The 72089-nt window shown below is 38.0% G+C and overlaps 2 protein-coding genes across 4 annotated transcripts in view; both read right to left on the bottom strand.

The window, feature by feature from the left end:
• Nucleotides 1–9469, bottom strand: part of rad23b (RAD23 homolog B, nucleotide excision repair protein) — a 10137-nt gene extending 668 nt beyond the window's left edge. The window contains exons 1-10 of the mRNA XM_079405717.1: nucleotides 9248–9469; nucleotides 6557–6638; nucleotides 6233–6312; nucleotides 4359–4552; nucleotides 3760–3806; nucleotides 3535–3662; nucleotides 2193–2331; nucleotides 1984–2111; nucleotides 782–937; nucleotides 1–111 (exon numbers count right to left, since the gene is read on the bottom strand). The exon at nucleotides 1–111 is cut by the window's left edge and continues 668 nt beyond it. Coding sequence (XP_079261843.1) covers nucleotides 1–111; nucleotides 782–937; nucleotides 1984–2111; nucleotides 2193–2331; nucleotides 3535–3662; nucleotides 3760–3806; nucleotides 4359–4552; nucleotides 6233–6312; nucleotides 6557–6638; nucleotides 9248–9313 — 1131 coding nt within the window. The 5' untranslated portion in view covers nucleotides 9314–9469. The remainder of the gene's footprint in view (nucleotides 112–781; nucleotides 938–1983; nucleotides 2112–2192; nucleotides 2332–3534; nucleotides 3663–3759; nucleotides 3807–4358; nucleotides 4553–6232; nucleotides 6313–6556; nucleotides 6639–9247) is intronic.
• A 5839-nt stretch (nucleotides 9470–15308) lies between these two features.
• On the bottom strand, nucleotides 15309–68591 carry znf462 (zinc finger protein 462). Of its 3 annotated transcripts, none has more exons than XM_079404439.1 (13): nucleotides 68486–68591; nucleotides 39648–39904; nucleotides 34163–39537; nucleotides 33283–33420; nucleotides 30869–31221; nucleotides 29074–29192; nucleotides 28167–28358; nucleotides 24924–25194; nucleotides 23566–23702; nucleotides 22152–22375; nucleotides 21078–21288; nucleotides 19311–19422; nucleotides 15309–18114 (listed from the first exon to the last, which is right to left on the bottom strand). In XM_079404439.1, exons 2-13 carry the CDS (start codon nucleotides 39871–39873, stop codon nucleotides 17925–17927), a joined length of 7548 nt encoding a protein of 2515 aa, XP_079260565.1. In that variant the 5' UTR covers nucleotides 39874–39904; nucleotides 68486–68591; the 3' UTR covers nucleotides 15309–17924. The 3 variants fall into 3 exon arrangements, with proteins under 3 accessions (XP_079260565.1, XP_079260567.1, XP_079260566.1); XM_079404441.1 differs by having other exon boundaries at nucleotides 29143–29192; XM_079404440.1 differs by having other exon boundaries at nucleotides 30869–31218.
• Between the last annotated feature and the right edge of the window lie 3498 nt (nucleotides 68592–72089).

The following is a 72089-nucleotide window of genomic DNA, read 5'->3' as shown; positions in this document are numbered from 1 at the left end:
ATCATCATCAAAGTTCTGTTGTAAAAGGAAGTTTGCAGCCAAATTTTCATTCTTCTCACAAGCAAAGTAGGCCTGTATAACGAGTCCTTCTGGGAATCCAAGGGCTTTTAGCTGAGGAAGAAACACAGAAAGGTTAGATAAGACCACAGAAAGACTCCTGGTGTCCGTTTGGGGAGAAGACTCGCACACCTTTGATCATTCGCCAGACAGATCCTCCATCTGTATCTCTCTCTAATTAAAGGGCCTCGGTCTAATTAGTTAAACTTGAAATTCAGGCTTTAAAAAGTATCTCAAGGCTCAGACCTCAGAAGTTAGAAAAACTAGAGTTGAGGACGCAGCAGAATTTCTGGGCTAGTAAGAGCAAATCAACAGCTTGTTGTGGCCATTAATTACTGTGAATAGTTACTGAAGCACACTGCAAGTATTTCTATGCACTCTCCCTGAGACACACACACACACACACACACACACACACACACACACACACACGTCAGACGGACAGGGCTCTGGTGTCATGTTTTCATGCATTACTTGAACACTCATTACAGTTTTCCCAGTTACAGAGTACTTAAGTCTTAAATTCAGTTTGATCAAATTTAAGCAAAATTTAATGTATGATTTGCATATTTTGAGCATCCTGTTTTGCAGTTCTACATGTGCTACTATAGGACATACGGCATTTAATTTTATATGTGCACGTATTTGATACAGTGAGTTGGCAAATAATATAGCGGCACCTGTAATAACTGTTCTTAAACTGAAAATGTGTTAAGCGTTTTACCCTCTCAATAGCTTCTTTCTCCTGCGGTGTGACCTGGATGTAGTTCATTTGCCCGCCTCCTGCCTCGGCCACGCCTCCACCACCGCCTTCTTGCCCCGCCTCCTGCACCGGCTCATTAAGCATCTGGATGAACTGCTCCTGATGGCTGCTGATTTGCTGTGAAACATGAGACAAAGAATAAGAAAGAATAAGTTCTGATCTGCTGAGAGACAGTGAGGATGTCAACAGAAATCACTGCATCACACTTGAAGACGTTCAAGTCAAGAGCACCGTAGGGGTGTGTGATATATCATATTGTCTGCGATAATATCGTAATTGTTGTTTTAAAGTGCGTTCTTTCACTGCATGGTTCAGTCTAATAAAACGCATTTAGAATGATCACAAAATCTAGACATGGGGCAGAAAATGTATATATTTATACCATTTCATATAGTTAATCAATATCACCCAGAGTGCCATTTTCTCCAAAAATTACTATGATTACAAATGTGATATTGATTTTTTAAAAACAGTTAAAGTTAATATTAAGAGACTTACGTTCTAGACACTATATTTTGTGTTTTTGCTCTATTTCGACAATAAAAATAATTCCAAACAGCCATAGCACTGTTTCACGTCTCTGAGCAACATGATGGTGTTTGGTTCCTGAATGAATCAATAAACCCTTTAAATGATTCGGTTCAATCACAATGACTCACTTATTAACAGTGGCTTGCTGCCACCTGCTGGCGGTTTTAATTTCACATTTAAAGTATCTATTCAACCTTTTATGATTAATATCTCAAAATATTATTTATGTATTTGTAATTGCAGGTTAAATGCATTCATGTCTTGCATTAAACATTGTGTAAATGCATCTAAACACCACTTCAGACGCAGCTTCTGTGTTTCCTCTGCATTGCAAACATAAATTTTGTTGATACTGATTTTATTTGCTTGGTAACAGTCCAAATATCTTATTATTCTAATTCACTGATTAAATGTAAGAATTTGACTCAAAAGAATATGAAGAATATCAAAAACTTTAGGAGTCAGCTGTCCACGGTAGATACCAGCACAATAACACACTCAGCAAAATATGATCTAATTATCATTATCGATAAAATCCCAGAAAACGTAGATATTTTGCCAATATTGCACACCTCATCACCATTTAACGTTCAATGTAAAATCTGTGTTTCAATGTAAGTGTGTGTGTGTACCTGCAGGAGCTGCGGGTTCTCTCTGCCGATCTGCTGTAGTAGAGCTGGTAGGAGAGACGGGTTCTGCTGGATGATCTGTCTCATCTGCAGGAACTGCGGCTGGTTCCTCAGGAACTCCAGAGGATTGGCTGCACACACAGGACAGAGTCAGAGAAGTGTGCTATCATTCAGAACCGTCTGATGCATGCGGTATAGCGTGTGCCGCTCACTCCCTGATCCTGTGCTGGGCTGTGACGGGGCGGTGCTGGACGGTGAAGAGAGGCCTGTGGACACAGTAGGAGCGAGGCTTCCCACAGGAACCACAGGGTCAGCACCTCCCACACTGCCCTCGCTCTCCGCAGGAATACCCTACAACAACAGTAAATTTACAATACTAAAATTTATGAATATTTTTGAGTTCTTGCTTTTTCTCAGCTTTTATTATGGCAGAAACTCAGATTTCAGTGCTTCTTTTTGTTGACAACAGCAGGTTTATAAATGATGTTTGTCGCACGTATCACAACGTCAAATGCCTTTGAAAAATCATACAAATGTTACTGAGCAGCTGACGAATAATACGGTTTCAGCGCAGATTTTCCTCGTGCTGTCAGATTGTCTCGGACAGTTTTAAGTGTTTCCACACTGCTGGCATGTTTGCTGCATTAGTGCGCACCTCTATTTGATCACGTCACATCGTTGTTAATGACTATTTATTTGGTCTTTACGCTTATTCTTATAATTTTGTTTGCCGAACATTCGGTGCATGCCTAATTTGCAGCACAGAAGAACAGGACACATACTAAAATAAGAGAGTGCAAGTATAATGAAGCCTAAATAAGAGCATTTCAGGCCAAACTAAACAATGGTCACTTTCTGTGGAAGGATCATCACTATGACTGACATTCGTCAATTGATGTGTTTTGCAAATTTATGGCAAGACACAACAGGCAAAAACATTGTTTTCTCATGCGCTGGTCAGTTTTGTCTATTTTACTTTCATAACATGTCTTTTTTCAGACTAGTGGAAGGAAAGCATGCAAAATACACACTTAAGCATTTATTTTTATTACACTATCTATTTGAGTCTGTAGATTTTAATCTCAATCCATATCTTGAGTTTTCTCTTTTACAAACACCAAACTTTACAGTTTTATTCCTTTCAATATTCTGAAGGTTTGCTCATATTTCGTTCAAACTGAACGTTTTCTGTCAGTTGACAGCATTTTCTGATTTTTCTGAACTCTAATGTCAACAAAATTATTACTTTTGAACCTGGTTTCATTCAACGTTCAGATTTTTGTTCTGGAAATGTTTGTAACCAGATGTATAATTAATTAGACAACGCCTCATTTGCATATTTAAACAGCATTTCAGAAAATCCGCAATTAAATTTTTAATATACTGTGTCTTAATATACAGTGATTAATCAATTGCTGAAAGTCTAATGATGTCTATTAGTTAGCATTTTAACCTACTAACCTGAGGTGTTTTGCCTTAAATCAGCGTAATGCGCTGATTTAGATGTCAACACAGAAGATTTGTGGTGTTATATTCAGACGGTCAGTCTCTCACCGTGAGCAGGTACTCGACGGCGCGGTCAGGATTGTTGAAACTGGCTCTCAGTGCCGCCACCACTCTGTCTCTCTCGTATCCCATCAGCATGATCTCCGTCACCATGTTCTCGTAGGACTGACCCGTCACTGCACACACAAAACACACACAAACTCACTTCATCCTGCAGAAATCACTACTGAATTCATAAACTGACATGGAGAATGTGTGAATATGCTAATTTACCCAACGCAGACGTCGCCTCTTCAAATATGTTTGCATTTGGTAAAGAACTGCAAAAAAACCAAAAAACAATAAGCTTAATATGAAATGGTGGTCACAGCGGAAAGATGTCCAATATGACATTCTGAAATATGCTTCTGTTTATTTATTTTACATACATTTGCCCTAGATTTATTTAGCTCCACTGAAACTAACCGGTTTAGCAACAGTAATTGAGTTTATAGATGGACACTCATTTGTCTGGGTGTGTATTATGTTTTAGAGATGCAACAATAGAGTTAGCCCACGGTTCAATACATTCCTTGCCTTTTTTTAACCACAGTTTTCAGTTCGTTTCTGATGGCTTTCTGATTTTTATGCATTCAAATAATTAGACATGCTAAAAAAGAATTTGGTGACAAAATATATGGTGAGAAAAAATAAAATAGGGCCCCAAATATGTAATTTGTATTAAACTTTTAAAAAGTAAAAAGGTGTCCAGAAAAATTAAAACAGAATTTGGAAAACAATAAAACGGATTTCAAAGGGCCCTAATAGAACCGTGGATGTCAGACTGAAAGGTTTGGTATTATATTGAGAATTGTGACATCCCTAGAGTTTACCTGGCGGGTGTAGAGGAGGGCTCAGCGGCATCGGAGGGTTTCTCCTCGGCGGGTTTGGCCTCTTCAGTCGCGCTCTCAGACGGGCTTTCTGCGGCTGGGGTGGAAGAAGGGGTCGGGGTCGCTGTAGTGCTGGAGGAGGCGGCGCTGGCCGCTGTGGAAGCAGATGAAGAGGCCGATGCAGGAGCCGCTTTCGGCTGCAGGAGAAACATCACATTACTCACAACTTCACACTGACATCACATCCACGAACCCACTAACATATCACCTTCTGCATCTATCCAGAGTTCAGTCACTGTCACACCAGCACAAAGAGTTAAGCTCAAATCTCACGGTTTGGATCATATTACCGTTTTTGAGCCACAGATCAAATCGCTTTTCGGATCAGTAAAAAAAACAAAAACTATTATTTAGTATTTATTCATTCACTTTTTAACGCCATGCCAGCATCAAGGCTATTTTCATGGCGATCTCTGATAATAAATTATACAAGGTATACAATTAACAAAAACTTATAAAAGACATTTCAGATGCACACTAGACAATTTCTAAAATACATTCAGGTGATACATTTTTAAATAAATCAGACACGCCTCTGAATAAAACCGTTGTCTATTTACATTAAAAACAGTACAAACCAATAAAATATGCTTCACAGTCAATTTAGTTTGACAAGTAAAGGCATGATGGTGGTTATTCACCTTTTGAAAAGAAAAAAATTAATAAAAAATTCAATGTAACTTTGCTTTCCATTACTCAAAGCTAAGTACTTATTTAATACAGCAAAAACTCCTAGCCTAAGAAAACTCAAACATGATTAAAGAGACGAGAACAGCCGGTAAAATAAGAACACACAAATGACAAGCATAGATAAATATAACAATGTTACAAATAAAATCAGGTCGGTAGTATTCAGGTACAGAAATGTAATTAAGTATAAAATAACACTGCTCACTGTATAAATTACATATAGATAAATCTGTGTCAAAAATATTTAGTTGTTTGATTAGCATTAATGACAGCAGCAGGCATTTATAGGCCGCTGCCCCTTTAAGAGCGGATGCACGGATCCAATATAATGATACACATCCGATTTCTTTCCCAGCTGTACTCGTTCACTTCAGACAAAACCCACTGTTTACCAGAATGATTGTTCAGATTTTTACTTGTATGTGTCTGTTCAGAGGATTCAAAAGGGGATTCAGTTCAGTGTTCGCACGCCGCCTGAAAAGGTGATTTATTTTCCATGTTTTAATTTTAAACCTTGGTTGTGAAGCACTTTGTTTGCCAAAAATAAAAGAAATTGCTCAATTTTTATTTGATTACATTCTAAAAGATTGATTAAATTGTTAATTTCATTTAATTATTAAAATATTTTATTTAATACATGTGCATTAAATCATGAATCTGGGAAAATTAAATCAAAGTTTTATGAATTCAATCGATCAGACACACTTTGTGATTACTAAAATGGAATTAAACCATTAAAACAGAATCCAGAAAAATAAAACGCAAAACAAGGAGTTGGGGAAAAATAAAACATACTTTAGGAAAAAATAAAAAAAATTTATAGGGCACTAAAAAAATGTAGTTTGTTATTACACATGCTTTTTGATTACTAAAATTGAATATAACCATTAAAACAGAACAGAAAAAATAAAAAAGGGAAAATAAGAGATTTCATAGGGCCCTACAACAAGCAGTAGTATATGATGCTTGATTTAGATAAAAAATAGTCTCAATCTCAAAGCGATTTTTCTTTTCACTTCACTCATTTACAAAATTCCTCTTGAATACATTTCAGAATTTTTTAGACGTCAAGAGTCACACAGAGGAGCAATTACACGCAGGCGGTGATAAGACTGATAATGCCTCACCTTTGCTACCATAACCACCACAAAGTTCTTCTCATCTATCTTGTACTCCTTGAGAGCAGAGTCATCGTTCAGGATTTTGCCTGCAGGGGACAAAACGATTAAAATAAACGAGCCGTTATTCGTCAGCCCGCAGCTCTCGCGTCTGAATCTGACAGCCGTCAGTCATTCATCAACAAATGTCAGAATGATGCTCATAACTACATTATCACTGCATTACAACACAGAATAAGATGATGACAAATCAAGTGCGTTACGCAGGTCACATCCTTATCAGCTGGAAACAGACGCCATACAGTCACAGCTTATCGAACGCTGAGGACGTACCTGCATATATCAACTTCTGTCCCGCCACCGGAAAGTTATCTTTTCCCTTTTCATTCTCTATTTTTTCCTTTAAGGCCTTTACCTGTGAAAGACAAGAGCAGGAGAAAACAAATCAAAGTCCGATCCAAGAGAGCAAACAAGCACTCTTCTGTGGTCCGGCTTAGCACTAAAACCAGCTCACGACTGCTGCAAACCAGTAAAACCATCATCAGATCATATGACCCTGGAGCACAAAACCAGCCATAAGGGTCTTTTCTTATTATTCAGATTTATACATCAAGCTGAATAAATAATCTTTCCATTGATGTATGGTTTGTTATGATAGGACAATATTTGAAAATCTGGAATCTGAGGGTGCAAAAAAATCTAAATATTGAGAAAATCATCTTTAAAGTTGTTCAAATATAGTTCTTAGTGCATATTACTAATCAAAAATGAAGTTTTGATATATTTACGGTAGGAAATGTACTAAATATCTTCATGTAACATGATCTTAATATCCTAATGATTTTTGTCATAAAAGAGAAATGTATAATTGTGATCCATACAATGTATTGTAGGCTATTGCTACAGATATACCTGTGTTACTCATGACTGCTTTTGTGCTGGGTTTGTTGTAAATGAGTGTGTAGTAGGACATTAGTCGACATCCCAAACAACACAACAACTACTCCAATATCTGATCTGACCATGTGGACTGAAACATTTACAAAACTTCAATATCAATCGGATCTCAAAGCAAATATGGAAGTGGTTTGGACCGGATCTGTTTGCACTCCAAAAAACTACGGACTGGAGCCAGAAATGGAAAGCTGGTCAAACTGTTTGCTGCTTTCCTGAGAAAGAGTATTTTTTTAAAATAAACCGTTCCAAAAGGTCTGATAAACAGGAAGTGTGGAATAAACCCACCGAGTGTCTTCCTTCCTAAAGGTCTAGCTGACCTTTGACCCATCGCTGCTGACACTTCACCTCATCCGAGGAGGATCACGTCTTATTTAACAAATGTGTCGTTTGTCCCAGATTAGAGTTTTTTATTCTGGTTTTTAGAGTTTTTTAGGGGCAGATTGGTCAAAATAAAAACTCTTCTGTAAACGATCAAAGTTATCAGGAATAGCTCACCCAAAAACACACTTCTGTCATCATTTACTCACCATGAAGTCGCTCCAAACCTGAACGAGTTTCTTTCTTCTGTTAAACACAAATGAAGATATACACTACCAGTCAAAAGTTTTTGAACAGTAAGATTTTTAATGTTTTTTTTATTTTTATAAAGAAGTCTCTTCTGCTCATCAAGCCTACATTTGATCCGAAATACAGCAAAAACAGTAAAACTTTAAAATAACGGTTTTCTATTTGAATACATTTTAAAATTGCATTTATTCATGTGATTTCAAATCAGCATATCATTATGATTTCTGAAGATCATGTGACTGAAGACTGGAGTAATGCTGAAAATACAGCTTTGATCACAGAAATACATTACACTTTAACACATATTCAGTTTATTATTACAACAGTTATTTTAAATGGTAAATATATTTCACAATATTACTGTTTTGCTGTATTTTGGATGAAATAAATGCATTTAAAATCATTAAAAATCTTACTGTTCAACAAACCGGCAGGTAGTGTTGGTACTAATGTTGGTAACCAAACAGTTTCCGGTCTCCATTGACATCAATAGCACGGGAAAAAATACTAATGTATGAAAGTCAATGGGAACCAGAAACTGCAAGCTAAGAAAAGCTGTCATTATTTACCTACTTTCATTTGTAGGTGAAAACTCCCTTTAATACCCCAAACATCCACCCTAATAGACTAACATGTGCATCATCAGTTTGCAGTGAAGGTTATCTTTACTAACTAACAGAGAAAAACACAAAGACAAGCAGCAGATTGAGATAAACACATGAGAGCAAACAGCAGAAGTATCTCTGATAGCACGGTCATATCACTCAGAGCCACTGTGAAGCTCATCAACTGTGTTCTGCACATCTAACAGACGCTTTAAAGCAGCCTGGTGAACACATGAAGTGTCTGAAGCACTGAATTAATGACAATCAATCCATCAGCGAAGCTCTTTTAGACATGTTTAGCCCTCGTGTGTTCAATTAAACCGCTCAGTTATTCTGGAATCACACGAATCACGGAGCAGAGACACATACACACGTTTAATACTTGTTCATGTACACCTCTCTCTCTGACACACACACACACACTCTCTCTCTGACACACACACACACACTCTCTCTCTCTCTCTCTCACACACACACACACACTCACGCGTTAAAACCTTTATAACGCCACAGCATGACTTGCTAAAACACAAATTACTCTTTAACTGTCCGTGTGACACGACTAAAAACTCAGGATGATGCTTAAATGACTCTTATGGTGATTTTGGAGTGCCTGCACTACTTTTATGTCCCATTTAGATCACTTTGATCCTGTTTCGGTAAAAATAAAAACTCATTTTATGAGCAGCTAACATGCTAATGCTAAACCGCTCACAGAACTCCTTAAACAGCGCCAAGTGCAAACAGCAACTAGTCTTTGTAAGTTACAGCGTAATTACGGTGTATTTGAGTGGTTTGACTGGAGTTTTCGTGTGTTTTTTTGACATCGCTGACAGAAAGCTGTTAGCTGTTAGCCGCTAGCAGCGCGCGCTGCCCTCGAGCGCTCGTCTCTCACCGTCTCCTCCGCGTCGATGTCGATCTTAAACGTCTGCTGCTGGAGGGTTTTCAGCGTGATCTGCATTTTCGCGTTCTTCCGTGTCGCCGCTGTGGAAACTGACCGAGGGCTGGATCGCTGGCTGCGTTTTTTCGCCGTGGCTCATCACAGCCTGTCCGCCGCCATTACGCGCATAAACACTCGACGGCACGTCCCCCTTACGCCGCACTGCGCATGCGCCGCGCACCGACGCGTTTGCGTCACGTCAAGCGTGAGCGAGAGTGCTGATGGGAAATTGTGTTTTTGTTGCTTTTCCGTGAAAGCACAATCTGATTCAGGAGAAAGTATGAAGAGAAATTAAGAATGAAAGAAATTAGGAAACAATTGGGAAAATATTACATTCATAAATATAAATTTTCTACAACATTATACTCAAATTACATAATTTTCAAATTTTCTGTGTGACTTTAACTACCTGAGTATAACATTAAAAATATTAACACCAAAAAAAGTGTCAAAGTTGTGAAACTGTATAATGATCTGCTGAATGCTACCTAATTTGATTTACTACCTCTGTACTTTGTTTTATTTACTTATTTATTTTCTTTTTTCTTTATGGTCTTCCTATGTTATTTCTGTATTTATAATGTCATCCAATGTTGTATTTAATTGTTGAAGTTTATTGTTTATACATCCAAAAAAATAAAATTAAATTAAAACTAACATGACTAAGGTCTATACTACATTTAAAAAGCAAATTGTTTTAGTAATTTGGTTAAATTATTTGCAAAGCATAGGTTAAATAAATAAATAAATAAAAATACAGCTTTGCACATGCCTTTAATGGCATTTTTATCTAAAAATATAGTTAAAAATATAGGTTCATTGTTGGTTCTATGAAGAACTTTTAACATCCATGGGATCTTTTCACTGGACAAAAGGTTATTAATAGTGGAAAATGTTATTAAAATCACGTTAAGAAAGTGTATTTTTAAGAACTGTTCACTAAAATGTTCTTTGGGGATCCACAAATGTTTTCTCTGGCATCACGGTGATAAAAAACTTAACGTTATTTTTTAAGTGGATGCATGGTATCACTGGAATGGGACTGGTTCACTGGAATGGGACTGGTTCACTGGAATGGGACTGGTTCACTGGAATGGGACTGGTTCACTGGAATGGGACTGGTTCACTGGAATGGGACTGGTTCATTGGAATGGGACTGGTTCACTGGAATGGGACTGGTTCATTGGAATGGGACTGGTTCACTGGAATGGGACTGGTTCACTGGAATGGGACTGGTTCACTGGAATGGGACTGGTTCATTGGAATGGGACTGGTTCACTGGAATGGGACTGGTTCACTGGAATGGGACTGGTTCACTGGAATGGGACTGGTTCATTGGAATGGGACTGGTTCACTGGAATGGGACTGGTTCATTGGAATGGGACTGGTTCACTGGAATAGGACTGGTTCACTGGAATGGGACTGGTTCACTGGAATGGGACTGGTTCACTGGAATAGGACTGGTTCATTGGAATAGAACTGGTTCACTGGAATGGGACTGGTTCACTGGAATGGGACTGGTTCACTGGAATGGGACTGGTTCACTGGAATGGGACTGGTTCACTGGAATGGGACTGGTTCACTGGAATGGGACTGGTTCACTGGAATAGGACTGGTTCACTGGAATAGGACTGGTTCACTGGAATGGGACTGGTTCACTGGAATAGGACTGGTTCACTGGAATGGGACTGGTTCATTGGAATAGGACTGGTTCACTGGAATGGGACTGGTTCACTGGAATGGGACTGGTTCACTGGAATGGGACTGGTTCATTGGAATGGGACTGGTTCACTGGAATAGGACTGGTTCACTGGAATGGGACTGGTTCACTGGAATGGGACTGGTTCATTGGAATGGGACTGGTTCACTGGAATGGGACTGGTTCACTGGAATGGGACTGGTTCACTGGAATGGGACTGGTTCATTGGAATGGGACTGGTTCACTGGAATGGGACTGGTTTACTGGAATAGGACTGGTTCACTGGAATGGGACTGGTTCACTGGAATGGGACTGGTTCACTGGAATGGGACTGGTTCATTGGAATAGGACTGGTTCACTGGAATGGGACTGGTTCACTGGAATAGGACTGGTTCACTGGAATGGGACTGGTTCACTGGAATGGGACTGGTTCACTGGAATGGGACTGGTTCACTGGAATGGGACTGGTTCACTGGAATAAACGCTGCATGGGTTAACCTCCCAACTCTTCTCCAAACACTGAACTAAGCATGAATGATCCGGTGTAGCTGGCATCCTCGAGCTGGAAACACAACAGATGCAGAATCACTGGGAGTCATCTGAGCCCAACACGAGACACCAGCTGCCACACAGCACAGATTTACTCTGTTCTTATGTATTTATCCTGTATTACCAGGGCAGTCCCATCAGCGCTGCCAGCTCATTTTCAGGGGAAGTTGCTAAAGGAAGGTTGATTTGTTGCTAAATGATGTCATAATCACAGCGCAACATTGTGTCACTGCATCTCAGCAAAAATATATTTTATATATGTTCATTTAGATTTGTTAGGAAAATAATAATGTATTTTGGGTGACAGGGTTATAATGGAAAATGGATATGTCCTGGAAAATTACTAGTACCTTTTTCATTTTTTCTTGGTGTACTAACTGATCAACAATCGCAGGTACAAGCTACAAATGAGGTGTCTCATAAATGAACATTAAATTATTATTATTATTAATATTAAATTGAACAATTGCAACTAACAGGAAACTTAATACATGTGATGTGTGTGCTGCATCTTTGGTTTCCTCTTTTTGTGTGATTTAGATGGAAAATGTGTGCCTTTTATCATTTGATTCACTAGCTTCATTTGAAAATAGCTAAACACCACCAATAACCCAGAGCTTCACAATGACAGAGCAAACATTACAACTTTTGTTTTCTGGTCAAGGTATATTTTAAACATATGATAAAAATATGTCGTAAACAATAAAGCTCAATGGAACATATTTTTGAAATCGAAAATATTTTCAGATTCAACCTTCATATACCAAACTGTATTTTAGGGGCAATAAATACATTTCCAGTTATACAGTATAGCCTAGATTAAGATAAATGCAATACAAATGCAGAAGCCTAAAGATCAAAACTAGATTCATAATGATGTTAATGTTTAATTTCTGTTACATATTTTAATATTGCAATATTGTTATATTGTAATTTGAAATGTTTTAATATATATATACTTTTAAAATATATATATATTTAAAAAATCTACAAAAAATATATTTCTGTAAACACACATACACACATATATATACTGTATATATATATATATATATATATATAATTTTTGGCCATTTATATATCTCTCTCTATATATATATATATATATACACTTTTAAAATATATCTTTTTTAAAAATCTACAAAATCGGAAAAATGACACTTGTGCTTTTAGAGCTGCTTTACAGCAGAATTTGGATTTGTCTTATATCTGATGAATTTTCCATCATTGATTCTGTTACTTCACTGTGAAATAAAATGACCGAAATTTGCGTCGAATATTATACATCTTATTTTTAAACAGATTAATATTTTGGAAGTTAATTCTGTAAGGTGACTATAAATTATTTAATTTTTAATTATGAAAATGTGTGAAATATTTAGAATTGAAATATTCACAGCTTAAATAAACAACTGTTAAATTTCAGGACTTAAAAATGCAAGCCCTGGAAATACGAGGCATTAAAATGCAAGCACTGTTAATTGCAATGCATCTTTTTTTTTTCGATTTGTGGAATTCAGCATGCTTTATGTTTCAAAAACTATCGTCATTATTCTGCTTCCATAGGTTTCTGCCTCTCCCTGTACTGTATTTGTTTGTTTTTATTGTATTTGTTTTATATTGTGTAAATCCAACTAAACACAGAGGCTTGCCATGTCAGGTCATGTTCTGCTGTGTTCATGCGTGCTGTTAAATATCCGTCCATCTGTCTGTCTGTCTCTCATCAGACGTTTCTTTGCTGTTGAAAGCCGAGCTCTTCTCGGGTCTCGAGGGTCTCCTCCTGCAGAAACACTCGTGTGAAGTTCTGATCCGCTGATCCCTCATGTCTTGCAGATATTTTTTTAAAAGATGATGTTATAGCTGTGAAATTCAAGTGCAGCTCTGAAACATATCAACTCTTCTGTTGGGTTTCAAACATGACCTCTTTATTACAGCTCAAACAGACAATAACAATATTTGCTTGTGTGTGTGTGTGTATATATATATATACACATATACACAGTTGTGGTCATAAGATTACTTACCCCTTGCAGAATATGCAAATATGTTAATCATTATAAATAAATAAGAGGGATCATGAAAATTTAATGTTATTGTTTATTCGATACTGTGCTGAATAAGCTATTTCACATAACAGATGTTTATATATTCTCCACAAGACAAAATAATAACTGAATTTATAAAAATGACCCCGCTCAAAAGTTTACACACCCTTGAATCTAAATAACGTGTCATTTCCTGGATGATCCACGACTGTTTTTATATTTTGTGATAGTTGTTCATGAGTCCCTTGCTGCTTCTGAGCAGTTTATCTGCTGTTCTTCAGAAAAATCCCCAGCTCCTGCACATTCTTTGGTTTTCCAGCATCTTCTGCATATTTGAACCGTTTACAACAGTGACTGTATGATTTGAAACTGATAAACTGCCCATTTCATCATCAGCTTGTCATCCTCTTCAGACTGATGGACTGCAGGGAAATGATGTTTCTGGCTTTGTCCTTCACGACCCTGAAGAGCATCTCTAAAGAAGCGTTCGATCAAAACCGCATCAGCCTGACTAAAGCCGAGCCACCTCGACAGCGGCGGGAGATTTCTGTGGTTTCCGCCGGTCTGCTCTCTGGGTTTATTCCTCTGACCTCACACAGATGGAAAACTCATGGAAATGCATTGGTTCAAACTCTGGTATTTCCACTCTATTTTCAGCTCATCACACTCTGTCCTTGAACACAAGCGTTTATTTTCTCCAGAACAGCTTCACCGTCGTGAGACGCATTACAATAACAGTCAGGAGATCTCCTCAGGGATTAGAGATAAACATGAATGTCAAACGGAGAACTCAATGAAAATATTGCTTACATTTTTGGGGTTTGAACACATTTGTGCTCTGTTCCAAGAAATCATCTGGTTGAAAAGGTTTTGAAATATCCAGTTTATATTTATATATATATATATATATATATATATATATATATATATATATATATGCATGCATCAAGATCTAGGGCATGAAAACAATCCACACTGAAAAAAAAAAAGATTAATTGAATTTACAATTTTTTTTATTTTTAAAGGTAAGTGGTTGCAATCTATTTATTTTAACTATATTTAAATAAATTTAGTTGACTAACTTTCAAACATTTTTTATTTTATTTAAATGTATCTAAAATAAACTGTTTGCAACCACTTACCTTTAAAAAATTAATGTTGGTTTATGTTTTTGATGATTATATATACTGTATAAAAATAATATATTAATAAACGTTAATATATTACATTTAATAAAGTGCATAAATGTAGAAATGTAAAAAAAAACTTTTAAAAACATCATGAACTGGAATCATAAATATATAATATATGCATTATTTTTAATGATTAGATTTCAGATTTAATGATTAAATATTGTAACCATTTAACAATCTGAAATAATTTCCTGTTTTACGTGTTTTCTTGTCTGAAAGCAAATCTGAATATATAATATTAAGTCTTAATATATAAATGAAAATAGTGAAAATAATTATAATTCTAAATATATATATACACATATATAGTATTTAAAAGGCCTGCTTCACTACATAAGATTGTGTAAAAAAACAAAAACACGAATTTTAACTTTTTTTTTTTTTTGATGAGCATGTCACAACAGAGACACCTTCTTAATATTTCTGAGCACAAAGCAATGATTTTAACTCAGAAATGTAAACCATCTCATCACAGACGAGGTGAACTCGAGCCCTAAACAGAAAACACCACAAGCGAGTGTGCTTAGGTTATCTGATAACTTTATTACCAAGTTAAAAAAAGACAATGAATTACAATATTTACAGAATATAGAGAAATCAAAGGAATAAAACTGTAAACAACCAGTCTAGTCGACATCACAAGCCACCGTCAGAAATCATTTCACAGAAGAAAAGGCCAAACGCAGGAGATCTAGTCAAGGTCAGGAGAGAGTTAAAGGGCAACGATAGAAACTAAAGCGCATCTATATACAGATATCCAGTGTGTTACGATAGCGGACGCCATCCACTCTTCAAAGATCATTTCTGATGCTTCTTCAGAAGACCGGCCTACTCCTTATGAAGGACATGAAGGGGTTTGAGGGTACAAAAGAGGTTTTTATTCTTAACCAGACAATTTACAACAGCTTTGAACAGTGGAGAGCTAAAAACAAAAGAAACGTCTTCTATTGATTTGTATTTTTCTTTCCTTCTATTCTTCTCTTTTTTTGTTTTTGTTTAAGTTAAATATCAGAACAACACTTAAAGGAACAGATCCCTTTCTGAAACAGAATCCACAGTTTAAACACTTACCGATGAGGAGCTTCGAGTTTATACACGGCTGCAAAACGGCATGCAGGTTTCCCAGAATGCATCAGGGTCGGCCCTCAGCAATGTCCAGTCATTGCTCGGGAAAGACACTCATATCTCAGGAAAACTTTGGGAAGCGACACTTTTGGTAGCGAGAAGAGGCTTGCTTTCTGTTTCTGTGTGATTAAAGAAACGAGGGATCTTGGTGGATCCAGAAGAGAAGCGTAAAACATCCGCGTCTATAAGGCTTTGGGGTTTTTGAGCAGCAGCTTCCATCCCGTACAATCTCATCCTTACGGTTCGACGGCTTCGTGGCGTTTCAAACGGCAGAAGCCTCGGAGTCTCGTTCTGCTCAACTTCCCATTTAAAGGAACAATCCCAGTTCAAGACCCAGAATCAGTGCTGTTTCACGCATCCTTCGAGTAAATCACCACTTCTGTGAATCACGTATCTTGGATGTATTTGAGCGTTTCTGAACTAACTGGGGAAATTTCAGAGCTGCTTGCACTAAATTTAATATTTATGCATTTGAATTGCATATAAAATCTACAGTTTTAATGCAAACAAACTAATGCGATGCATATCTGTCAGCCATGCATAAATGAAACTGTAATTTTACTAATAAACTAACATAATAATAATAATGAATGTGTTTTAAATACTCAATAACCACCTTTATATATATTCATCGTCAATAAAATCCAATTTCTTTCACATACATTTTACACTAACTGCATATTGCTTGTTCAACAGCTAGTCATTTAGCCATGTTCGTATTTTTTAACAGAATAAATTTAATATTTTTTATTTTAATATTTTAGTAATATTATTCTGGTGCTAACAACAGATTTATGCTGTTTCTAAAAATGATAATTATTATATTTATATAGTATTTTTCAGGTAGTTTTGTTTTAATTTAGTTTAGCCTGATGTAGTAAAATTAAGCTAAAGCTTGAAAAAAAAGAAAAATAGATGCACCAGAAAAAACAATAATTAATAAAAATGAGTAACAAACTTAAAAATGAAAATAAAACAAACAGTAAACAACTAATTCAAAATATTACTATACAAATATTTAATTTAATATAAAAACTATAATAGTATCTCAATGATACTAAATTAACACCGAGACAGAAATGTGTCCGGTTTCATTTCTGTATGACTGACAAGCATGCGTCACGATAAGTTTATTAGTTTATATTAAAACTGCAATTCAAAAACATTAAGTGTGTTTTGAACCCAGAATACTCCTTTAAACAGACGGTCAGAATCAGCAGCAGACCGGCAGAAACACGTGACTGCGATCCGTCGATGTCCAACACGTCTCCGGACGGCCGTCGTTATTAAAGTGAAGCGGAAGTGCAAGACGAAATCTTCAAAAGTAGCAATTTGCTACGAGTTTCTGGGGCAAGTGTTAATACTCTAAAATCATGTCTAAAAGAATCAAACGATCTAGATAAATAAGATGACAACTATTCCTCAAGGAATTCAGCTACAGGAAGATTAACACAAGGCTAAAATGTAAAAAACAGAAACCGCCAGGCGACGTTCCGAGCGAATCCGAGCGAGAAGCTTCCGGATGGATCGTCTCTCGTTAGAAACGGACGTCAATCGCGAAACGCCGTCTTCAAGACTATCAGCGTGTGCGATCGCAGCCGCGGAAGACATTCGATTCTTACGTATTGTTCATTACGTATGCTTATTTTAATAAATCAAATGTAACAAAAAAAGTGCATTGAGAAAATGAGGGTTTGAAATTAAAATTTCCGAACAGAGCGACTCTTGATTCGATCGGATCTCGACTCGCGGTTTCTTTCACTATTGGTTACCAATATATCAACATCTGTCCTGAGGGACCAAGTCACACTTCGTAGAATTCAGTGTAAGATTCAGCAACTGAACAAACGTGAAACATCAACATCTAGCGATACTCCAAACCGGATCATCACTTCCACAAATCTAGCTTTTTAAACCAAACACTCAAGAAGCAGCCGATGTTGTTCCGCAACAAAACAAACGATGAACAGACAGACGAAACAACGGGACGCGTGACATTCTCTACAGCTTTCGTTTTGCTCCTAAGGGTCGTTTTTGGTCTCCAGCGTCTTTTTGTCTTCCTCGGTCTGAATCGGACACTTGGATTGGTCAGACTGATCCACAGTGTTACTGGATAGGTCCAGCCCTCTGTCAATCACAGCCGACGGACCAATCAGAGGCAGCGCTGACGAGGGCACAGGACTGCCGTCTTTCTTGCTGCCGTTAACAGTCCTGAAAACACAAAACACGTCTCTGCTTTAACTCTTTCGTTACTGTGGAACACTTTTGTAAGAGTCCAAAATTCCCAAACAAAATTTTTGCACGTTAAAAAATAAATACGCCCTCACTTTGCATCAATCACGTTTACACACTGCCTCCGCAACTTTTGTCCGTCATTTAAAAAAAAGAATTCAGATCAGGTTCGATTTCCTGCGTTTTCGCATCCGTAGCAAGCATTTTGAGAGAAAAAATGATGACAAATACGAAAAAAGAAAAGAAAAAATGCATATGAAAATTTTTAACGTTTAACAAATTTTTCCCCAGACATGAAAATATCTAAATGATGTGTCATCCGTAACCCTCTGAAATAATCAATTATTATTTTTTGAATTTGTTTTGGAAAAGGGTGTGAAAAATTGTGTTTTATGGTCGGCCACAATTGTGGGATAATGTGTGCACTGAATGATCATTTCTGCAGAATTGTTCTATACCTCAGCCCAGCTATTCTAAACTGTTTGATCATTCTATACAACACTGATAGGAACACGGAGATAAAAGACGAAACATTAAACCATCAACATCTTTCAAAATTGTTACTTTTTTGTTACATATATCATACAATTATTACATGTGACCCTGCAGCACAAAAGCAGTCATGAGTAACACAGGTATATCTGTAGCAATAGACAACAATACATTGTATGGATCAGAATTATACATTTCTCTTTTATGACAAAAAATCATTAGTATATTAAGATCATGTTCCATGAAGATATTTGGTAAAATTCCTACCGTAAATAAATCAAAACTTCATTTTTGATTAGTAATATGCATTGCTAAGAACTTCATTTGAACAACTTTAAAGGAGATTTTCTCAATATTTAGATTTTTTTGCTCCCTCAGATTCCAGATTTTCAAATAGTTGTATCTCAGACAAATATTGTCCAATCATAACAAACCATACATCAATGGAGAGAATAATTGAAATTTTTTTTTACCCTTATGACTGGTTTTGTGGTCCTTGGTCACATATACCAAAGATATAGCTGAAAATAATGCTGTATGAACCATTCACGTTAAATATGGTCTGAAAATCTACTGAGAGGTTTGGAAATTTGAGTCTGGATGAGTATGGAATTTTTTGCGGTCTCTATTGTGACCAGTGGGATTGAATGGGTCAAGTTTATCACAGAGATCTGGAGACTCACATGCCGTGTCGAAGGACGTGTCGCTCCCATTCGGAGCCGAGCGTGAAGGTGCGGCCGCAGAACTCACACGGATAACGCTTGACGCCGCTGCTGCCGGGAGACTCCGCATCTCCTAATACACCAGAAAACACAACAAAACCGCTCTGACTTTCTGAGACTTCAACAAGATAATGTGCAGGAAACATCCTAAACGGTCAAAAAGATTTTTAAAAAATGTCATTTGTGGAAAATCTGCATCTTATCCACAGTATTTTAAACATTTTCTGTTTAGTCTATATCACTTTTGTTGCAATATGCTAATATTTATGCATATTTAATAAGATAATGCTAATTTGAAAGGGGGAAGTGGTGTGTGGTGTGTGTGCTCTGCATTTAATCCATCCAAGTGCACACTCAGTAGTGAACACACACCCGGAGCAGTGGGCTCAATGCTGCAGCGCCCGGGGAGCAGTTGGGGGTTCGGTGTCTTGCTCAAGGGCACCTCAGTCGTGGTATTGAGGGTGGAGAGAGCGCTGGACATTCACTCCCCCCACCTACAATCCCTGCCGGCCGGAGACTCGAACCCACGACCTTCAGGTTACAAGTCCAACTCTCTAACCATTAGGCCACGACTGCCATAATTTGGATGCGGTTAAAGGCTAAACACTACAGGCAAAATCATTGCTTTCTCATGCACTGGTTAGTTTTGAGATTTTGGTCTAATTTGCTTCTATAATGTATGCCTCTTTCAGACTAGTGAAAAGTAAACATCTAAAATACACATTTAAGTATTTTCTTTTATCCATTTGCATCTGTAGATTTCAATTCCAATCCTTATCTACCATTTTTTTTCTCTTAAACACACCAAACGTTTCACCGAACAGTTCTATTCCTCTCTATATTTTAAAGGTTTCTCGCGTGTCATTCACACTGATTTATAGAACACTAAAAACAAGGCTAAAAAGTTTTGTTTTCTATCTGTTGACAGTATTTTCAGAAAAAGAGAAATCCAAAAACCCCTCTGGAAAAACCTTTAACTCTAATATGTCAACAAATTAAACAAGAATTTTAAACCTGGTTTCATTCAGATTGATTTTCTGGAAGTATATGTACAGTTGCCTTTGTATATTCAAAGTATATTTCAGGAAAGCTATGATTAATCAACTGGTGAGCGTATGGTGATGTCTTAGTTAAACCTTTGCTCTATTTACCTGTGGTGTATTGACCTCACTATTAAAATAAATAAGCTTTATTTTCTACAGTGCCTTTAAATGATACAAAGCGCTTTACATAATTCAGTTCAAGTTTATTTGTGATGCAAATTGTTGCAAAGCAGCTTTCCAGAAAATTAAAGTTTCTACATTATTTTCTATATTTAGTAATAGCTCATCAGTGGTGACTATCACGGTTTATTGCATAAACAAATAAAATACACCATATAAAAATGATAAAATACGCAAAAAAGGAAACTTGCATTCAAAACACTTAAAAATAACAATAGTATAAAATTAACATAAAAATTCAAGTAAAAGCTACCCTAAAGAAATAAGTTTTAAGGCGAGATTTAAAAGCATTAAGATATTTCGCCTGCCTTATTTCAGCAGGAAGGGAATACAACAAATATAATACAATAACAAAAAGGTATTTTAACATACTGAAATTTCAGTTTAGTGACAGGAGGTGAAGCATTACTGCGATTATATTTTGTAGTTGATTAATAAAGCATTTAGTTTGGCGTCTCTACAGAAGCACAGAATGACTGAATCTGACAAACATGAAGACCGTTACCTGTCACCTCCTTCTGTCTGCTCTCCGGAAGCTTCTCCTCCTCTTCCTCCTCCATCAGCTCTTCCTCATCCTCCTCTTCGTCTGCCTCCTCTACGGTCTCGTCTTCTCCTCGCTCCTCCTCCTCACTGCTGCTCACGTCCTTCGTCTTGTCCTTCATCAGCTCCAGCTGGTCCAGGTTCACCCGACCCACCAGCTCAAAGTTACGGATCACCTGCAGAGGACGGGTTAGACTGAGTAACAGCTCCTTAACTAGCCACCAGACATGACAGAAGACAGGACGGCTGTAAGAATCAAATTCATCTGCTGTTCAAAACTAAGCTCAGAATCGACTCGAGAAAGAATCACAATGCATTTAGAAAATCTCAGAATCGATGATGAATCATTTCTTGATTTGCGAAGCATCGATTTATTTTCCCAACCTCAACAGATTGTGCAACATAGCACTTTTAACCCTACAGAGTGCATCATATAGCGCTTTTATAGCTTTAAAACACACAGATTGCGTCATATAATGTTTTTAACAGCACAGATTTCGTCATATAGCGCTTTTAGCAATACAGATTGTAGCGCTGCGACGATAAATCGAAGCAGAATCAATGCATGGATCGTTTCTGAGATCTGCCGAATGCATTGCGATTCTCTCTGGAATGGATTCTGAGCTTATATTTTAACAGTAGATGGCGCTCTACTCTAGTTTTTATCCGCACACTTAAATGCTGATGAAGAAGAGCGCTGAAGAGTACTTGTGCATTCAGCTGAGTCTGTAATTTCACCTCGGCTCAGAATGCTTTTATGACGCCAGGTAAACACAGCCCACTGTGAACACCCTTGTATTTCCCTTCAACCATTTCAAATTTTATGAATGATTATTTTAGGTTGAAGTGTGTGTAAGGATTTGGAAACAAGCAGAGTACGGCTGTTTCTGAAGCATGCAGTGCCATCTTCTGTTCAAAACTAAGCTCAGAATCCACTCCAGAAAGAATTCCGATGCATTCAGAAAATCTCAGAATCGATGCCGAATCATTTCTTGATTCACGATGCATTGATTTATTTTCCCAGCCCTAGAAGACAGACCTTGTGCTCCTCATGCAGGTGGATCTCCAGCTCGTGCAGGAGTTTGCTGTCGTAGTAGCAGAGCTGACATTGGTAGGGCTTCAGCTCCTCGTGTTTCTGGATGTGCTGCTGCAGGTTCAGCTCGCTGGAACAGGTGAAGGTGCATTTGTGACAGCGGAACACCACGCCTTCCAGATGACGCGACAGCTTTGAGCGAGACACCTCCAGTGGGACCACACGCTCCTCTGAGAACCATAAAACACCACAATCACACTCTGATTCACATCATTGTAATGCATTTTTGAAGTGTGGCCTTACATGACCAACTGACCTACATCTTCACATATTTATGCATATTTAATAATATGAGTCCCTGCAGTGGGCGTTCTGGAGCAATATGGCTGCCGTCGCATCATCCAGGTGGCTGCTGCACACTGGTGGTGGACGAGGAGATTCCCCCCCTTGTATGTAAAGCGCTTTGAGTGCCTTGAAAAGCACTATATAAATGTAACAAATTATTATGACTGGTTTTGTGGTCCAGGGTCACATATACTGCTAATTTGGAGGGAAAAAAGGTAGGTAACACCATTGTTTTTTCAAGAACTAGTCAATTTCAAGGTTTTGGTCTATTTTTCTTCCATATCATGTCTTCTTTCAGACTATTGGAATAGAACTATCAGTCTTAATTTATTTGCGTCTGTAAATTTCAATGACAAAGCATATCTTTAAAAGTTTGTTTCTTGCATACACTAACCTTTACAGTTTTATTCCTGTCTATATTCTGTATATTGCACTTCACCTCTTTGCATTTGTAGATTTCATACCATTTTCTCAAAACAAGTTTATTTTCTCCACTTCAACAGTGCTTACATACACCAAACTTTAAAAAAAAAACTATATTCTGAAGGTTTTTATAGAGGGGTTTGTTCATATATTATTAACACTGATTTTATTCCTCAAACACGATTTTGAAATATCATTTTTAAACATCCTCAGACGTGATTCATGTTACGTTAATGCGTTTTTGGAGTGTGGCCTCCAACTGACCCACATCTTCTGAAGTCAAAGTCTAAAAATAACGAAACTTAAGAACTACACACCAAATATCCATTAGATTTTTTGCAGTGTACTCGTTGTTTCAAACTGATATTTATCATATTTTAATTTATTATGGTTATCATAAACACACTGGTTTGTTGCTCAAATGGTTTTACAGCAGTTATTTAACAATAGCAACTAAAGAATCAAAAGTCTCGCACGTTCACATGAAACAGCCTACTTCCTAAATAAGGTGGATAGTTACGTACTCAACAATAGCATGTGCAAAAAAATCCCCCAAAAACTGCAACCATTCGATTGAGGAAGTTGCATTTTGAAACAAGTAATAAATATCTCATGATCATAATTTCCTCCTCACTTTTTGTCAGTAACTGACCTCTGTGCAGGACGATGTGGTCGATCATGCTGCTCTTGTGTTTGGTGTGGTACAGACAGAAGGGGCAGCGCAGATCTTTGGGCGTCTCCTCCGGGCCGCTGGTGTGACCGCCCTCCACATGCAGCGTGAACGTGGACCTGAGCAAACACCACATCCACAGGCTGATATCTGATATAACATCTGATATTATACATCTACGCTGTTTTCCTCTTACTATCCAATCTAGAACCTTCTTACTCTTGACCTATGTTTCCAAAGCTGGGGTTCATGGTTGATGAAAAGCTAATAATTAATTAAATCCTAAAATTGTAAAATTAAAATAATGTCAAAACAAAACAAAAATTAAAATGAGTTGATGAAAAGCTAATTATTAATAATTATAAATATACAATTAAAATGTCAAAATAAAAAGTATCTTTCTGAAGAAAAGAAATCATAAAAATGTAAAATTAGAATAAACAAATCAAAATAAAACACTTCAAATATAAAAAAAAATATTTATTTTTAATAAAATTAAAATGATTAAAAAATAAAAACTAATTGGAAAAACTAAATTGGATTGGATTCAATTTATTGTCATTGCACATGTAGGTACAAGGCAACGAAATGCAAATGAAAACCTAATAATCAAATAATATTTAAATAATGCTAAAATAACAATTACTAAAAGTAACTTTTTATAAATGTAAAATAAAATGTAAATTAGCTTACTAAAACAGATTAAATATTAGATTGTGTCATGTAACTATTAACCTATTATACTTCATCTGCTTCTTTTTTTCATAAACTTCAGGTTCTTACTATTTATGATATTAATATTTTTCAAAAGTGTGTTTTCATGTATAAGATATATTGAAGTGAGGGTAACATTCCAGAGCAATTTAGAATGCATTTTAAAGTAAATTCACAGGTTCTGTTATTTAACTCATCAGTTTTCACTTGTAGAGGTCAATACCTGATACGATTTACAGGTATTAAATTATGGAATGCTTTATCCCATCTAGCAAAAAAATCCTCTTTAATATGTTATAGATGATGTATAAAGGATCATTTTAATGCTTATTTTTTTAATGTATTTTATGTACTATATATGGTTTGTTTTTTGAGTATATCATTTCTTGTTTTTTTTTTATATATGTTGCAATTAATGCATTTACGGTAATACTTTACAATAAGGTGTCATTCGATAACATTACTTAATATGAATGAAAAATGAACACTACATTTATTACACAATCTTTGTTATTGTTAGTAAAATAAATACAGTCATTCATTGTTAGTTCACAGTGCATTAATGTTAAAAACACAATTTGTGATTTTAATAATGCATTAGTAAATGCTGAAAGTGTGATTCTTACTTGTAGCAGGTGAAGAAGGAGCAGTCCTTGCATTTGAAGAGCTTCTTTCCTCCGTGCCGGTCGCGGTAATGTCTGCGCAGACTCTGCATGTAGCCGGAGCTGAACTCGCAGAACTCGCAGGTGAGGATGGAATCGGGCCGGGCCTGAGGAGCGGGACCCTCGAGCGGCGGATCAGACGGACTGGAGCAAACATCGGCCTGGACTCGGGACGCCAGCTGGAAGTGACTCAACTGCTGCTGAACATCTGCTGGCTCCAGATACCCCGCAGACTCTGAGACGACAGCAGCGAGACAAAGACATCAGCGCCGTTACTGCATCTGCACCTGCTATTAACATCTGCCTCGGCTCATACCGACACACTGAATCATAACATTTATTAACTGTGACTCTGGAGCACAAAAACAGTCATAAGAGTACATTTTTTGAAATTGAGATTTATGCATAATCTGAAAGCTGAATAAATAATAATATCTTTCCATTGATGTATGGTTTGTTATGATCGGACAATATTTGTCTGAGATACAACTATTTGAAAATCTGGAATCTGAGGGAGCAAAAAAATCTAAATATTGAGAAAATCTCCTTTAAAGTTGTTCAAATGAAGTTCTTAGCAATGCATATTACTAATCAAAAATGAAGTTTTGATATATTTACAGTAGGAAATTTACTAAATATCTTCATGGAACATGATCTTAATATCCTAATGATTTTTGTCATAAAAGAGAAATGTATAATTTTGATCCATACAATGTATTGTTGTCTATTGCTACAGATATACCTGTGTTACTCATGACTGCTTTTGTGCTGCAGGGACACAATTAACACTCAAAACCCTTGTTTTAGCACAATAATGACATGTCGAGCGAGTGTGATGTGGCCACGCGTCGCTCACTCTTAATGTAAAAATAGAATAAAAAAACAAACATTTATTAGTGCTGTCAAACGATTAATTGCTATTAAATTGCATCTAAAATAAGAGTTTTTGTTTACATAATATATGTGTATTGTGTATATTTATTATGTATATATAAAAGACACGCATACAGCATATATTTAGAAAATATTTACATGTATTTGTGTGTATATATTTAATTATATTTTTATAAATGATATCATATATAAATTTATACAACAGTTCTTTCTGGTTCCGGAATCTGATTGGAGTCAACAGTGCTCCTCGTCCTCTTCACAGTTTGTATCACTCCGCTTGCCGTATTTCTCAGCGAGTATCATGGCGGAAAATATTATCTGCTGTATATCGTGCCGTCTTTGTACGGTTGGCTGAATTGCCTAGCAACTTTTATGATGGCTGTTGTTGTGTATTACAGTAAATATGATTATTCAATTTAATATTTTATATAAATAATAATAGTGTTTAGTACCGAGGTATGGTGCGTGGTCGTGATGGTGATTTTACTTACATTGTTCCACCATTAGATGGAGACTTTTTTATGAGTCAGAGCTGCAGTAAAAACTTTGAAAAATAAACGCTTTTGTGAACAAGTTATTTTTACTTTCAACAACGATGCAGCTAACAAATGAGCAGTGCTGTCATCACAAGTCACGCTTAACGGATGAAAGGATATTGACGATACGACAAAGATAACGCTTTCCTCGGTGGACACTCAAACTTATGTTTTATTGTCTGCAGGAGATGCTGTATCAGATGCAGGTAATCACAGTCGCTCAGGCCATCTCTCTCTCATAATACAAGCTTTTAATGAAGCAACTCAACGTTCCTTCGTTACTGTTTCTAAAGTGACGTTGTGGAATTAGTAACAGAGGCTTAAAGAGATTTAAATCTATGGCGGAAGGAAGTAGTTCTGCACAAAAGAGAGCTTTTAAAGACACAGTAGACACTTCGTTGTTGTTTCAAATGTATTTACACACTTGTCCCGTCAAACTGTTGTATAGATGCAATATCACACTCGTAGACGTGCAATATATAGCCCTAATATATTTTCCCTTCATAATAAAAAACTTCATTCAAAAACTGCATGTTGTGTTTACTTGTTATCTTTGATTAATATTTAAATTAGTTTGATCTGAAACACTAAAGTGTGACAAACATGCAAAAAAAAAAAAAATCAGGAAGGTGGCCAACACTTTTTCACACCACCGTATATGCATGTATGTATATATATATATATATATATATATATATATATATATATATATATATATATATATATATATATGTAAGTAAATAAATAAATAAATAAATAAATGTAACATTTTTCGTAAATATATACATGCATGTGTGTGTATGTATATATACATAATAAATATACACAGTACACACATATTATGTAAACAAAACTTTTATTTTGGATGCAATTAATCGCGATTAATCGTTTGACAGCACTAATATTTATATATTTCATATATGTATTTGATAAATACAGAAAAACTGTAATACTGTGAAATATTATTACTATTTAAAACAGCTGTTTACTATGTGAATATGTGTTAAACTGTAATTTATTTTGAGTTCAGGAGAACAGCATTTAGTTGAAATAGAAATCTTTTGTAACATTATTAATGTCCAGACTTTCAGTTTAATAATAATAATAATAATGTGTTCTTGTTCAATAAAAACTAATTATTAAAAAAAAAAAAATCTTACTGACTTCAAACCTTTGAACGATAGTTTATATAAACAATATTTTTCACTCTTATGCCAATATCAGGAATTTTACTCTAAATGCATGTATAACTGTTGCCAATTATATTCAAAATGTTCAATGTAAGAAGTCAAATACCAAACAACCAGTCTGTTTTCACTAAATCAAGAATCATATTTCACATGCATGAGTGTTTTGTTTGTCCTGTTTAACACTGTAAAGCTGCTTTGATAATCTGTATTGTATAAAGCGCTATAGAAATAACGGTGACTTGACTTCTGCATTGACTTCTTCAAGCCCAGTGTTGGGTCTTACCGGTGCAATGTTGGCCTTTACTGTCACTTTTCATCATTATAATGCATCCTTGTTAAGCAAAAACACTAATTAATAAAACAAAATAAAAAAATAAATCAACATTTGAATGATAGTTTATATATATAAATTTATATATTAAAATCAGGAATTTTACTTTTAATGCATGTATAATTGTTGCCAATTATAATCAAAATGTTCAATGCAAGAAGTCAAACACTAAAGAATTGGTCTGTTTTCACATGCATGTCATGTTCAGCATCAGGGTGCTTCTGCACTGACCTTTAACCCCAGTGTTGGGTCTTACCAGTGCATTGTGGGTCGAGGGCGGCGTTCTGCTGGTCGTGTTCAGCGTTGGGTCGTGTGGAGCGCAGCGCGGCTCTGGCTTGGAGTCTGGGCAGCGTGAACGTCTCTCCGTGCTCCTGCAGCGAGTGCTCCTTCAGCTGGATGATGGTCATGGTGGAGAACGGACACGACATGCACTTATACGTGTGTTCACCTGCAACACAAACACACGCTGCCGCATTAACACAAACCAGCTCTGCGCAAACATTGACCGTTTTCCTCAATCGCTTTGGCAATTCAATCAAATACACATTTATATCCCTGACAGGCAATGTTTGTGATGTCTGATTAATCGGTCTCTCTCACAGACGCAGCGTCTCCATCTGAATGTCCGTTTCATCAGTCCTCGCCCTTCTCTTACACGCCTCAGAAGAGCAGGAGAGAGAGAGCAAGAGAGGGGGCTGATGGGTAACGGAGAGCAGAAGGACAGCGCTCGATTTCTGTCGCTCTGCCCTTCAGTGACTTTCACAGTCCAGCGAGAGAAACACTGTTACCATCAGACGAGTGTGTGAGACATCTGCAGCTCAACACACACACACAAACCTGTATACACACAGCCTGTGTCCCAATGTGCACACTATCCATCCTAAATTCTTTGTGATATTAGTAATTTTCAATACTATTTAGGGCAGATAGTGGATAGTATACACATTGGGACGCAGGGACAGACTCATGGGGACTCGTGTCACAGTGGGGACCTAAATTTGAGGTCTCCATGGGTACAAAACACTTATAAATCATACAGAATGAGTTTTTTTGAATGTAAAAATGCAGAAAGTTTCCTGTAAGGAGTAGGTTTAGGTGTAGGGCAATAGAAAATACAGTTATAAAAAGCATTACGCCTATGGCGTGTGTGTGTAGTGTCTCACCTGCGTGTGCTTTGTGCAGGTGGCTCTTGAGGCGGCTCAGGTAGGAGGATTTAAAGGGACAGAACTTACAGCGAAAGGGCTTCTGATGTCCGTGGTGTGACTGGATGTGACGGTCCAGACTGGAGAAATATAGACAGCGGTCAGACACATATATGGAGGAGAAACAAGCATCTGATCAAAACCAAAAGAGTCACTACATCCACAATGAGCGACGGTCAGTTCTCTACCAAGTGCTTAATGCACCCGTGCTATTTTAGTATTATTTATATACTAATATAGTATTTATTAATAATCAGAATTAGCTTTTTTTTTTTTCTTCATTTTAAATGTAGTTTAATTTTTAGTATTTATGCACTTTGGCATTTCCATTTAACACTATTTTTTTATTTCAATTTGAGTAATTTTAGCACTTCAACTTAAACATTTAAATTTGAGTTATTTTAGTTAATTTTAGTTATTTGCCAAGGCAACTATTTATCATTAATAATCATTAATTTATCATTAATTTTTTTATTTGGAATTTCACTAAATAAAATCCTTTTAATCACCCTAAAGATCTGTGAAAGGAACACCTCTCAGCAGAAGATCCCTGCTTTAGCGCGGAGACTCTGACAAAACAGCCGTCTCCGTCAGGGATCTTGGGAATCAGTGTTTTTTATCCACGGTTCCCGTGTGGCACATGAATGCAGCAGCTTTCTGGGTCACGGAACATCCAGTGAATTTACTCCAGGGAACCAAACAAAGGTCCTGCGCTTCAGACGAGACTAACTGCTCTGTCAAAATATCTGCCATTCTCACAGGAAGTCAATGAGGAGACGTGACTCAATCTACATCTCACATACGTTTTCCCTTAGGATTTTCTGTATTTATCTATTTAACTCTTCACTCTTCGTTTGATGTAAGAGACAAAAAATGTACGAAAAATGTTTATTATTTTAGTGCTTTAAGGCAAGACACTAAGACAAAAACTGTTTTTTCATGCATTGGACCATTTTAAAATGTTAGGCTTTTTATTTTTTTTTAAGTGTTTATTTTATTGCACTTTATCTATTTGCGTCAGTAGATTTTTAATTCCGAAATGCAACTTTAAAAGTTTTTTCTCCACTTTAGTAACACTTGCACACAACTTACAATTTCTTTCCCATCTATAGTCTGAAGGTTTGTTCATATATCATTCACAGTGATTTACAGGACATTTTCTTCCTAAAAACATGGTGAAAATGCATATTTTTAAAGGCCTTGGATTTTTTTCTCCACTTCAGCAGCACTTAAATACACCAAAACTTACAGTTTTATTATTCTCTATATTCTGAAGATTTTTAGTGAGGGGTTTGTTCATAAATCATTCGCTTGATTTATATCACTTGATTTATTTTTATTGCACTTTAAGTATGTAGATTTTATGCCGTCTTCTCAATATGATTTTTTTCTCCACTTCAGCAGCACTTAAATACACCAAACTTTACAGTTTTATTCCTGTCTATATTCTGAAGGTTCTTAGTGAGGGGTTTCTTCATATATCATTCACATTCACATCACAACATTGTATTCCTAAAAACATGGCAAAAATGCATATCTTTAAAGGCTGTGAGTTTGTTTCTCCATTTTAGCAGCACTTACAAACACCAAAACTTACAGTTTTATTCCTGTCTATATTCTGAAGGGTTTTGAGAGGTTAGTTCATACATGATTAGCCTGGTTTTTCATTGCACTTTATCCAAGTATGTAGGTTTTAGGGTGTTTTCTCAAAATGAGTTTCTTTCTACAGGAGCATGTGATGTGAAGTCTCACTCACTTGTGTCTAAACGGCGAGGCGAACTGACAGTACTGGCAGCTGTATTTGTCGTTTCTGTTGACGAGCGCTACGGCCGTGTGGCTCCTCTCGTGAGAGCGCAGGCCCTGCATGGACATGAACATGCGGTTGCACATGCTGCATGGATGCCCAGGAACCACTCGCTCCTTCTCCGGCTCCAGCGCTCCAACCATCGGCTCTGTTTCCACGGGCACCGGCTCCTCTGTCTCCATGGCGACGTCAGCCGGTGATGCACCAGTCTCCAATGGGTCAGCGTCCATGGCAACCACATCCTCCAGGTCGCCGTTGGTGATTCTTTCCATGGGAACAGCAACAGGCATCTCCGCTGCTTCCTGCTGTCATAGGAAATGACTGATATTACTCCAAATCTGCAAGATGTTTTGCATTGTGATATTTTCATTACATTTACATTTAGTCATTTGGCAGACGCTTTTATCCAAGAGTGACAGACTCAACCTTTGAAAACTATTATCTTTACAGCCCATTCTTGAATCAATATATTGGTCAGACTGATATTTAACACAATGTGATTACAAAGATAAAAAATGCACATGAATAACCAAACCAAATGCCCATGATAACTAGACGCCACAACAGTGAGGTCATGTACTATTTTAAACATGTAACATTGCATACGGATTCAAAACGATGATAAAATAAATAGTACGCAGTACAGTATTCCACTATTCTGTGCAGTACTGCAAGGTTTCCCAAACTGGAATTCAAATTGATGGAAAAATATTAAATAAATCATAAACATTTTAATTATACAAAATTTCTGTCTTTCTAGGACTGATGGCATGCGTACCTGGTATCCATTCTGCATCCATATTAACATGAATGTTTTTGTTTAATTGTAAAAAATGATGTCTGTTTAGGTCATTGTATGCATTTTTCAATTCAATTTGAATTTTTTCAATTTTAAAATAAAAACAAATCAATCAAACTGAACACACACTAAAACACTTCATGACGTGAATATTAACCAACGTGCATGCAAATGGGTTTTTAAATTTAAATAAATTATTGAATTAACTTCTCAGGCGGACTTCACAAATATTTTAGGTCAAAGGGCTTCAGCGGACGAGAAACCTTGGGAATCCCTGCCTGAGTGTCTCTGTTCAGAGTGTGTGTTCTGTGGCTGTGAGCGCTGCCGCCTAGTGTCCGGTGCGATCCGTCCCGTCTGCTGATCCTCACTGGGCTTCTGTTCAAATCCTCAGGCCTGGGCCTCCCTGCCAGCACTGGCACTCTCTGTGGAATACTAACACTAAGGCGCTTACACGCCTCTCTCCATGCCACACCGTCAAGGCAACCTAACTGGCTTTCTCTTCAGAGAGAGACGGAAGGGTTGCATTGAGAGTCTCAGGATTCTTCTGTGATAAAAAAAAACTGGACTCGGCCATGTCTAAATGCAGCTCTGCAGAAACAGTCCACCTTAAACGGTATGGTTAATAAGCAAAGTCCTCATGAAAACCATTACACTGTACTAAATGGCACACATTTCTTCTATAATACAGATATTACAACCATGCATTAACTAACTGAAACTAACATTTATGCTCTTTAAATAGCATTTTGCCAATTCATTGTTTAATTATGCATAGAGATTTCACAAGCTCTGTATTTTTAAAAATTAATTTGTTACACTGCAGGACCATTCAGATCAACTACTATAGATAAAAGTTGATTAAATGTGGATCTAAGAAATACACTTTCCTGACTACATTAATGTAAATGTTAACCATAGACATGTTTTGTGTCAACTACCCTATATAGAAAGCTCCTGACAGAAAGGCTGCTCCAATTTGTTGGCTTCTAAATACCAAATTTAGTCCACATTCTAAGGCCGCATTGCATTCAGAAAAGAGCTTCAGAAATAAGAAAATCCTTCAGTCTTTATATGCAAAAAGTGTAACACAAGGCCACAAGATTTAATTACATGACCAACTTTATGACACGTTCAAGGCTGTCCTCATGAATGCCCACACAAGAAAATAAAACACTCGAGTTTAAGGAAATGTCATAACACCGCACTCATCCATTTTCCCTGTTTCTTCTGAAATACTCAAGAATTTGCTCTATTTGTCCATTTCATTGTATGTGCAGTCGAACTGTAGTGGTTTAACCATCTAAACAAGTGAACAAGACACTTGAGTGGAAGGAAAAATAGGTCCAAACGGCCTGTGAATGCACTTGCTATTAGAATAGAGCAGAAGAAGAGAGGCCACCTCAGGTCTTAATTTAGATATTGTGCACAAATCTAACAAGATGCCAAAAATAGATGAGAAAACTGAAAGAGACTGAAGAAGAAAAAAAGTCACAGATGAAGATTTATCAAGCACTCACACCTTTTCAAAGCCCTTGATGAAGCATGAAGTAACTATGCATGTTCATACCTTTACATGTCCTTCCTTGGCCTCCCCGTACTGAACATGCTTTCTCAGGTGGTTGCAAATGGCCCGGAGGGTGGGGTGGACCTCCACGCAGAAGTTGCACCTGTAGCCGATGGGAGTCTTATCGGGGGTGCCATCCACCTATAGGAAGAGACAATTAACAACAGAAGATCATTAGATGCAATCTAGTTTTGTTCTATCACTTGAAACTAGAATCAATGAAGCTTCTTGGCTCAAAGCTGCGCTTAAAAGTTAAGTGAACTGTAGAACTAAATCTTAAGTGTCAGTCTTAGAGATGGTTCACGACACTTTGCTGCGCCCCAAATGGGATTTTGGATGAATTAGGCATGGACCAATCACTGAATTTCCTTATTTAAGAATATTCTCAGATGAATTCACATTGAATGTTGAAATTCCTAAGAGGAGTTTACATTCAAAACACATTTGACAAAGAATTTTCAAGACAATACATTATGGCAAGGAAACGAAGCGTCATCACAACCTTCAATTCCGATGAGAATGCATAGCTGTGTAAAGTTAGTGGTGATATGAGGTCCTGCTTTGTCCAAACGATACCGTTTGAATAACTGCTCGTCGTCATTTCTAAAACATTCTTTCTCTCCTGAAAGATTTGCACACGTCTGTGTCTCAGTGCCATCACAAGCCCCTACTGGCAGCTCCTAACCACTCGAGAGACCTTGTCTTAAATAACTGGGAGAGTAAGAGTGATTCTTGGCTTTAAGAAATTTGATAACTCACTTTTATACTTAAGTTTGAAAGTAGGAGTAAAATTCATGAATTCTTTGAGAAGCTTGATAAATACGGGCCTGGGTTAGTCAACCATTATAAACACTTCTACCCATTACAAGGTGTTTAAGCTCACCTTATTCTCTGGTTTGGCTTCGGGTGGCTCTGTCGTCCTCTGCTTGCTTTGAAGCTGTTTTCTTCGCTCCAGCCTCATGGCTCTTTTCTGGAAATCCTCATTGTGGTTTATCAGATGGACGCTGAGTTCTGGAAGAGTCAAGAACTTGATTTCACAGTGGGTGCACTGGTAGAGCTCCGTCCCATCTTCCACAGGGCTCGGAATGGTGACGAAATCCCGCTTGAGCTCCTTGTCGTGGCAGTCATTGTAATGCATCAACAGCAGCTCCGCTGCGCTGAACGACAGCTTGAAGCATTTCAGGCATTTAAAGGGGAGCCAGTCCACATCACCTTCAGGTTCCACCTCGTCCTTAGCTTCAACGACTTCCACCTCCATAGTAGATGGAGGTTTCTCTGCCTCCTTGGAATAGATCACAGTGAAGTAACGGCCCAGTTTGCTGGAGGGCTGCTTCTTGGGAAAGACTCCTGGGTGGCGCTTTATGTAATGAGAAACGATACTCTTCCTGCTGAAAGCCTGGAAGGAGCAGAGTGAACATTTCCTTCGGTCCACCGCAAGCCTTAGCTCTTCACTCATCGCTGGAGACTCTGCCTCTGATGCCAAGGGCACCATCACCTTGTTTGGTTTCTCCACCACCGTCTTGGATGCTGCCAAGCAATGCGTGTAGTAGGCGTCGATGTCGTGCCGTTTCTGGTAGTGTGCAGCGAGGCCTTTGCGGATGGGGTTGGTGTAGGAGCAGAGGGCACATTTAAAGACATTGTTCTTCCCTTCGGGCTGCGCTCTGACATTGTTATGCTTGATACGGTAGTGACGAGCGATACCTTTCCGAGTGGAGCAGAAGTATTTGCACAGCTGACATTTAAACACCGCATGCTTGTCGCTCTTTGGGTCTTCGGGAAGCGTAAGGTTAAAATCACAGACCTCGGAGACTTCGGTCACACTGCTGCTGCTACATTCAGCGACCAAATCGTCTCTTCTGGTCGGCGACTGCGTGGCAGTTGTTTTGAACATGTCTGCGGCAGATTGGTTATGATATTTCTCATAGTGTATCTTGAGTTTCTCTAAAGTGCCATGTGTGTAAGAGCACATCTTGCAGCGGTAAGCACCGTAGCCCTGCCGCTGGGTTTTAGATCGCTCATCCACCTCGCTAACCAACTCATTTACCCGCTCGACATCCTCTGCAAAGTCTTCTGCCGTGACTTTGATGGAAGGATGTCGTTTCTGATAGTGTGTGAGAACTCCATGTATGCGAGAGTTCACATATGGACAGTGTCTGCACTTGTAAACAGAGCTAGGGTTGATATCTGCTTCCTGAGCGAAGTCAGCAGCTTTCACTTTCATGCCCGGGTGTTTTTTGCCATAGTGGGTCAGAAGCCCATGAAGACTGTTGTATTCAGACAAGCACACGGTGCACTGGTAAGGGTTGTTTGAGATAGATGATGTGGCAGACAGAGAGAGATTAGGCTGTCGCTCATGTGTTGGGCGGCTGACTTCAACTGCAGCCTCTTCCTGCTGGTTGCTGTTTAACGGACTGGACATGGAAAGGTGTCCTTTGGGCAGTTGTGGGAGCAGCTTATCAGATGCTTGGTTTCCTTTGATAATGTCGAGCAGGACAGACTCGTCACCTTTGATGGCCCAAGGGTGCACCGCTTGGTAATGGTTAGTAATGTCCCAGATGGAGCACGCCTCAAAGGCACAATCTCTGCATTGGTAATGCTTCGTTTCAGAGTTCCCAGCTTGTCTGCTGGTGGAAGTATCAGGACCAGCCCATAGTTTGCTGGCCATGTACGTGTAGTCGACGTTGTGCTCAGGATGGCGTCTTTGGTAATGCATGAGCAGCCCGCCTGGTTCAGCGTGGGAATATATGCACCACTCACAGTGATAACCAGCCTCCAACACACCGTCCTGATAAGCCCAGTGTAAGATCGTCATGGCCGTGGCCTTCACAGTAGGATGATCCTTCTTTAAATGCTTCTTCAAGGCATACACATAAGGAGATGTGTATGCACAGTGTCTACACTTCAAAGATCGGAGCGACCTGGATTTTTCTGCTTCAGTAGCTACAGTTGCAGTGGACGTGGAACTTCCCGCTTGGATCATCTGCGCTCGTTCTCTCTGACTCCGGACCACAGCAGTGTGTCTACGGACGAGGTCAGCGTTGGCTTTCACGTCCCTGTGCTTCTTCTGGTAGTGAATCAAGACCCCCTTCACAGTGCGGTTCCCGTAGTCGCAGTGCTGGCAGAAGAACAGCATTTCAGGTTCCCCTTTGTCAGATGCTCCTTTAGTGTTGGAATTACCTGACCCTTCAATCCCGTTGTTGTTGAATTGCTTCAGAAACTGTTTAGGGGGTGCGATCTGTAACTCATCCATGAGTTTCAGCAGTCCTGGGGTTGGGGGTGCTTGCTTTATGTACTTTGCCGTCACCTTAATCTCTGGATGTCGCTTTTGATAGTGGACCAGAACACCCACAACAGAGCGGTTGTTGTAGACACAGTGTTTGCAGTAGTAAACATCTTCATCCGGAGCCACAGGCAAGATGACGTTTGAAGACTTGGGGGTGCTCGTCAGGCTGTAGGTTGAATTGTTTGACAACTGTGCTCGGTCAACAGATATGACCCGCATGGTCTTCTGTATGCGGAAGTACGAGGCCTTTTGCTCTGGGTGCTTTTTCTGATAATGAACCAGTACTGAGTGCATGTTGGGACTTGAGAAAGAACAGACATCACAGTCATACACCACCACATTACCACCCAGACCTTCTCGAAAAGATTCAGCCTCAGTGTTTGCTTCTGGCGTTTTGCAGATGCTTTTGAGAGCAGGACTGGATGATGATCTGGACCCAGATGAGGTGGAGCTGAAACTCTTCGGCCCAGAATTCAAGATTTCCCTCAGTGTTTGGGACTCAGCAGCACCCTTATGAGGCTGATCGACCATGTAGCTGGAGAAGATCATGGCATTGTTGATCTTCACTGAAGGGTGCATTCTTTGATAATGGGGCATCAGGCTTCGCACATTTGGACTTGTGTAGGAACAAAAACGGCACATGTACACCAGATCTGGTTGGTTAAAGTTCAAAACGTTACTTGCTTCTGGATGGTGTGTCATATAGTGCTGGTGCAGATCATTAAAGTTGTTATATTCGATGAAGCATTCGAGACAACGGAAGACTGCGCTCTGATCCTCTGGGTCCAGGATGTATCTGAAGCTAAACTTGATATAAGGGTGCATCCTCTGGTAGTGTGTGCTGACACTGCGAGCAGACTTGTTTTGGTACTCACAATGTTTGCAGTAGAACAGGTTCCCGGGTTCTTCAGTATTGTATTCAGTGTTGTCTTGATATGTCTCTCTGCTATCCTGACTGTTTTGATCTTGGGCATCTTTAGATTCCAAAGAGGCAATGTAATTGTCTTCATCATCAGAAATGGTTACTTGAATGGGAATGTTTCTTGAGCCGAGTTTGGACTGCAGATTGCGTTTTCTTTTCCCAACTCCACGCTCTGTCTGAACACTTCCAGAATTTCTAACATGAAGATGCTGAGTGTTGAAGGTGTAGTGCTGACTCTGAGCATCAGAGGATTCTCTCTCTTTGCTTGTTTCTAAGTCAATGTGATTCCCATTCTCCTCCACATCGTCATCCATCTCCTCAAGGTTAATCACATCTTCGTGCTGTTGGCTTTGACTAATCTTGCTCTGAAGATTGTTTGCAATTTCATCAATCCTTGTCCGTTTTTTGACAGGAGAGAGATCCAAGGGCAAATCGTTAATGGACTTTCTTGCTGTTTTCCCAATAAGATGCTTCTTGGTTGAAAATCCAAGGATTGAGGTCTGAGTTTTCTGAACGAAGCTCGAGGAACTGTAGGTTTCGGATTCAGAATCTTGCTGCTCATTGGATGAGCCCTCTTGACCCGTGACTTGTGTTCCATCACAGTATGAGTGTTTGTGTTGCTGGTGGACACGTAGACCTTTCAGTGTGACCGTGGAGAAATTACACAGTGAGCACCGATGAGGACCCTGCTGTTCCTCGACTGCGTTGGATTTTTTCCCGTTGATTTTAGAGCTACCGTTTCCTCCGTTCACTGGCTCGGACCGTTCAGCCGGACCATCTACACTTTCGCTGGTTAAGTCCATAGTGTCCCATTCGGAAGACCCACCATGACATTGTTTGTGCGCGTCAAGTTTTAGTGGGTTGGTGCAAAGAAAGGGGCACTCGTCACATTTATACACCGTAGCTTTGCCAGATAAGTGTATGTTCTCTATGTGACGAGAAATACTACGCCGGTGCATGGTCAAGAAGGAGCAGAAAGGGCACTGGAACCTGTTCATATGTCTTTTGAATGGAACTCCTTTAGTTTCCAGCAAGTCATTATCCTCTTCTGACAGAAGCAGCTTAGTAGAATCCTCAGCTGACTCTGTGTAATTGGGATCATCCAAGTCACAGAGTTCATTATCTGAACTGCTTCTGGAATCATTCAGCATGCTGGCATCTAGATCCATGCCAGACCTAGACATATCTGACATTGTGAAAGTCGATCTCTCTGAGAGTATGGAAGATCCTGTGCTGTTGGGTACTTTTGCTGTGAGCTGCGAGTACTGAAAACTTGATATCCCTGAAGTGGCCTTGAGTAATGCATTGCCAGAGGATCCTTTGACTGATGAGGCATTAGTGGAGGAACCTTCATTGCTCGCTAGATCGTTCAGGTTCAAATTGGAGGTTGGAGTGCTTCTCCTGGATGAAGCGGAATCAGACTTGCTGGATCCCGCACTTCTGTCTTGCATTTTGGGCTGTTGCAAGGATACCATGATCTTCACCATGTTATGGTGTTTCTTCATCATGTGTTCGGCTAACTGCTGCCTTTGCGAAGTCTGAAATCCACACCACTCACAGTTAAAGCCTCCTCTTGACTGGGGTTTGATCATAGATTCCAGCACACTACGTTCTACATCCTCCGGCGACTCTTCACATTGTTCTTCAATGGAGGAGGCGTCAGAGTCCAAATCCAAAACCTCTGCTCCAGCAGGAGGAGCCGAGTGGCCTGGTAGACCTTCTTTGTGATGCATTTTCTGGTGTTTCAGAATCCGTGCTCTGTGTGGGGATTTATAAGTGCAATACTGGCAGGAAAAGACTGTTCCTACACCATCATGAGTCGTAGCGCTGCAGCTGGCCTGCTTGGAAGTTTTGAGGGATCTTTCATCGCTTGCTTCTCCATGGACCTTCCTGGTGTGTTCACTGAGAAGAGAGCTGGATCTGAAGTACCGCACACAGAACTTGCACTGGAAAAATGGAGTTGACGTTTTGTTTGAAGGTTTTGCTGACTGGTTGTGTTTCGCTTTCTTTGAACCAGAGAAGTGCCCAAGGTCTTTGTTAAAGGATTTAATACCTGAAACATGAACAGAGAAAGAAACTAATTTCAAACAAATTTAGCTCTTCTGATGTAGTTTCTTTAACTGCTAATGTGTCATTATTTCTGAATCGCAAATGTTGATATACCTCCTTCCTTTTTCAACGAGTCATAATTCTGATTGCTCAAGTCTTCCTCATCCTCTGTTTGGCTGAGGGAGTTTAACGAGTTTGACCTGGATCGTCTGGGCGACCCGTCTCCTTCTCCCACTTCTGCGGGCTGCAGGAAGGCAGTGTGGACGTCTTGTATGTGCGCCTTGAGCTCATCGTTCGACTCTGCACGGAAATCACAGCCATCGCATTGCAGCACTTCCATCGCTTAGGACTCCCTGGAAAATCAGGGAAACCTGGTTAGAGACAGAAAGAAAAGAAATGGGTAAGAGTACAGAAACACAGGCTGTAAACAAACACTTGGAAAGAAAATTTCACAGCATTGTATTTCACAGAAAGTCGAAAGCAATCTGAAATTCTGACAAGGCAGAATTCAACAGAAGAATCTTTCTTTTTTTGGCGAGTGGTCAGTCTGCTCCAAGAACAATAGCTGAGAAGGGATTATGGGCTGATTTGTTCCATTTTTTTATTACCCCGGGATAAGCCTCAGCTGGAGCACACCAGTGGGCCTTGGTATTTACATCAGCATGTTCCATCAGATTGCATCAAGCCCTTCTGAAATAAGATTGAGTGAATCCGCCAAGGGATGAGGAATGCTCAGGGCTTCAGAGATGCAGTGCAAACAGAAAGGATTATGGGGCGGGCCGTCACTTAGAGGTGGCATTATTATGTCCTGTGACCTAGGAGCACCCGGCAACCATGCCAATCAATGAGCTGAAACTAAGTATGATTCTGTCAAAGTTACCAAAATTCAGCATATACACATGCTTGCCTGTGCACAAATCCCTGCTGTACTTGGGAATATTGCAATATTTCATTAGATTGCACTGAACATTTTCATAAACCAATAAAACGTTTCCATGAAAATCTACAAACTGAGCCAGAAATTACAGAGAGTATGTTAGGAACATATGATTTGAATAAAACTGATTGAGCACTAACCTCATGTAAACCTTTTATCCAAAAATACATATAAAACCACAACTGCCGCTTTTCTCTATAATTCCAAACGACCATGTACAGAAACAGCAAACATGCTTTTCTTTCATCATGGGTCATTCTCGATCTGATCTGTGTGGCAAGGACATGAATATTAGCATGAACTCAACAACAGGAATGCATTTAGCAGTCGTACAGCACGGTACCAGCGCTGCAGATCTGAAAGCCATCAACAAAAACCAGAGTAAATCTTCAGCCTTGGCTGGCTCTCTCACCAGGACACATTCTGCGGGTGATTTCTGCAAGAAAAGGCCTCAATGTCAAGGCCAGTGTTATATGGGTTTAGTGCAACGCTACACATTAGAGGAGGCCTTGAATGCTGTAAAAACAAACAAAATAGATTTTTACTTGGATCTTAGTCAGTCATTCTAAAGGCACAATAGACCAGTTTTACCGGTTGTGAGGTTAAATTGATCAAATCAGTGATTAGACTCTTAATTCACAAATAAAAGGGACCAACATACTATCAAGGGGCTGCAATTGTTATTAAAATAAGAGACACAAATGCACAAACTATAGTTACCCTAGAACACGTGCCTTAAATATGATGCAAAAATCAAAATCCCCTAATAAATTTTGCACGAATATCATTTCATGCAATTCTAAAGCAAAACAAAAAAAGATTGTTTGCTTTCATCAAAAGCTAATAAAAACCTTTCTACTGATGCAACCAAGGCCATGTGGTTGGGTAAAAATAATACTAACTATCTTTTCATGTTGCAATCAAATGCTGATAGATAAAATTAAGGTTTGCACTTGATTTCAATAGTCCACTTTAGATATTATACTTTCCTAACTCTCACTAGTGTATTAGTAAACTGTTAGGTTAGGGTTAGTTGAATAATGTACTTGCAAAGTTACTTATAGTCAGTTGGGGAAGTCGTGGCCTAATGGTTAGAGAGTCGGACTCGTAATCCAAAGGTTGTGGGTTCGAGTCTCGGGCCGGCAGGGATTGTAGGTGGGGGGAGTGAATGTCCAGCGCTCTCTCCACCCTCAATACCACGACTGAGGTGCCCTTGAGCAAGACACCGAACCCCCAACTGCTCCCCGGGCGCCGCAGCATGGCTGCCCACTGCTCCGGGTGTGTGTTCACTGTGTGTGTGTGTGTGTGTGTGTGCATTTGTTCACTACTCACTGCTGTGTGTGTGCACTTGGATGGGTTAAACGCAGAGCACCAATTTCGAGTATGGGTCACCATACTTGACAATACGTCACGACTTACTTACTTGAACGACTGTTAGCAGATATTAAGCAGACAGTCAACTAATACTCTAATGACTGCTAGTTTAATTAAAAGTCAACCAAATTTCTAAAGTGGACTATTAAAATAAAGTGTTAACGAATTAAGTTCCATCCTACATTACTGTTGCTTCACCCACCGGATGAAAATACTAAAACGATTGGAAATATCACATGTATGTCTGTGTATGCCGAGTTATGTATCAGTGCTTATGGGTTTAATACGTAAGGGTTAAAACCCATCAAATTGGCACATGCAATCGTTATACAGACACTAGACTGAAAACAGGTTTCATGGCTGAATTGTTGGAATTCCTGATAGATGAGAAGATTTCTTGTCGAGAATAAAGACATCTGAGCTCTCACACCTATGGCTTATCACCTGTGGCCTCAAACCGTAAAAGCAGACACAGGTTTCTACCTTCATACTCAACAACACTGCCAGTGTGTCCCAGGGCAGGTTTTCCCATTGTCTCTCGAGGTCGAGTTTCAGCTCCACCCTGATGTGTTTCAGAGGAACTCAAAGCAAACTTACACTCGACAGCCATATCTGGACAATCCATAAAGTCTGTAGGAGGAAAACACAAATGCAAAAATAGCAGACATAAATCAACACAAATCGCACCTAGCAGTCCGTCCGCCGGAGCATCAGATAGATACTTCCAGGCTAATGGGGTGAAATTTGTAAAGCTTTCATGTGCTTGGCGCGGCTCTGACAGCCACTGAGCACCACAGATCCTTTGAACTTCAAGGGCCGCCATTTTAAGAGCAGCGATGTGTGCTGAGGTGTTCAGACAGAGCGTAACATGGACTCACAGATCTGATCCTCTCGCTGCCACTGGAGAGCAGCTGACAGAAATCTATCTAGCAGATGTAACGCACCCAAAACCTTCAGCCTGCACAGCTCAGCAGAACCACAGAGAAAAAAAACCCTTCTGGCGTGCCAGCCTGAGCTCAGCCGGTCATATTTCCAACATCTTGGGATTTAAAAAAAACATATCACATTTTACATGCGGCAGAAGCTTTTACCCAAAGTGATTTACAGAGCATCCAAAGGTGTGCAAGTGGAGCATGCACTGTGCTGGGCTAAAGACTTTGCCACATTAGACACTTCTCAAAAACACTTGTCTATTTATATATGATTGCAGAAACTTATCCAAGGCGTTAGAATAACCTACCAGCAAACTTTCTTATAAATGGTGCACAGGTGTATTTGGGACAAAGCAAAGGATGGACGCACCAAACATTGATGTGATAAATAATGCTCTTCATCCTTTATGACATTATTTTCAAAAACAAACTTCTCGCAGGTTAGGTGTTACAAGCATCTTGAAGACGCACTAAATCACCAGATCAAAAAACGTAAATGTTTCTGTGAAGCACCTAATGTGTGTCAAAGACACCGTGTATGAGAACTCAACCCATGATCTTGGTGTTGCGAGCTCTACCAGTGTTGGGGCCGCGTTCAGTGTGATACGGAAAGATCTTTTAAACATTCTGCAGATATTTTCACCCAAAGTGATTTACAGAGCATCCAAAAGTGTGCATCTGGAACATGTACAGTGCTGTGCTTAACACTTTGGCCTATTAGATGCTTCACAAAAACACTTGGCTATTTATAAACTAGTCAACATTTGAAGTGGATCAAAACCTTTCATCAAAGTTGTCCTAAAACCAAAATGCGTTCTTGCCTTAAGACAACTTTGATGAACTTTTTCGATCCAAATGTTGACTACTATACTTGACTGTAGAAACTTCTCCAAGACGTTAGAACAACCTACCTGCAAACGTTCTTAAAAATGGTGCACAGGTGTGTTTGGGACAAAGCAAAGGGTGCACGCACCAAATATGAACATGATTAATAAATAAGTCTTACAAGCAGTGGCTGAAACTCCTCGCAGTACTGTACCTTGGCGACTGGTTGTTCTTCCAAGCATCTTGGAGAAGTTTCCTACTGGCACATTAAAGATATAAAGAACTGTCTTAAAACACATGTTTCTGTCAAGCATCTTATGTGCCAAAGACTTCAACACAGTGTGTATTAATTACGGGCTCTACCGGTTTTCCCCATTTACTGTAAAATTGAGTCACGGCAACATGTTTTTTCCATATACTTCAACTCAAATTAAACCCATTTCAACTTCATTTTTTAAGTTACACAAGATTCAACTAGACAAGATGAGTTTAAATGACTTGCACAGCCAATCTGATAACAAACTAAAACTTGAGTTCAATTGCTGCTTTAAATGTTCAAGCTGAATCTAGTGAATTTTCCACTTCCCTCATCTTTTTTTAAACGTGAATGGCCCCTTAATCATAAGTCTTAATTTCACTGCTCTCAACACTAAGTTCAAAGACATTTGGTCACCATGACCCTAAACCTGCCTAACTTTACCAGGCTTCCTCAAGACTGACTAGTCTAATCTGGTTGACTGCTGACTGGTTGTTTTTGAGCATGGACAGAGTCTCATGTCCTCAAAACGAGCTCAGAGGAACTAAAGCTTCACGAGGAGTCTAAAAATTCAAAGCATGCTTGAACTTCCCTCTTTCAGAGCTCACAAAACATCTGCAGCCTTGGGCTAAGAATGAGGAAGACGAGAGAGCGACGGGGAAAAAACTGGAAGCAGCGAATGCCGGTCAATCCCACCGTAGCCAGATTCCAAAGTCTACTGACGCTTGTTAATTACCAACCGGCCGACCTGCCTTCACAGCCTCCTCTATCAGGATCCCAGCACAGCCGCCCCTCTCAAAGACACTCTCTGAATAAGCCAACATTAAGCTGATTAGAAGTACAGGGGTTTTGTCCTTAACCACCATCTCACACAACAGACAGAGAGAGAGAGACAGGACTCTGGCTAAACATTCACATTCTTCATTATGTTTGACCAGAAACATCTAATCAGCTCTCATGAACGAATAATGACGCACTGATTAACAACAATTTCAGCAAATTGGGTTGAAGCTGAAGAACAATTACACACGGTAAAACCAAACAGCCAGAAACTACTATTAATATTTACCCCGATTATTACAAATAGCTATTGCACGTTAAGAGTTGTTAATGATGTAGCTGCTCTAGGACTATTTAATCGCTCAGAGCTTCACTGAAGTAGCATGTTAGTCTCAGATCTTTCCTCTGGAAAAATATTGCAAGAGTTTAACCCTCAGAAAGCATTCAGGTCTGTTTTAACCTAGAAGAGACACATTTCTCAAAAATGCAGTTTTTAGAAAGAGAACGAAACTTATCAAATGCTTCAAGACCTTCAAAATAATAATAATAATACAAAGATAGCGTTATAAATGTGCATACATTTAAAAAAAAATATATATATATAAAAAATGCGTCAGAGACTTGTGAAAAGAGTCCACTACGTGTCAAAAATACTTCTTGTAAAATTATTTATGAAGTTATAGGAGTGTCAAAACACTTGTAAAATATAATTCACCTTTTCTGCATCTCTCACACACTTTTGAGACTGAATTGTAATTTTATTGATGAACATGTGTCTATTGATGAACCACCGCAGCATGAAAAACAGATCACTTTTTTCATCTGAAAGTGAAAGTTTATGCAAGTAAAATTAACTTATTTTGCGTGAGACTTTTCAGAGTAATATTCATATTGTTTTGATGTTCTGTTAGAAATACGCAAATTTCATAAATTTGGACTGTTTTGAGCACTCATGACTTATAAATTCAATCATTAAATTCCATTCAGTCCAACGGGGTTAAAACCAGTAATTCTTAAATTATATGTCGTTATAAATTTTCATACAATTATATAACGAAAGCAACTTCCTTCGTAATATTGAAACAAAACTTTGTATCATAGTTTTTTTGGTGCGGTTCATGTCTAATTTGAAATTTCAAAGAATTTCTCAATTAAATGCAAAAATAACACTCAAAACTTTGAAACTTTTTCTTTTTTCAGAAGTTGCTGATCAGATACAATACGGTTTTAATTGGAACAAAAATACTGATTTATGACAAACAGACCCAGAATGTGAAAACAGATTTGATAGATTATGGATGCATTATGAGGGTTAAAAACCAACGAGGACAGCTGCAGAGATAGCTATAGGCACCGTTTCCTCAATCACGCTTCTGTCTTTCCACAGTCTGAAGATGATACAGGAACTGAAGATCTGGTTCTTTCCGTGCAGACGGGTGGAACGGGATCTTCAGTGTGCGGTGTGGAGCATGTGTGTCCTTCTCACTGCAGAACTGCCGGTTATATAAGCTTATGGAACACATTATGTAAAACACACGACAGGGTCGATCAACAGATTTCTGCCACATAAACCTCACTGGAGCAGGACCAGAGATGTCAACACTACTGCTACTTCAGTTGATGCGAAAATAAAATGAATGTGGGTTTATTTATATTAATATTTCACTTGACAAAGAAGTGGGTTCAATACAATCTTCATTTAGTTTCACTGAGATACTATCAGTTTACTATCACCATTTAATACAGTTTGTATTTTTTTTTTTTTTAAGGAAAAAAATAGAAATTTTATGTTGTAATTTTATATATACAGTGCTGCTTTAACGTTTGTTAGAATTTTATATATTTCTACATAAATATGATCCAAAACAACATCAGATTTTCATATAAGTACTGAAAGTAGACAAAGAGAACCAAATCAAACAAGTGAGAGATAAATATTTTCTCTGTCATTTATTTATTGAGAAAAGTGATCCAGTGTTACATATCTGTGCGTAGCAAAAGTATGTGAACCTTTGCTTTCAGCATCTGCTGTGTCCCCCTTTTGCTGCAGTCACTGAAGGTAAAGTTTCTTGTGAATGCTGATCAGTCCTGCACAATAACATGTAGGAGTTTTAGTGCAGAACCACTTAAACTCTGATGTTGGTGGGTTTCTCCTATGAACTGCTTGCTTAGGTCCTTCCACAACATCTTAATTGGATTAAGGTCTGGACTTTGACTCAGCCGTTCCAAAACATTAACTTTGTTCTTCTTTAACCATTCTTTGGTATAATGACTTGTGTGCTTGGGGTTGTTGTCTTGCTGCATGACCCACGTTCTCTTTAGACTCTGTTCTTAAACAGATGTCCTGTCGTTTTTCTTTAGAATTTGCTGGTATAATTCAGAATTCATTGTTCCATCAATGATGGCAGGCTGCCCTGGCCAAGATGCAGCAAAACAGGCCCAAGCCATGATACTACCACCACCACGTTTCACAAACAGGATAAGATTCTTAAGCTGGAATGCAGTGCGTTCTTTTCTCCGAACATAATAGATTCTCATTTAAACCAATAAGTTCTATTTTGGTTTTATCCATACATTAAATGTTTCTCCAGTAGCCCTCTGGCTTGTCCACATGATCTTTAGCAAGCAATTTTCTTTTTGGAGAACAGTGGCTTTCTTCTTGCAGCTCTGCCATGCACACCATGCTTGCTCAGTGTTCTCCTGATGATGGGCTCATAAACATTAGCCAATGTGAGTTAGGACTGTAGTTGCTTAGAAGTTACCCTGGAACTTTTGCAACCTCACAGACTATTACACGTGCTGCTTTGGAGTGATCTTTGTTGGTGACGTACTAACATTTGATAGTCATTGCACTGACTGAAAACACCTCTGCACAGATGGACTCTAATTTCACCTGTAAATTAACTGCTAATCCAAGAGATTCACATACTTTTGCCACTCACAGATATGCAACATTGGATAATTTTCCTGAATAAATAAATGACAAAGAAAATATTTTTGTCTCATTTGTTCCAAATAAAAATTGGACTGTGTCCTATGGTGTGACATGAAAATATATATAAAAAAAAAATAAATAAATAAACTTAACACAAATAACATGAGACAAATGTATCTTCATTCTTAGAGTTACAAATAGCATGAGAGAGGTTTATCTTCAGTGTTATGAGGATATTTTTTGTACATTTTTCCGTCACACCATAGGACACATAGGTCATATTTATGCAGAAATATAGAAAATTCTAAAGGGTTCACAAACTTTCCAGCAGCACTGTATGTATGTGAATATATATATATATATATATCTCTCTCTATCTATATCTCATGGTGTGCGGTGGTGTTTTAAAATGAGGAGGCAGTTTTTATATTTATTTATATATATATATATATATATATATATATATATATATATATATATATAGTCGTGGTCAGAATTATTGGCACCCTTGGTAAACATGATCAAAGAAGGCTCTGAAAATAAAACTGCATTATTAATCCTTTTGATCTTTTTTTTTTATTTTTTAAATCTAACCTTTCATTGAACTAAAATAATTGAAAATGGGGGAAAATCTCATTATGAAAAATGTTTTTTCTCAAATACACATTGGACACAATTATTGGCACCCCTAGAAATTCTTATGAGTAAAATATCTCTGAAGTATATTCCCATTCATATTCACAATTGTGAGCACTCCAGGGTGATTATGAACATGAAATTATCCAGCCATGGCTTCCTGTTTCACAGAAATATAAATAGGAGGGAAAACAAAGCCCAAATTCCCTTAATCATCCATCACAATGAGAAAAACCAAAGAATATATTTCTGATGTGCAGCAAAAGATAATTGAGCTTCACAAATTAGTGAAGTGGCTTTAAGAAAAGAGCTAGAGCAGTGAAAATTCCCATTTCCACCATCAGGGCATTAATTAAGAATTTCCAATCAACAGAAAATGTTACGAATCTGCCTGTAAGAGGACGTGTGTCTATATCGTCCTAATGCACGGTGAGGAGGAGAGTTTGAGTGGCTAAAGACTCTCCAAGGACCACAGCTGGAGAATTGTAGAAAATAGTTTAGTCTCGCGGTCAGAAAACCTTTAAAAAAAAATAAAATAAATAATCTTTTTTTTAAATGGTCAAACAGCCCCTACACCACATGTTGTTTGGGAGGGTTTCAAGAAAAATTCTCCTAGCTGATCCAAAAATAACCTCCAGCATATTCAGTTATCAGACACGACTGGCACTTCAAATGGGACTGGCTTCTATGGTCAGATGAAACTAAAAAATGAGCTTTTTAGCAGCAAACACTCAAGATGGGTTTGGTGAACACAGAGATAAAAAGTACCCCATGTGTACAATGAAATATACTGCTGTATTTTTGATGTTGTGGGCCTATATTTCTGCTGGAGGTCCTGGACATCTTGTTTAGACACATGGCATCATGGATTCTATCAAATACCAACAGATAAAAAATCAATAAGTGACTGATTCTATTAGAAATCTTATAATGGGCCATGTTTGGATCTTCCAACCGGACAATAATCCAAACACAAACAACACAAAAATGGGTCACTGAGCACAAAACCAAGCTTCTGCTGGCCATCCCAGTCCTCTGACCTGAACCCTGTAGAAGATGAGAGAGGTGAACTGAAGAGAAGAAGCTGTGAATCTGAAGGCTCTGGAGTGATTCTGGATGAAGGAATGGTCTCTGATCTCTTGTCAGGTGTTCTCTAACCTCATCAGGTATTATAGGAGAAGATTTAGAGCTGTTAAACTGGCAAATGGATATTTACCAAGGGTGCCAATAATTCTGACCACGACTGTATAGTGTTTGTGTGTAATAATATGTCCCTGTTACACTTAACGTTTACACTAAGTGCAAATAGCTAAATATTCTATTTAAACCTAGCAGGATTTTCTGCTATTATACTACTTATTGCAAATAGTGGCAATTATCTGCACCTCAGTATTGTAGTACATTATAAAACAGTATGCAATAACATATTGAGTGTAAATTATAGTTTTAATTCAAATTATTAAATGGATGTCATCTTATTGGGACAATAAATCCCTCCCTACCCTAATCCTACCCGATACTTTAAATTCAACTTTTAGATTATTTCCTTCATTATTGTTGAAAATAGGCTATTTGCCTTTCCGACGTGATATCGGATTTGGAAAGGCAGGGGAAAAACGGTCTTCTGTAATGCTTTATAAATCACACGTTGGCGGGCAGAGTTAATGTAAATAACCTCTGCCATAAGGCGACCTATATGCACTTAAATAGACACTCCGTTTTTTATTTGTGAACTGATTTTATCAGGAACTTATTCAGTAGCATATTATCCCAGAATCAGATTTGTACTGAAAACGTACTCTAACAAGGGTTGAGAAATGATCTAAGAGACTTTCTGTCTTCTGTGGAACATAAAATAGATATTTTGAAGACCCAAACAACACTGGACCCATTGACTTTCATTTCATGGATGTTTTATGGTGCTTTTTGCCAATAAAATGAAAGTCAAAGGGGTCCAGTGTCATTGTTTTTTTTTTAATATATTTGTGTTTCATAGAAGATAAAAACATGTTTGTAACAACATGAGGGTAAATAAATGATGACAGATTGAACATTTTTGGGTGATGTGTTCCTTTAAAGAGCCACTACACACAAATCAACATGTATCAAACATCATCTAAAGGCTTGAACATATAAAGCCCTGAAATCCTCTCATCGTGGTAGACCACGGGCCGTTTCCTGAAGAACACTTCCTAAAGCACGCTCAGAGAGCTATTTTGGGTTGAATCGGGAATGGTGCCCTCGTTGAGCACACAAAGGTTACGCAAGCAACCAAAATAACTCTGGACTGAGGGTTTGCACAAACCTACCAAGCATTCTGAAGCTGGAGAACGTTCCAGAACTCCTTCGATCGCACAAAACGCTCGAGATCACGAGAGGCCAGAGAAGAAGAGGAAACGCAGCCAGTCAAAAAAACTTCATGTTCTCCATTACAGCAGGAGAAACAGCTCTGCAAACCTCTAGTTCCTCAAAGCGCTCGGTCATGTGCCTTCCCTCAAATGAGGAAGAAGTCTCAGATGATTCTCATGATAAAGCTCGGTCCGCGCCAAAGATCTGCCAGATGAGATCAGACACACAACCGGTTCCTGTTCTCACTGGGGTTTCCTGATAAACCTGACTGAAAAAATTAATAAATTCCGTGAGTGACACATAACGACGTCTCCAACCGTTCGCAACATCACGTCTACAAAAGAGCCTCAAAGATCCTTTGAGGATTGAAGAATGTAAATGGTTTGGCTTCATAGGCTTAAAATAATCCCAGAAATGCACACAATACCGGTCAAACCTCTTCTGCTCACTAAGGCTGCATTTATTTGACCAAAAATACTGTAAAATCAGTAAAATTATGAAATATTATTCTAATTCAAAACATCTGTTTTCTATGTGAATATGTGTTAAAGTGTAATGTATTTCTGTGATCTGCAGCTGTATTTTCAGCATCATTACTGCAGTCTTCAGTGTCACATGATCTTCAGAAATCATTATAATATGATAACATGATTATCATATCTTTCTGTAAAATGAAAAACTACAAAAGTTTGGGGTGAAATTAGATTATTTTTAACATTGATAATAATCAGAGATGTTTGTTGAGCAGTAAATCAGTATATTATTATGATTTCTGAAGATCATGTGACACTGAAGACTGGAGTAATGATGCTGAAAATACAGCTGCACATCACAGAAATACATTACACTTTAACACATATTTACATTGAAAACAGCTGTTTTACATTGTAATAATATTTCACAATATTACAAATTTTACTGTGTTTTTCATCAAATAAATGCAGCCTTGGTAAGCAGAAGAGAATAAATCAATAAAATTAAAAAATATATATTATTCTAAACATTTGAGGTTTTATATTTTCATCTTGTGTTCAAACATAACAATTTAACACACAAATGCAAAGAACCTAATCTAATACAAGAACGCAGTAAAAGTGACTTCAGACGATCACAAACACAAATAAATCTGAGCGCTTCACATCATTCCTGACGTTCATATCAACAGATGTGAGATCTTCTGGAGTGATGTGCTCATAATCTTCTTCCTGCATCCAAATCACTGGCTTTTATGTTTCAAAGCAAATCCCTTCCAGGAAGCATATGGCAGCAGAAATAGGTCAGCCATTAACAAACCAACATGAAGCTTCTGAGACGCATCCAACACAAGCCGTTCCCAAGAGTCGATTTAAGACTCGCTAACCCCTTCTGCAAAAACACTAGCATTATTCTCCACTCGTCTGTCCATGAGCGAGACAGTGACGCTCCCGCAGGGCCGGCGCTCCGCACACGCACATCACGCACTGCGCGTAGGGCACCAAGTGCTTGGGGGGGGCACCAAAAAATCTGGGTCGTGAAAATATCATCACAATATAGGCTACTAGTATAAATAACAAATAAAATATTTCTAGCATGTTAATATACAAACGCAATACAAAAGTAATATAGGCCTAGACCAAATTAGTCGAGAAAAAGGTGAATCTCTGTGCCAGTCTCCCTCTGGTGCCCCCCCTTCCCCACCTCCCAGTGGTCTGTTCAATTATGCTTCAATCAATTTCAAATTTGGCCGACACCGACCTCAGACATGGCCTCGAAAAGGCACCAAGAGTCGGGGGCGGAAAAAAGAAAAAAGAAGAGACAGCGGGATGATGCTCGCGCGTCGCTTGCAGGTAAGGCAATGTTTTAAATAAAAATGTTAGTTTTGTGCGTGTAGTATGCATGTCCAGGGGCGTCGGCGCGTCCGCGTCGCTAGTAGTGCAAAAGATCCGGGGCTTTAGCCCTGCATGTTGAGTCTTTTATTTTAACGGGGTCCGGGGGTTTCTCCCCCGGGAAATTTTGAAACTTGGGCTGTTAAAGATGCAGTTTGTTTGAGAAGGAAAGGAAGGCCAATCGTTGGGGTCCTCATCGTCATATTTGAATGACAAATAAAGCTAATTTTCCCCCTAGGTAGGCTATACGTTACAGATGTGTGTGCATAGCTATTAGTGCAGAACGTTCCCTATTGTAATTTCTTCGCTTCAATATAATGCCTATCTGCCTCTTGGTAAGGTGAACTTTAGAAAAACCCTGCAACTGAACGTGATGTGATTTTGCCAAATTAGACCGCTTAGATAAAGTTTTTTCGTTGTTCTATGCGGTCATTTTCAAGAGGTTCGGCCAAGGGCGACATCTGTTGGTGAAACTGAAATTAGAAAAAAAAAACCCACAATCTCAGTGTTTGTATATTTTCATATTCACAGAGTTGTCAAATTATTAGGGCTGGGAAAAGATTAATCTCGATTAATCGCATCCAAAATAAAAGTTTGTCTACATGATATATGTGCGTGTACTGTGTATAATTATTTTGTATATAGAAATTATATATACAAAATAATTATACAAATTATATAAATTATATATACAAAATAATTATACACAGTACACGCACATGTATCATGTAGACACAAACTTTTATTTTGGATGCGATTAATCTTTTCCCAGCCCTACAAATTATGTACAGAATTATTATATTGTGCCTCATCAGACCTCTTTTAAAGGTAAAATAGAGTTTTGAATTTTAAATGTTCCAGTGACACATAGGCCTATATAAAAGACTAATGTGTGCAATATTTTTGTATGATGGTTGATGGTTCAATCAAAAATGCATTTCAGTAGAATCCCTGAATATTGTGTCTTGTATTTCTGAATGCAGGGTCAATGCTAAAATACATGCAAGGAGCAACTCAAGGCCAGGAGTATGTAGAAGTAAATTCTACTGTGCAGTTATGTATGGTTATTTGCAGTTTAAAATGTGCACTTTAAAATTCATACTTCATAAAATTCATACACTTATACTGTTATTTGCACTTTAAACTTTTTTTGCACTTTTAACTTTCTGTGTTTACATTGTTCTGTTCCAATTATTTATTTGCAGCAGTTATTTTGGAAGTAAAGAGAACCTAACTAAGAAATTCTGAATGGTAGTTATTTCTTTGGTGGTGGTGGGGGGGGCACCGCCAAGCGTTTGTGCTTAGGGCACCCAAATGGCTAGCGCCGGCCCTGCGCTCCCGAGAGACTCCATTCTTTATAAAACACATAGTAATGGACTGATATATCAGCAATATCACGAGAAACAGAAAACAGCACAACTATGATACTGCTTCTATACAACAGCTCCATAAACAAGGAAATATTGAGTAACTTTCATTTTAGACACATTGAGTTACTTTGTCTCACACCTCTATGATTCAGTGTTGTTGAATGAATCATACGAATGAATGATTCAATGACTCACTCATAATGAATCACTCGTTTTATTTTCTGAAAGAATCAGTGCAGAACAAATCATTTGAAACGTATTCATAAAGACAGCCATTTGTTTTATTTCTCTGAATGAATCCGTGTTTTGAACAAATCGGTTACGGGGATGATTCAATGACTCATTTATAAAAACAGCCAATTCTTCCTTTTCTGAAAGAATCACAGTGAATTAATTGCTATAATAAATAATTCAAGGACTCATAATGACAGACACTTGTTTCTTTTCTAATTCTTGAATAAATCAGCGTTTTGCATGAATCAGTTGATTGAATGATTCAAAGAGTCAGAGACATAATGTGACCCGCAGAAAGAGTTGCTAAACCATTTTTTGCACATTTCGGTGTGTATATATATATATATTTATTTTTGTTCTTTAATTGTTGTGGGTTCCACATATTAGAATTCATAATTATTATGATGATGATGTTTGCGATATTAAAAACTGACTTTAACAGGTTTTAATACAAAAAAAAAAAAAAAAAAAAAAAAAAAAAAAAAATCACAATTAAAGAGTAAATAGTGACCAAAACAAACCGCAAACAGATCAAAACAGTAAAACAAAATGTCTTTAAAAAACAAACACAAATTAAAAATATTAAACAATATGAAAACAAACTATTTAACATTCAAATACACTCTAGATTTTAAAAAATTCTACAATGTTTGATCAGATTTAACATACATTTAACATTTTCTAGTTGTATTTAATATTAATTTAACATTTTTATCAAATAAATGTTGTTTGTTTTGCTGAAGTAGGTTGGGCTTTTTTGCAGTGTATGTGCTGTTTTAATGTGCAGTAAAGCAGGGCTGTTTCCAGTGAACAGGACACCACAAACCAGGACTGTAATCAGAAAACAGGAGGTCTCGTTACCATACACTCTTAAAAATAAAACGTTTTTACTGGTATCGAAGAACCTTTAACATCCACGAAATCTTTCCATTGCATAAATGGTTCTTTATAGTGGGTTCTTTAGATCATTAAAATGTCGTCAGTAGCACAGGTATATCTGTAGAAATAGCCAACAATACATTGTATGGATCAAAATTATACATTTCTCTTTTATGACAAAAATCATTAGGATATTAAGATCATGTTCTATGAAGATATTTTGTAAATTTCCTACTATAAATATATCAAAACTTCATTTTTGATTAGTAATATGCATTGCTAAGAACTTCATTTGAACAACTTTAAAGGAGATTTTCTCAATATTTAGATTTTTTTGCTCCCTCAGATTCCAGATTTTCAAATAGTTGTATCTCAGCCAGATATTGTCCTATCATAACAAACCATACATCAATGGAATATTTATTCAGCTTTCAGATTATGCATAAATCTCAATTTCAAAATTTATGACTGGTTTTGTGGTCCAGGGTCACAATTACAAAAAAATACATGAATGGTTCTTCTAAGAACTGTTCACTGAAAGGCTCTTTGGGAAGCAAAAAATGGTTCTTCTATGGAAGATATTTATCATAACATGAGTGCAGAAACAAACAGCAGGGATCAGTGATGTTCAGCTGAAGCTTCTGAGAAACTCAGGCTGTGGTTGAAGAGTCATCTCACTTCACTGATCCTGACTGAATCATCTCCTGCATCAACGCTAGCGACTCCATTTCACAGCTGACACTGGTCAGCCACCATTTCGTGCTGCTCAAGGCAACGGCTGCAGATCTTCCTGACTCTTCAAACCCTGCTGGCCTTTTCTCAAGAGACCGACGCATGCGTCACACGAGAGCCAACACCTCAACCAGCTTCCTCGTGCTGCGAAAGCAAAACTAACAAATCACGTCTCCTGAAACAAACATCTCAAAACCTCTGCAACATCTCAATATCGGAGCTATCTGAGGTTTGTCTATTTTAGGAGAAACATCCTTTGAGTTGATACTGTAATGCCATTAAGACTCGTGCAATTACGGCTGGGCGATATGGCAAAAAATTAGATTTTCTCAGAATGTTTGACCAATTCTCGATTTTTACGATTTTTAAGTAGTCAACTACAAAATGTAGCTACAACATGATTCAAGTAACCTTTTCTTTATTAACCCTCCAGTTAGAGGAAATTCTGTTCCAAGTGCACCGTCAACATGATGCCAAATGTTAAACGTCTTTGCAGAAAATCTATGCGTGAACTACAACTACATCTTGTACAGTCGTGTATTTGAGAAAAACATTTCATAATGAGATTTTCCCCCATTTTCAATTGTTTTAGTTCAATGAAAGGTTAGATTTTTTGTGAATTTTTTAAATAAAAGATCAAAAGAATTAACAATGCAGATTAATTTTCACAGCCTTCTTTGATCATATTTAGCAAGGGTGCCAATAATTCTGACCACGACTGTATATATTATGTGTTCAGAAATAACAAGGAAAATGCTTAAAAAAAAACAAGTCAAGGTTGCAAAAAAGTCAAATCATGATTCCTCAATTAAAAAAAAAAATTTAATCGTAGCAAAACGTTAAATAAAATTTAAATCGATAAAAATCTGAAAAATTGCCCAGCCATACATGCAACGTTTGAGCAGTAAAATATCAATCCCATTTGGTAAACCATTGCAAAACCTCACAAAATTATTCAAGCAATACACTGAAAAATAAAAATAGAATTTAAACAATTGTCACTCAAACTGCTAGTACATTTCACCAATAATGACAAAGAAATGGCAAGTATTGAATTAAAGAGTAGCATGACTCCAATAGTATTTTATTGTAAATGTACTCCAAAAATCCTTTATAAAATTGATCAATTTCTACAGTGTATTTGATCAGATTCACACACGAGTGATCGACATGCTTCCCATAAAACCACAATGTGCATCTGATATCTGCTCTGCGACGCATCAAAGAATTGTCTCGTAATTAAAAAAAAGATATTTTACACTTGTAACCAAAGACACAATCTCAGCTCTGCATTACTGAAAAAGACATACTTCATCCTCTCGGAGCTTCAGTAATTGCCGGCCTCAGGCGTGGGAATGCTTTATCTAATGATGATGGATGAAACTCTTGGAGATCCTCCACTCAACAAGGTCACGCTTCACACAAGCACTTTAACACCAATCCGATCGCCAAAAACGTACAGACTTCATTTGTGCGTTGGATTATGGTGTGTAACATATATTCTTCACCCAAAACATCTTAAATTGATTGGTAACGAGAAACACATACACCAATGGCATGCTGCATCATTTGACAAATAACAAAAATGCATGAAAATCCATGGGATTTGAGGAGAATTCTGTTTCAAACCTGCACGAGTTTCTTTCTTTCGTTGAACACAAAAGATGATATTTGGAAGAATATTTCAATTGTTTTTGATCATGCAATGAAAGTCAACCAAAACAACCCTGATTTTCATTGTATGGAAACAAAACCACAAAACACAGAAATATCTTCTTTTGTGTTCAACAAAGAAATACAGGTTTGAAGGACATGAGGGAGAATAAATGAGTGATCATCTTTGGGTGAACAATCACCAGCTTTCTGCAGGTTTTATGAAGACAAATTTAAATTAAAGAAAATGATCTCTATGATCTCTAAATGTAAATGTCTTGAGTTATATTAGCAACACTTCAAAGTTTGAAAATACAACTTCCAACTACAGTTATTTCAGTATCCTTGAGGCACTATTATAGATTGATTATAATTTTTTATTTTTTTTTAAATTTAGATTTTTTTAAATATGTCTATTCTTATCTTTCAGTTTCACAGAAAAAGAGATTAAAACAGGACAAAACACAAAAATGTTTCCACAGAAAACAGAACCTGACCTACACTATATACTACACTACAGTATACTTTACTACACTTCACTGCAAGACACTACACAGAACTATACTGCATACTACACATTACAACACTATACTACACAATACTTTATACTGCACTATACTTCAATGCACCACACTACACTATACAATTCTACACTGCACTATATTACACCACTCTGCACTGTATTATACTTCACTGCACTACTTTGTACCATACTATACTTCACTACATACCAGGGATGGAAATTAGCACCCGCCACCAGCCAAATGCGGGTGATTTTGTGTTGTGGCGGGTAAACTCGCTTCACCTACCGGCCACCGTGGCGGGTAAATAAAAATAGCATACTGTTTCACCCGGACGGCGGACACTTTTAGAGGAGGCACCTAATGTTAGAGCCTGCAATACTGCGGTTTCACCAGTGTGGCACTGTAGCGCAAGACTGTAGTTCAGCCCTCCTGGATGCATTCAAGAGAAGAAGACATACAGCGCTTCAGAGAAAATGCACCTGAACTTGAGCGGCCATTGGATGAACATGTTAATATATAGCGCGCTTTCGTCTCAGTTACTAAATAAACACAATAAAAACTGACAGCAGTGTGAAAACAGCATTTAAAAATGCATCTGATTACAACGATGTGGATGTTTGAATGAGCTCTGCTTTTCAGTAATGTAATGTCCGGACTAAAGCAGCTCTCCAGTGTGGAGCTAGCTAATTATTAAATATTTTTATTAGTGGGAAAAAAAAGTGACAGTTTGGTTTACAGAGACCAAAGCTTGATCTAGCTAAGGACTGTTTTGATTATTCATAACCCTATAAGGTATTTTAAAATATTATGTTCTGAATAAAATAGTTTATCCAAAGCATCGTATCACTTACCTTTATTATGTTTCTTATCTATATGACTTACAAAAGGAGAAGTTAGGCAGAATGTGTCATTCAGTTTCTTTTTCATGTAGCTAATTAAATGGTGAGAGAGGGTCTCTGTCTGTCATTTCATTTGTGTGCCAAATACATCTATTTGTATAATGAATTGGTGACACTTTACAATAAGGTATAATTTATTAACATTAGTTAATGTATTAATTAACATCAATGAACAATGCATTTATTACATTTAACTATTAATCTTTGTTAATAAAAACTTAAAAAACAGCATTAGTAAATGCTGAAATTAACTAACTTTTAGATTAACAAATGCTGTATTGTTCATTCTTAGTCCATGTTAACTAATGTTAAATGATGAACCTTATTGTAAAGTGTTGCCAATTAATTGTTTAATAATTGTAATTACATAATATACTTTTCTAAAGCTGAAGTGACCTTTATGTTAGAATATGTATAACTTAATATTTTAACTAATCACAAAAGCTGAATTATCAAAGTCTACTGGTCAATCAGTGGAATAATCGATGATTAGTCGATTAATCGTTCTAATAATCGTTAGATTATTTGATTATCAAAATAATCGTTTGTTGCAGCCCTAAGAGAAAACATCTCAGGAGGAGCCAGTGGACAAAGAGGCGAAGGTCAAAAAACGTTTTTTTAAAGAACGATGGAGAAAAGCAGACAATGGGGAGTCCCGTGATTGGTTAGTTTACGAAGAGACAAGTCTGACAATGTTCTGCTCGGTATGTCGTCAACACGCTTCAGAAGATGCCAAAACTAATAGTTTCATTGTTGGGACTAAAAACCTAAAACTGGAAGCCATAAAAGACCACGAATCATCCGAGCAGGCGTAAATTGGACTGGGAGTGGGGAGGATGGGTGGAGCAATGTTAGTTTTTTGTTTAATCTGCCCTACTCATTTAATGAAATGTATATCAGTTCATGGTTTGTGTGTGTATAAGAGAGAAATAGAAAATGTCAGTATTTCATTGAGACTTGAGATTAAATAAACTGCTTAAGTATTGTAGATCTTGTAGTATTAATTTTCACATGCAGTTACACATTGTCGGTTAAAAACAAGAAAGTGGCTGGTAAAAACATTGAGTGGCTGGTAGATTTTGAAATCCACCAGCCACAGTGGCCGGTGGACAAAAAAGTTAATTTCCATCCCTGCTACATACTGCACTATACAAACTTTGAGGGTCAAGAGGGCAAGATGCTACAAATAGTGTCATTAAACACAAGTTACTGTACAAACGTTCATGCTTCAGCATCCAATGAGGCCATCAGAGCTTTGGGAGCGACTGTAAGAGGAAAAGAATGAAACGCTCAGGACCAAAACACTGGAAAATAACCAGGAAGCATTTTCCCTCAGGAAACCTTCAGTTCCAATTCCACTGCTCTCTTTCTGTCTTTGGCCTGATTCGGGCGGTTTTCTCAAGCCAATGAGTGTTACCATCAAACCGCATAGAACATGAAAGCGTGAAGACACGCTCGACCAAAGACAAGAGATGTTCTTCCATTTGGATCTCCTAATGAAGGACTATTCCCAGCTGAAGGACAACAAGAGCCTGGGAGGTTTTGGACTAGACTAAAAATCAAGCGTTTACTAAAGAAACCACCTCGTTTGAAATGTCCACTCGCATCTGTGCTTGAGTTTAGTCATCTGCAGCACAGAATTAATCTAATCAGCCATACTGCATGATGTCAGAGGACCTGTATGTGTCATTAAAATCATTTCCATAAAGGCAAGAACACGTCTGAGAAATGTCTTCGCATTGAGTTTGTATTGAATCCAATGTTTACAGCAAATAATCATCCGTTCATACAAACATAATGAAACTTTACTACTTTTACCAGCCATAATTATGGGCTACAGACACTTCAGAACATCTCTCGGTGCAGATTTGTGTCTGTTTGTTTACATTGTTTCAGCCAGCTGCTCGGATCCAAAATCACTTATAGACAATATTTTGGGGGTGGAAAAACCTTTATATGGACACAGAGGACTATTTCTGAAACCCACATTTTTTGACAGTCAGAATAGGGGTGGGCGATATGGGAAAAATATCATATCACGATTTTTTATAGAAATATCACGATTCACGATTTTTATCACGATTCTTTGTTAGTTTTACTATTTTGGTTTTACAAGTTGTCTGAGCATTACAGACAAACTAGAAAGACAAAGATGCATGGCAGATATTTAGGCCAAAGTGGGCGAAGATAAAACATATTTGTCATTATTTTATTTTTCTTATTAAAAAATAAGAACAAAGATACACATTACAAATACACATAATATACAAATAAAACAAACAGTGCTTTATTTCCAGGTACAATAGGTGTATTTAGCAGAGCATTCAATGAAATTGAATGAATAAATATAAAAATAAAACACTAGATAGACTGATTCCTAAAGCAACTGTATTAAAGTTTTTCAGTCAAGAATAGTGAGTGATTTTTCTCTTTTGCGTTTTGTTGTTTTGTTAACGTTAAATGAATAGTTCCCCCACAAATTAATATTCTGTCATCTGTCTGTCAATTCTGTCATAATGTTGTATTTTTATATCATCATTTACTCAAAAGTTGTTTTAAACCGGAATGAGTTTCTTTCTTGTGCTGAACATTTATAAATGCTATTTTGAAGAAGGTGGAAAACCAATCAGTTGCTGGTCCTCAGTGACTTCCATAGGATTTTTCTTTCCTACTATCAAAGTCAATGTGGACCAGCAACTGTTTGGTTTTCCACTGAGTAAATAATGACAGAAATTCAATTTTAGGGTGAACTATCCCTTTAATGACAGTCGACAGCACGTTTAGTGTCCTGTCCCTTTAAGAGCTGCACGCATCTAATATACAGGCACGCATCCGTTTCTCTCTTAACTATTTACTTTCATTTTAGAGATAACCAACTCAGTCTGTATGTAAACCTTGTGTGTTTTGACAGTATTAGCGCAAAAGATAAGTTAGTTGAGTAATCAGGCGCTGTTAGACAGGCCTTTTAGTGCGCGTGCTTCAGGTGTATGCGCTCAGAACAAGCGCACGTCAGACCAGCGCGCGAATTAAACATTTAACCAGCAAGGCTTGTATGCAAATAATGTACTTTTGCGATCGCGAATAAGTGCAGTGTCCTGTCTGAGTAACTCTACTGCTGTATGTCCTGTTGTACAGTACATAGAGACGGCGGCGCCAGAACTGTATTTGACATAATGTGTGCTGTAGCACGATACTACGATATTTCTTCAAAAGCAGATCGTGGAGACATTTTTATCGTCCACGATCAAAAATCGTCATATCGCACACCCCTAAGTCAGAACATTTATAATGTCACAAAAGATTTCAATTTTAAATAAACGCTGTTCTTTTGAACTTTCCATTCATCTGTGAATCCTAAAAAAATAAAATGCATCACGGTTTTCACAAAAATATTGGGCAGCATAATTGTTTATAAACATTGATAATAATCAGAAATGTTTGTTGAGCAGTAAATCAGTATATTATTATGATTTCTGAAGATCATGTGACACTGAAGACTGGAGTAATGATGCTGAAAATACAGATTTGATCACAGGAATATATTACACTTTAACACATATTCACATAGAATACAGCTGTTTTAAATTATAATAATATTTCATAATTTTACTGCATGTTTGATCAAATAAATGCAGTCTTGGTGAGCTTTAAAAAAAAATAATAATAGTAATAATAATTAAAAAAAACTCACCAACCCCAAACTTTTGAATGCTATAGTGTATTTTAGTAATCTCACATTTTGATTGTAAAGATTAGATCTGTAACGCTGGAATCGACCACCACAGCTTTACAAGCAGATCATATTTTCTTCTGTTTGTGTTAAAATGCAGTACAGTACAGGAAGAACCAGTTACTAACCATTCACTAACCTGAAAGCATAACAGACTGTTGATGATTCTGCATGTCACCTCATGACAATAACAACATCTAAAAAAGTGCATGCCGGCTGACAAATTATACAGTGACCGAGCTTATTGTACACAACACCTGCTTAACATGCACTAAAAGCACTCAATTTACCAAATCTATTGAATAAATTTACCAGGCTGTTGATTGTTAATCATTCATGTGTTTGTACGATTAGATAACGCCAATATCTGTCATATTTTGTCTGGTCTGATCATGATCTATTCAATGCAGTCGCACAGAATTATGAAGCTTCTCCTTTAAAACGTGGAGAAAATGCAAGAAAACCCAAGAGTAAGTGAAGACTGAGAAGCAGAATAATACTATGAATGTTCATGCAAGAAAAACCAGAATCTGAACATGAACCATGACCGTGGAGCTGAAGGATCTCAAACAGACAGACTCCAGAAACTCATATCTATAAATAGCAACACAACATGCCAATGTCCAGAGAGTCCATACGTCTCAGTTTGACTCGACGGCACCAAACCAAACGCTCCTGTAGCCACACGTCAGAAAGACGAGCGATGCATTAATATTAACTCACAGACGAGAGCTTGCTTCCCTCCAACTTCTTCAATATTTAATCAGACTTGGACACTGGCACCTTCCAGCCGAGCGGATCTGCGACAACAACGCCGCTGTTCGCTCTCAAAGGACGCCTTGTCCTGCCTCTGCGCTCGGCCTCTATAGGAACAGAGCCGTCTACAGAACGCTGAATGTTTCCAGACACATCTGCAGATCCTGCAGAAGCACAGAGCCGCAGATACTGCTGGATCATCAGAGAACAGAACACAGACCAATAAATTACAGTTTAATTTTACTGACTTTACCTGTGGACGCCTGGTTGAGAACCATTGTTATAAAACTCCTCTCAGTGTCACATAAGACCCAAAGACACCAAAACACAAATGTATCTGGATGAGCAGGTTTTTACTGGGTGTCATGTAAGTTTCTTCAAACTCTTGAATCATGCCAGATGCGCTCCGTCACCGCTGAGGAGAGAAAAGTTCATCTTGTGGTCTCAGAGTCTCAGAATAACCCACTCTTGAATGGTGCGACTGAGAGACACGTATGAGACGCAAATAAAGGCGGCGTTCTGGACAAGATTTCAGACTGATCTGAGGTCAGAGGAACCAGCAGAACCGAGAAATCTGACTAAAGGATCCGCCAGAGGAACGAGAAATACAGTCGCGCAAGAAGCATTTCTGTATACAGTGTGATCAGATCTTCATCTCAAAACAAAAACAGTGTGAAATCAATGAGGAAAACATGGAAAATGTTAAATGGTTTAATGTTTCAAAATGATTTTTAAAAATCATTTTATCTTAAATATTTTTTATTTAACTTATTTAGGTAATCAGAACCAGTTATATTATTATTTTAGTCATTAAATAATGTATAAAGTTTTTCCACAAATCATGCGGCCCTAAAATATAGACAATTCTTAAGTGTTCACAATGTTTATAGTGTGACTGTATCATGCATAAATGTTTAATGGACATAAAGATGCATCGCCAGACTTGAATATTGGATTCTAGAGTATATATTTACATGCATTCATTTATCAGACACGTGTTTGTTTGAAATATTGTTCTTTAAACTGTTAGTCTTGTGGTATTTCAATTAAAGCACACAAAGCATGCAGCACAACTAATTATGACCCAAACGAGGTTATGTAAATAAATGCAGCACATTTCTAGCGTCCAGCAGAACGTTATATAACGTATGGCTTCTTTAGATAAGAGTGAATGTGTGAGAGACTCCAGAAACCAATGCATCACGTCAAGAAAGCAGCCACTGGACCATTTCAATTGGCTTTTGTGTGTCTCGCTTATTCTCTCTCTGTCAGGCCGCCTGAGGAACAACTCCAGCGCTTCTGTGAGTTTCTGCCTCCTTCAGCGGCCTCATCCGACTGAAAGGTCCATTTTGTAGCTCGGATCACTCGACCATCAAAATGGAAGCCCTTCAGCCGTCTGGAACGAGCAGCGTCCTTAAAAACAATCTGAAACGCAGCACGCTTCTCCTGTAGGAAAGCATTTAATCAGCCGTGATCTCACGTGCATCTCTTTACTAAAGCCTGCCATCAGTCAAACATCTCAATATGAGCTTTAAGAGAAGCATCTGAGATGAAGCTGACGTTACGATGGAGCAACAACATCTTCCGCGGAGACATTTGAGATGCTAAAATGCACAATGAGAGTAATTAAGGTGACCCGAAGAAAGCAGAAGATGGCCTGGAGCCACGGGACGCTTCTCCACATCTCTCGCCTTATTAATAACACAAGCAGCCTTTGACATTCAAAATTATTCAAATGAAATCATAACATTACTCATGCACACAAACATCTGCGACCTGGAAAACCTCCGTGAGATCAGAGTTCAATGCTTTATCTGACTCGCCATTAATTGAAATAAAAATCAAACCCTAAAACAAAATCAATGTAAATGTAAAATCAAACCCTAAAAAATGATGTAATATAAAACTACTATTGGTTTTAGTATTATTTTTCTTAAAAACACAATTTACATTTAGTTTAATATTTTATTATTTTGAATAGAAAAAAATCATTAAAATAATGCTGTCAAACAATTAATCGCATCCAAAATAAAAGTTTGTTTACATAATAAGTGTGTGTACTGTGTATATTTATTATGTATATATACAGTATAAAGACACACAGCATGTTTTGAAAATAATTACATGTACGTATATATTTACCTTCATATAATTTATATTATATATAAATATATTTAATATATAAACGTAACATTTTTCTTAAATATATACATGCATGTGTACACAAATATACACAGTACACACACATATATATTATGTAAACAAAAACTTATTTTGGATGCAATTAATCGCTTGACAGCAGTAAATTAAAATAATGATTACTAGTAATCATCATCATCATAAATGATTATTGTTGTTATTTTATAGCCACATACCTAATTATAAATCACACACAAAGAAACCACAACAACTGTTATCAGAGGAAGAAAAAACAAACAAACAAACAAACAAACAAACAAACAAACACAAAAAAAAAAAAAAAAAAAAAAAAAAATCCCAGTTAGATTTTTATCCTCAAATTCAGCCGTAAAATCAATAATGAAAATAATTGACAACCAATACAATAAACGATTTTAGACACCAGTGAAATTTCACAAATCTTAATACCAATATCACAGCAAAAACTAATACTCCTCAAGGCTGCTTAAGACTAGTCAACAGTCATAAAATAACTCGTGTAACATCTAGAATTCAGTTCCACACGCCTAAATATGACTTCCTTTGGTCTTTTATGGGCTCCATATTTGTAATTTTCCAACATAAAGAAATAACAAGCAGTTGTTGCACACTGTAAAACTGTTTTTACAGCCTTCAATTCGTACATTATTGAAATGGCAACACTAGGAATGATGTATTTATGAAACTTTTCTTTTTTTTAATCATAATATAGACTAATCTCATAATGCACACCTGGAAAATAACACTGCATTCATGACAGTCACGGTTCTAACACAAAACACTCACTAACAGCAGCTTTGGACGAATATCCTGCTTTAAATGTGGAATAAAGTCAACAGGTACAGCTGTTCTGAACCCTAGTGAGCTTCATGCTGTCTACATAGGGGTCATACGAACAAACTCACCGGAGACTCGGCTCACAGTTCACTTCAGGAGAGTTTGACATTAACATTGGTAAAATAATCAATTATGCTTCTCTAATTGAGGAAGGGATCAGACATGCTTGCTTTAAAACTAAATGCACTATGAAATATATATATTAATATAATTTAATATATATTAACTATACTAATACACTCGATGCATTAAATCTCAAACACCGTAAAGAGCAGCGATTTGACAATCTGTGATGATGCAGTCTAGGTAGGCAGCTCACTAGGGTTTGGAACAGCTCATGTTTACACTTAACTTCACCCTCATTGGTTTATCATTAAAAATAGATGATGCCTTTGTGTCTATTCATTCGTTTTCGGTGTTCAACATGAGAAAGAGACAATAAAGGACATGCAATGAGCTTCACTGAAAGTCATAAACAGATTTGACGCAAACTTCCGCGCATGATCTACAATCATCTACCTGATAAACGGCCAAGAATACTACAACAATACCAATCACTGTTCAGCAAACTCACAGTAAATATTCTCTCTAGTGGACTGGTTTACTGAAAACAAACAAAGTTCACAATCGAAGCACTTCTCCAGCGAGCTGAACAGGCTGGATCTTCATGAAAAGTGGGTCAGCAGTGAGCTTGAACCATGAGCCATCGCCGTGTGCTCAACAGTTGCATAAGACGGCTTTTAGCTTTTCCAGGTCAGACGCTCGACCAGATCATAGTCATTACTGTGAAACCACAGACATACCCCCCCCCCAAAATGCATCTAAGACTGATTTGGAGGTGGAAGAACTTGGATGAACGAGTTGCAAAGACAAACTAAACCATCATTGCATGCAAATCCATTAAACACTACATAATCTTTGTTGCATTCAATCACCAGTGAAAACATTACAAAGAATGATCTCACAGCCTCAATAAACCACAAAGAACCTGCTTAGAAACATCAGACAGCAGCAGGCCCTTAAAAACAGCCAGTAACCTTCATGTGAGAGAACCTGTTTGCCCTGACATGGGAGACGTGCCACCATTTTGAGTTCCTCTGGCCTGCGTCTGTCGCATTGAGTGTGTGTGTGTGTGTGTGTGTGTGTGTGTAGCGCGCTGTCTTTGTCAGCGGGATTTCACAGTGGCCAGAGCAATTGCAGGACAGACACACACACACACAGAGAGAGAGAGAGAGAGAGAGAGAGAGAGTGCGCCAATGAAGAAACAACCGCCTTTCACCAAAAAGCTTTTATGGTGTGCAAAGCCAAACATGTCACAATCACACATGCATGTCAGATTATTAAACCACAGCCAGACAAGTGCACAAACATTCCCTCTCACTTCCAAGCAGGAGCTTCAGATCTGCTCCCAAACGACACACAGGTGCATAAAGGGAGGCGCAGCCTACATAAAGAAAAGTTTGGCATTTGCAAGTTCTACAACCTTCAACGTGCAATGCAATGCATGCATCCACTAAAATGAAACTAAACTTAATTTCTGATCCTGCGAGATCTTCTACAGGACTACGTGAGGAGCGTCTGTAGGCCACTGTAGAACATTACACAAACAGCTAAACTCCAAAAGCCGGTTTACCGCGGCAGAAAATATTACCGCATGGCAAACTTCACGTAGACTCAATAGAAAGAAAATAAAAGTGCAAACGAGCGTGAAATGTCACCAAACGCGCGTCCAGCTCCATGCAGTGGCCAGTGGCAGCAGGAGAAAGTCAACCTTTGTTCTCCAGACTCCATTTTCTGGAGGAAGCCTCGGTGTCATTCTACACCTGCGGCGACAAACACCTGGAGCCCGTCGCGGAAAAACAACAAGGCTATTTTCACGCCGCCACATTGTAACACTCTGGTCACGTCACGGGAGCGTAGCGCGCGCGTCTGCACGCGTCGCGTCCGTCTGTGACTGACTGACTAATGGACGCGGGGCTCCAAATCCGTGCAATGGCTTCCAGAAAAGCGCCAGTCACATTTCGCGTTTCGCCGCACGGATGCGCGACGCTCCTTCCAGTGGAGGAAAACACGCGAAGAGACGCTCCAGCGACGCGTCACCGCACGAGCTCCAAGGTGCCCGTTTTTGGAGGATTTGCTCGGTTTGGGTCTGGGAAGCATTAAAAGCGCATTTCCAGGTCATTCCCAAAGCGCCTCTCCACGGATCCCGAGCTCCAGCGCGTTATTATGGAGCGAGGCGAGATGTGGACGATCGTGAAACCGAATACTCACGGCTGGATCCTGGATCTTCTGCGAACTTGTTCCCGGTCTAGAGCAGCAGGATGATCGCCATCTTCCCTCTTGTTTCTGCTGCTTCTCCTCCTCCTTCTCCTTCTTCTTCTTCTTCAGTACGGCAGCTGCAGATGACCTGAGCTCCGGCTGTCTCTGAATAATGAGCAGCCTCAGAGACAAGGAAGACAATCTGCTAAGCAGGCAACACAAAGAAGTTTTGGAGTCTAGCAAGCACCAGAGGGTGCACAAGAGTTTGCGATGAGACAGTGAGACAGGAGGAAGGTCCACAGAGCCTCTCATGACTCCAGCAGTAATGGAGCTCAAACATGGAGCCCCTCACGGCGCTTATGACACGTTATGATGAGCCATAAGATGAGGACGCGTCATTACGCGTGTATCTCCACCGTGCGCTTCATGTGTTCTCCAGCACCATGCAGGAACCTTTTCATTGGGTTTCTCTTGTATGAAGCTCATTAACCAGCGCAGTATAAACACCACAGTCACGTGATGTTATTTTAGCCTCACCGATTCCAAATAAATAGCATTTTATGAATCTCGTGGAGTGCTTGTGTTTGTAGATTTCATCATTTATTCTGATAACATCTCAGTAATTTCATACGTTCTGACATATCCGAGTACAGGGAACGTTCTCACAACGTGTTCTACGAGTTATATTAATGTTAGAAAAATTTTCTAATTTTATGGAATCTTGATATACATTCTCGAGAAGATATTAATAGAACAACGTCCTCGTGATGTTATTGTTACGTTGAATGTTGAGAAAACTATTCTATAACAACAAGAAACCCAGACATTTTAATGTTCCTAGAATATTAAAAATAAATGTTCATATAACGTTATATTTTGGGTGAAAAAAATTAAGTTAGTACTTTGTAAGAAACGTTTTTCTAATCAAGACTAGTAAGCTAGACATATTAAAAATAAATGTTAAAAATAAAATTTAAAGAACTTTAAATAATGCTATAATCATGACAAGAAAACTAGACGTTTCAACGTTTTAAAAACATTTAAAAACAATGTTCCCACGACGTTTTTAATATCCTAAATCTAAATATATGGTGCAGTTATGGACCACTGAGCAGTTTCCTCCTGTTCCTCTCTATCCACGGCCACTTGACACAATGGTTAATTAGATTTTTAACTGCTCTTAACCACTAATTCATAAATCATAACTCAATGAGCCTGATGACACAGAACACCTATAAACCGTGACAGAATCATAAATCAGTGACATGGAACGTGTTGCTTGCGATGCTTTCCATTTTTGCTTTGAATGACATTCAACATGTTCAACTCAAATGGTCATGGGTTCGATTCCCAAGGAATGCACGAACTGACTTTTGGATAAAAGCATCTGCCAAATGCGTAAATGTAAATGCAGTGCCATAAATGCATCATGAAGAATGTGTCAGTAAAGTCCAACTTAAAAGTTAAAAACCTCCTGTCCTACTGGTAAAGAGCACTTAAACTCATAATTCATGTTTCTGCTCTTACTGTGGATGATTCACTGATGCACTCATTTCTGAAGAAAATATGTCTTGATACTTCACCTTTATTCAACATTTACCTTCATATCCTGTATCAATTCATCTTGGAGAGTATCTAAAATATCACTGTAAAAACACTTTTAATGTGGACGTTTCAACATTCACTCAAATAAAATCTCTCATCAATTCATCAGGTCTTCAGAAAATCTGACCTGAATTCATCAACCATTTTTAAGAGCTAAACAAAGCAACAAGAGTCTGTTCAACAGTCATAAGTATTTCTGTGAAAATAAATAGTTCATAAAATAATATAAAGACCACTTAAAGTTCTTTTTTTTATCTGCCAGTCAGACAGTTCTCATTATTTAGAGACCAATTGCTGCATTATTGATGGGAAAGTCTTAGTTAAATTCCGAATAGCACACTACCAAATATTTCCAAAGTATATAAAATGGGAATTTTGCATCTGTTGCCAAAATGCAACAGGACACAATGCACAGAATATTCCACAATGACAAAAGTTAAAACATTTGCAGACAAAATTCGATTAAAAATGTAAAATGACTGTATTTGTAATGCATCATGATGAGGTCAAGTGGCAAAAATGCATCATACTACAGTCTGAAACATCCGTTATTGCTAAATACTATTAAATTAATACAGCAGACCGTATCCAGTGAACACTGTGCAGTTTACAGTGAGCTAGTGTACTATTCCGAACACAACCCTTTGAAACATCAAAATAAAACCAACTTATATTGATGAACGAGAACAGAAGATGTTTCTGTTTAGTCTCAGGTGAGCTCTAAATCTTTACTACGTGCTCGACTTCACCGCATCATGTTTCAGGTAAATATTTGGACACAAAGGCAGGTGTAATAGACAGCGGCCTTGCGAGGTGATGACTTACCAAAGTATTTCCCCTCAGGACTCACAGTTGCACCTCATTAAATGTTTAGTGATGTCTTAGAAGAGCAGCGCAGTCGTTACTGGCCTAAACACCTGAGGAGAGTCAAATAAACTCAATTTAGAGTCAAAGATCAGCATGAAACCACATTTACAACAAGTTTTATCTATACAGTGAATGGGTGCCGTCAGAATGAGAGTCCAAACAGCTGATAAAAACACCACAATAATCCACACCACTCCAGTCCATCAGTTAACATCTGGAGAACACAAAAGCTGAAACTAATCCTGCATCAAGACATCCATAATCCATAATAACTCTTCCTCCAGTGAGAAAGTGTTCTGGTCTGAATCAGGAGAGAAATCTGCACAGATGCCAAAACAGCTCTAAATATGTGGCTGGATTTTGATGTGAGAGACAACAGCAGATGCACTTTCTCACTGGAGGAAGCATTATTATGGATTATGGATGCCTTAATGCTGGATTTGTTTCATCTTTAGTCTTCTCCAGATGTTAACTGATGGACTGGAGTGGTGTGGATTATTGTGATGTTTTTATCAGCTGTTTGGACTCTCATTCTGACGGCACCCATTCACTGCAGAGCATCCATTGCTGAGACACTGACGCAGAGACACATTTCTACAAACCTGATGAAGAAACAAACTCATCCTCATCTCTGATGATCTGAGAGAACATTTTCATTTTTGGCTGAAGTATTCCTTTAAGAGAAATCCAAGATTTCATTCAAATAATGCAAAGGCTTTTAGATGTCTGGACTGCTTTTAGACATGATTTAGGCTAATAAGGAAATGCATTTGTTCAAAATTGTTAAGGATTTAACACGAGTTAAAATGAGCAATCTAAACCTCTGAAGAACCTTTATTGCTGAGAGGGCTTCAGTGAAGAAGCAGCAGCACCATTGGTTGTAGATGGTTCTCGTGTTCAGAGGAGGCTGATCTGGGATCAGGGTGGGCAGGTTCACGCTGTCTCGACATATGGCCGGCGAGGTAAATCTGATTAATTTGGGAGGACCAGGACAGACTGCACCGGGAAAACCCAGCCAGGTTCTCCTCCAGAGCGGCTAAAAACAGACAAACAGACGTCAAACCCTCAGATGGTCCTGCTGAGGACGGGTCTGCGAGTCTCAACAAGACAAAACACAGCACGAGGATCCAAATATACTCGACCG

Source organism: Barbus barbus (assembly GCF_936440315.1).
Source record: "Barbus barbus genome assembly, chromosome: 43".
NCBI classification, from domain to species: Eukaryota; Metazoa; Chordata; class Actinopteri; order Cypriniformes; family Cyprinidae; genus Barbus; species Barbus barbus.
This window is presented reverse-complemented; position numbering and strand designations above follow the sequence as displayed.

Excerpts from the sequence above, each read along its gene's own strand:
- znf462 (XM_079404439.1), bottom strand. The coding sequence starts at position 39,873 with ATGGAAGTGCTGCAATGCGATGGCTGTGATTTCCGTGCAGAGTCGAAC. Across the intron at positions 28,359-29,073 it reads CCTGCACAAAGCACACGCAG|GTGAACACACGTATAAGTGC; the intron begins GTGAGACACTAC and ends TTTGTGTTGCAG. Across the intron at positions 22,376-23,565 it reads CCACATCGTCCTGCACAGAG|AGGAGCGTGTGGTCCCACTG; the intron begins GTCAGTTACTGA and ends TATGGTTCTCAG.